The sequence below is a fragment of the Pterocles gutturalis genome, unplaced genomic scaffold, assembly GCF_000699245.1.
Source record: "Pterocles gutturalis isolate BGI_N339 unplaced genomic scaffold, ASM69924v1 scaffold22525, whole genome shotgun sequence".
Taxonomy (NCBI): domain Eukaryota; kingdom Metazoa; phylum Chordata; class Aves; order Pterocliformes; family Pteroclidae; genus Pterocles; species Pterocles gutturalis.
This window is the reverse complement of record NW_010141580.1, coordinates 1-53,623: the sequence shown is the minus strand read 5'-3', so window position 1 is coordinate 53,623 and position 53,623 is coordinate 1. Positions and strand designations below refer to the sequence as shown.

General features: G+C 35.9%; 1 protein-coding gene across 2 annotated transcripts; it reads right to left on the bottom strand.

The window, feature by feature from the left end:
• Positions 1-11,566: 11,566 nt before the first annotated feature.
• Positions 11,567-48,159, bottom strand: USP33 (ubiquitin specific peptidase 33). 2 transcript variants are annotated; one of them, XM_010084086.1, is made up of 23 exons: positions 48,067-48,159; positions 46,944-46,997; positions 44,785-44,847; positions 42,139-42,291; positions 39,784-39,883; positions 37,146-37,215; positions 35,736-35,849; positions 34,901-34,979; positions 32,329-32,749; positions 31,776-31,916; positions 28,961-29,073; positions 27,477-27,649; positions 27,271-27,365; positions 26,651-26,684; positions 25,821-25,866; positions 24,916-25,096; positions 23,530-23,656; positions 21,391-21,560; positions 20,106-20,187; positions 17,351-17,459; positions 15,838-15,940; positions 15,025-15,093; positions 11,567-12,660 (listed from the first exon to the last, which is right to left on the bottom strand). In XM_010084086.1, exons 1-23 carry the CDS (start codon positions 48,145-48,147, stop codon positions 12,503-12,505), a joined length of 2,736 nt encoding a protein of 911 aa, XP_010082388.1. In that variant the 5' UTR covers positions 48,148-48,159; the 3' UTR covers positions 11,567-12,502. The 2 variants fall into 2 exon arrangements, with proteins under 2 accessions (XP_010082388.1, XP_010082389.1); XM_010084087.1 differs by lacking the exons at positions 11,567-12,660; positions 15,025-15,093; positions 15,838-15,940 and having other exon boundaries at positions 17,339-17,459; positions 27,271-27,341; positions 48,067-48,147.
• Between the last annotated feature and the right edge of the window lie 5,464 nt (positions 48,160-53,623).

The following is a 53,623-nucleotide window of genomic DNA, read 5'->3' as shown; positions in this document are numbered from 1 at the left end:
CCGCGGCGGTGTTCTGCTGACTGGAAGCGCTGCTGCCCAGCTCGTCCGAGGCAGTTCTTGCCGCGCCTGCCTCCACGGCCGGTTCCGTGCCCCAAAAGCGGGGCTGTTGTGTTCGCGGCTCCTGACCGATTCCCAGCGCTCTCCCGACTTTCTCGCTTCAAGCAGAGCCTCAAGAACAGGCACCGCGGGGTACTCCAAACCTCAAGATTATGACTGAAAATTTACCAGTCGTGCTTTCAGTTCTCTTTATTTTTGGTAGCCGCCCGGTTCTCTGCTGACGTGTATGGGACCACCAGGAGATAGGATCTAATGCACGCAGTCTGGTCGAATTATTTATCTCTGTACTCCTACAGAGGGAGAGGAACAACCGTGTTTCTGTTACTGTCCTTGTAACCTCTCATTGTTCCTTCCTGCTAGAAGGCATTACAAGGCATCTAGAAGAGTTTTGTGTAGCCAACAAACACAAAAGACTCAAGTTTTCTGTTAAATGCTTATGAAATTCAAGAAGCTTTCCATTAAACACTAAATTTCCAAATTGTTAGAATATTCTAAGCTAAACTAGTTTAACAGAAAAGTACTACAGAATATTTTCAATTGCTTTCAGAAGTAGTTACTGACTGTATGGTAATTGAACTGATGGATACTTTTGTAAAGAAAGCAGATTTAATAAAATCCTAATTGCCCACATTGCAAGGCTAGTCATACAGACGCTCATTCTGCACTGCCAGAGTCTGCAGAAAAACCTCAGTAGCTTTTCCACTTTCCCAAGCAGTTCTCACTTTTCCTTCTGTCTTGCTGACTTGGAACTCTCTCCTGTGATCAGACTCAAAACAACTGAAATCCCACAAGCGAGGGAAGGAAATTTTTTTCTTGAATCTGTGCCATGGTTCTCATGCAGTCTTCTGTCTGCGTGCCCAAATCTGAAAGAGGAATGGGGCTTTTTGTGTTATTGCAGGAGCACCTGTAACCACTAACATGATGTGAATTGCAATCCATTTAGAAATATGTTCACTTGTCTGAACAGCTGCAGTGGCTGAAGGTTCTGCTGTATTTCAGACAAGTGTCAGTGCATTCATAGAGGAACTGAGGGCTCCTCTCAGCTGCTTCAGTGCAAAATCGATTTTTTTTTTTATTTTAAATTTTGGGGTGTTGTTTTTTGGAGGGTTTGTTTTGGGTTTTGATTATTTTTTGCCCATGGCTGTTTAAGGGTGCAGTTGAGCACCAGAGCTGACCTAATGTGATGCCTGCTGACACAGGAAGCAGCACTCCTTCCCCCATCTTCCCTACTGCTCACTCTGGTGCTCATCCACACACAGGGTAAACCAGTTGCGCTTCCTAACCCAACAAGAAACCGTTCCCGTTTCTGGTGTGTTAGTTTTCAGCTGGAAAATGAGCTGCACTGGCTCAGGAGGGAGACTTGATGAGAGCCAGCATGTGAGATGGGGGTATGAGTGTTGCCAGTAGAGGGGAGGAACAAGACAATCCTCTTTTGGCAGCAGTAGTTTTTGGCAAAGGGATTAAACCAGTCAAACTATATTGTTCTACACGAGGATTTGCCTTGAATTCACTGAGCAGTACTCAAATACTATGCTCTGCCATCTTGCCCAAGAAGCAATAATGCCTAGCATGGGATGATAACAAAGAGCAACTGTTGTTAATGGTCTGACGTCTCAGGTAATGGTTCCTGCTAATGAAAGGGATACTCTTGAGGCTCTTGCCCCACCTCTGCATGCCCCCTGCTTTTCCCTGGATCCAATCCAGCCATTGTGTATCTACAGGCTAGTTTGGCTCAGCTAACCTTCCAGAGGAGAATTAATAATATGCAAAAAAGAAAAAAAGCAGTCCATGTGTAGTGAGGACTGAGATCAAGCAAGTTTACTAAGACCTCCGCCCAAGAGAATTTACATTTAAACCTGGAGAAACCGGCTTCATTTGAAGCTGGCTGGGGCTCAACATGCCCTCTGTTGTCCTCCCAGTTCAAAATCTCTTTTTCATCCACCGTCCTATCCTTCAGCCCCTTCCCGACAGTATCCTATAGCAGCTTTTAAATAATTCCTAAGTATAAAGGAATATGCTCCTGCCTAGCAGCACCACACTGCTTTCTCCAGTACATTTCCACTTCCAGACAGTCTCCCTTGCTCCTCACATACCCTGCCCAAATTGTATCACATTCCTGAGTCTCGTGGCTGCAGTTTCCTCTGTGCTACAGCATCTGTATTGCACTAGTAACTGGCAGCTGCATTTATTATGGGCAGCCTTGATTATTACTCATTTACAGGGCAATAACAATTTCTCTGGTCTCATCAATGTTACTGGTAAAAAATAAAAAAAACCCCAAACAAAAAAAACCCCCCACAAACCTAAACCACCAAACAACCCACTGTTCTTATCAAAGGAAAATGCTGTTAATGACACCTTTTCAGCATGTTACAAAGGGAGAAGCTAAAAAAATACTAGATCAGCCCCCCTCCTCCAAGTACAATAAAATGAGGAGCCATGATGTTTTTTATTCCTCCACATCACTGAAACCTCAGCTCACATTTGTGCATAGAGAACTGCCCAAGACCACAAGGTCCAGCTTTGATGAAGCTGTTACACGGCTCACACTTTCAGTGACAGCATTGCTATTTCTACCTATCTCAATCCATGAAATAGCTTAATTGCTTCTCCTATTATTAGAGCAAATGAAATGTAATGTTTTCAGACAAAAGATTAACAAAGTTCACTCTTCACAATTCATCACAATTGAGAAGTTGATCCTAAGGACATCCAGGTTAGTTCTGCGACAGCTACTCTGGTATCTTCGCACCATGCCCCAAGAGCAGCGTTAGCAAGCTATTACAGCTTCCTCCCCAGCACTGCAGTTCGAACAGGGCTTGTTCTTGGCTACAGCTCTAGCTCTGCACTGGCTCTTAAAAAGGGCATGCCGGACTAGGAAGATTATAGCTGAATTCATCTCCAGAGTTCAGCTCAGGCTTATTTGTTCTGCCTCAAGGGCAGCTGTGCTGGACGGGCTGGCTGTGTGGAATTACTCGAGTGGCTGCAGAGTAAGCCCTGGACAAGGGCAGAGAGACTTTTCCTCAGACCAGCTTAGGTTCAGTAGGATCAGCTTCCACAGTACGGCCCAAACCTAATAAACCATCCTGGACTGACAATAGTCTCTGCACTAATTACTTTACCATCTCAATAATTTTGTTTGTAGGTACTTTAGAGGTGGCCTTTTGGATTTTGTATTTACATACTTCTCAAAGGAAAAAGCATTTGCATTCTTGAGAAGAAAATTCCAATAATAGACAATTACAGAAAATAAAGTTATAAAAGGGAAGTTTTTGTTGTGCTAAAAGAAAAAAAAATTTTTTTACAATGTTAAGATCATTTTCTGCTTAAATATGCATCCTGACACAGAATCACTTCATGTTTTCTTTGTTATAGGTCCTCTGTTTTGCTGCTCAGTTCTACCTGCTGGACAGCCCTAGATTTTTTTTTTTCCATTCATGCTACCATATGTAAAGAACAAAATATGAGAAAGGCTAGACTTATCTTAGTCTCATCATCAACAACAAAGCATTGTCAGTGGTTTTACCTGCAGCAAAATGCTTTAGATAAACAAAACTTGTTTGTGTCTAAACTTAAAAAAAATAAATTCTGCCTTAAGACATGCCCTACTGACTCATTTAGGTGTGGCTTCAGAAGTCAGTTTACATCAGACTGCACAGGCTTTTTGCCACAACTTTTATTAAAATTTACAATATTATCAATTCAGTAATGTAGTAACAACATATATGTTTTTTAATAATGTTTCCACTACTTCAAATACTACTCGGACAAAGACTTCACAGTAGTTACAGAAGTCAGCCTGTAAAAAATAATAATTAAAATTCACTAAAATAATAATTGGAAAAAAAAGCAATCGTGGTAAATTGCACAGAATTATATGTGATCATCTGGTCTAACATCTACTCAAAATAAATCCACTCCAGCCATAAGTCTAGAATGTCTGTTTTTATGACACTTGGGAACAAGGCCAGAGGAAATTAAAGTCTTAGTTCTTTATTAAACAGAATAATCTCCAGTCATTGATAAAGGATATGTACATTAGACAATTTAAGAGTCTTACAACCTGCACAGACAAGTGCAGAATTGACTTTGGTTACAAGAAGTTGTCGTATTCCATGTTGAAAAAGCAAGTTGCCAATTACAAAAGTTAAATGCATTTAGGAAGTTATTAGTTTATTTCCATTTTATGTCCATGTATTTAAAGTAGGGGCAATCTAATCCAAATTGGTCTGAAGAGTTACAGTTAAGCAGACATTATACTTATTTTTAATAATTAAATTCACTAGGCTATATTCAGTACAGCCACTCCTCGCTCGTGAGGTATTCCCATTTCAATGGCTTTTTCTAAGTTCAGTAGAGGTTTCAAAGTAGGTAGATATGACAGCTACACTGTAGTGCATTATTTAAATAAGAAATCCAGATTGGAATGAAACATAACCGTAGTACACCAAGAAGGAAGCTCCTTGTTTTTCAGAATGTATTCTACTTCTTAGTTTTCAATGCTGAAGACTGAGGTTTTATAGTTCAAAACTGAAATATTGGTGTCTAACATATTTCAAGCGACCTTGTTTTTTGGGTGGTCTCCCCCCCCCCCCCCCCTTCATTTCAGTTACTTTGAGAATGTTATTATTCTGGTGTATAAAGTTCAACTCAGGCTTCAAGGAAACAACATTCCAAAGATTCACAGGTTCTGGAAGATTTCACGTATGCGAGATGGAAGTTTTGACTAAACAGGATTAGAATGGGAGCTGGACCTATATGGACACTTTTTTTTTTCCTAAGGCTACTGAAAAAAGTCCATATTAATAGTTACTTTACTGGAATGTTCACATCAGCACTGACTTTAAGAGTTAGCTTTCTCTAGGAGTTTTACCCCTTACAGATGTTATGAACTCCTATCCAAACAATCACTTTTATCTTTCCCCTCTTGTCTAGGAACCTCCCTTTGTTACATATATGGAGCACTCTCAGGTATTAGTGGTTCTGCATTAATACTTTGAATTATGTACAATGTACATAAAGATCTGTCGGGTCATGGACTAGCCCTGTTACTGTTTTTGGCCACGTTGCATATTCCTTCAGGTCCTAGACCACTGTAAAGGGTTCAACATTGTTACTCAAACTGAGCAGCATGTAGTGTGTTCAATGTAAACCAGAAAAACACAGATTAGAAATTTTCAAGTAAGATGTAGTAAAATTAAAAAAAAAAAAAAAAGAGCTGGCACATTTCTGCCTAGCCTTTCAGCACATTTATTTTCCAAAAAAAAAGTTTTTTAAAGACAAGCCTAGCCTGTGATTAGGGCCCTCTCACACAGGATATGAAAAACTGATTTTTTTATTTAAACCTAATTGCCAACACACAGGGGTGGACACCAGCACCACTGACCGTTTAAAAAAAGAGAGATCCCTGTTCAGGGCTCAAATCCGGAGTGGAGGGTAGGCACTCTTCAGATTTAGCATAACAGTGCAATCAAAAAGCTTATCTTCTGGAGGAGGCTTGCAGAGTAGAAGCCCAGACAGTTCCTCCACTACCTGTATCTCTTCCAATATCTACAGAAAATGCCCAGGAAGACTAGCCTCCGCACTTGAGTGTGCAAAGTCAAGGTCACCCATGAAGTTCACACTGTTATTGATGTAGTTTAAGAGACAAATTACCTCCACCACCTTGCTTGGTTGGAAAGCAAATTACTTATACTACAAACAAACAAACAAGGTAAGAAGTACATTTCCCTTACTACAAATTACAGAAGATGGGACACCAAAGAAGAGTTGATAGCTAAATCAAGTCTTATTTCTTGCTTCTAAAGTTAAATTGTAAAGCCAGGCTAGATATAAAAACCTCAGTACTAGACTAGACATTTAATGGAAAATATTGTCTAACTGAATTAGTAGCTGCCAATCAATTACCATTTGGGCATGCATGAGTGCATTTCTTTTCTTACAGCTGAAAATCTCTCATCCTCTGGTCCTAAAGAGAAGGTGTGCATAGCGGTGCAAACAAAACTTGGATTCACAGCATGCGCAAGTCCTGCATCTCTGTTCATCTGGGTTTGGCATTTTAACCAACACCCTGGGGTATGGGGAGCAATGTATCACAATGGTAACCAGGACATCTTGTTTTAACATGTGCATTAAAAAACACAAAGGACAGAACAAAATTAGTCACCTAGAAAACATTTTATGGATGATGACTGCCTTATTTTTGCACCTCCCATGCTGCTAAAGAAATTACTAGTTTAAAAAAAAAAAAAAAGTGATTTGAGATTCTCTAGTGTTGCATAAAGGCATATCAAAACTGCATCAATAACCAATGTATTCCTATTACTACAACTTTACTTCTTTACTGACAGTTAATTTCATAATGGTATATAATCAGTTAAGTCAAGTATCAACTGTATTTTCTCATGTCCACTCATTTCAACAACCAAAACTTGTATTTTACCCTTTTAGCTAATCAACTCAATCTTGAACATGTCAGAAAATGAAATTGGTTTATTCATCTTATAAGCATCCTATATGAGTGAACAAGTTCCTCTTCCATTTTCGTAGGTCCACACATATACGCACCTAGTACCTCTATAAGGAAACTTGTCATCAAGTGACTTGGCATGTAGTATCACTAACAATCCATAAAACCTGTCAGACACATCAGTAACAGTGGTAGGTTGAAGCAATTCTTAATTTAAGACAAGTCACGTGTTTTAAACAGCTATATATATTATAGAATATATTCAAGAAAACAAGTTACACTTTTCAGTGTTAGTAAGAATAGACCTTTTAAATTTTTTTACTGAACAGGCTATTTTCTAATCTGTTAAGATTTTGAAGGCTAATATAAACCAAGTTTGTTTGCAACCAGATAATTTATGTGAAATAACGGCAAAAGTGATTTGTCTGTCTTTGTGACACTTTAGAAATCTAGAACTCTTATTTTGCTTCCTGCTACTAATTGTCAACTCTGGATGGCTTAAGTATAGAGGGAAGCCAGAAAAGCCATCTGTTTGGAAGAATGAAAAAGCCTAGTTGTTTTACTCATTTCCTGGGCAAAACGAAGAGCTGAAAGGTTTTCAGTGAGAAAGCTGCTTAGACTGCACTAAGCCAGATGTATGTAGAGAATTCAAAAGGAATAAATGGAACAGAATTTTCTTAGTTCAGTATAAAACAGTTGTATGTCAAATATGAAGAAACCATTTGCCCCTTTAAGCAGATAATCTGTAAATTTTCTTGTAAATTTTACAAATCTCTGGTTTGCTTTTCCAAATGAACTTTTATGATAATAGGATAATCTACCAATCAAAAAAAGATAAAAATCAAATATTAGCAGTATCATTATAAATAAATGCCTATAATACTAACTTGAAAGAAACTTCTTGGCTTTTAGTCCTTTTAAGAAAACCTAGGGTATCTTGTGTTAGAAAAAGCCCATCACTCTATGAGTTTTGAATCTGAAAAGCAGGATTCTTACATAATCTGTTAGCATTGGACATCAAATTACACCAGATTCCATTAAAAAATTCATGCCTAGATGGGCATATTTAACTTTTGCTCCACAAATGAAAACTGCTTCATCCATATAATATATTTTACAGATGAACATATTTCTAACACTTTATGATGATATCCCCCTGTCAGTGGGACACACTGCTAACTCAGGAGATACTTAAATGAAATTACCCTGCTCTGGGGCTCTCTTTATCAAAATACAGGACTATAAGAATTTATAAAAGGTACTAAATTCTTTCAGGTGTCACTGAGTGTTGCAGTCTGCTGGAAAGCCAGATTTCTAAGAGTACATCATCATCTAGCTTCCAGAGTAGGGACTAATGCACTACTACTTGCTGACTCCAATCGTCCGGCATTGCTACTTGGACAGCTTAGTCAGAAGTCGATTCCTATCAGCAAAGCTCTGTCAACAGAACGGTAAGTGTTCCTATGTGACTATGTGACTCCCAGGCAAGGCTAAACAGACTAGAACTTCCACATCAAATATGATATCGTCAGGGAGAAGAAATTGCTTAATTAATAAAAACCCCTAAATAAATCAGCTTCTATTGATCCAGCTGCATATAGTAGTTTGGTATCTAGACAGAGCAGTAAAATTCAAATACAAGATGTCTTTACCACTGTCAGGGACATGTGGCAACAATGGGTGTGGCTCTTCTCCCTTGAATTCAGATTTGGCAGTTTTGTGGTGTCTCAGCACAGAGAGCTTACCCTACAGCAGTTTTTGTCAAATAGAGGATACCGTAAAACATGATTTTGCTGCATTCAGGCAGCTCAACAGCTGACAGTGACAACAATACTCAAATAAAATATTCAGAGTTTTCAAAACAGTTCTAAGTTTGTCTAATATGAATTAATAAAAATAGCTTTTGCCCTTTTTCATCTTATCTTGATACAGCTTTTGAACAGTGTACGAAGTCTCTAACTTACTAGCACACTTTCAGGCCATTACTGATGGGAAGGCTGACACCCATTACGGCAGTCAATTGAGTGTTATTTAAATATCTGAAAACAAAAACCAACCTTTACCGGATGTATCTACTCAAGATCACTATTCCAACATAGAACCAAAAATAATTACTGTAGTGCCTCCAGCCACAGTTCAATTAAGACAACTGGAGAAACAGATTATGTGCATTTATACATATCTCTCTCTCTCTCTATCCCTAGACACAGGAGTAATTTAGATTATACTTGCAGAAACAACTTTTTAGAATACCCAAGCTAAACAATGAATTTGCATCACAGAATTGTCTTCAGAACTTCCTTCATTTCCTAATGTTCCAGTCACAGGAAGGGAAGAGACTGGCCTTTAAGTCAGTAAAAGTATAACATGGGATAATTTTACAGCTAACAAGCAGGTCATTTTTATTTGCTGTATTAAGCAGATAGGTTACTTAGCTCTTGCCTCTGAAGTGCAATATTAAAGTTCCTTATTTTACTACTAAGTAATTCAATAGCTCTCCCACTAATCTTTTTCCCTCCAATTATACCGTTCAGCTACATCACACAGTATCTGAAGCACTCTCCTCAATGTTGGGCGTTCAGATGAACAATTAGCTATACTACTTCCAAAAAAACTTCAAAAAATTTACAGAAATCAAGCTCTAAGATGGTAAGTCACTCACACCCCCCACGCAGTTTTCTCTAGAAGACAGCATGAAAGTTGCCACACTGAACAGCAGGCTTTTAACAGCTCAAATCGAGATTCCCAGACCTAAAACAAGAACTCCACTGGATTTTTCCCTTCTTGAAATGACAGCTTCCCTGGCACCCAAACACATTGCTGTGTTTCCTCAACTGGAAACAAATGAACAAAGACTCCAAATAGTCTGGTGAAAGGCTTATGGAAAAAAATAATTTCCACAGCCCCTTCCTGAGATACATTCTTTCTTTGTTGTGAATCAGACAGCTCTTCACAGTAAAGGTTTCTCCTTTTTACCTCTTCTCTGATTTGTTGCCTTCCCTCCAGCATACACAAGCCATCCATCTGGCGTTTTCACACACTGTCTTACTTTAAAAGGCTACTTCCATTTCTGTGGCATAAAATTCCTCGTAGAGCTCTCAAAAAGCTAAAAGCAAGACAGTCGTCCCTTTGGAACTGTCTGTCTTAAACACACCTATTTCATCTCTGCAAACTCAGGATTTTTTTTTTTTTTTTTAAAGATGACAAACAATTGTAGTGTGAAGGTGCCTTTTACCACAGTGACACAGACATTTCACAAACTCTGCTAGCTTAAAGTGTTTCGTCATTGATCTATGTGCACCCCAGTTTGTGTTTGACTATGGATTCCCAGACACGCAGTGGGAAAGACTGACAAAAGCGCTAGAAGATTTCTAATAGGCTACTGAAACCCAGCACAAGTCACCACTGCTGAAGCAAATACTCACTCATCAAGGAAAGATTGTTCACTATTATCCAGCAATTATTTCCACATTGGAAGTCTTGCACCTTCAGCATACTTTCAAGTGAGACAACAACTCCGTTTTCAACACTGAATCTTGTTCTTCTCTGAAATAACCTCTCCTCAATATGTATTTATCATCATATAGCGTCCAAAATTGGGAACAGTACAGATGAGATCTCACAACAAGCACAGCACCAAGTAGAGCAGAATAATTACCTCCTGTGCCTCACATCTGATGCTTTTGTTGCTATTACCCTGAGCAGGTTTTGTTTTGGTATCACTGGATTTTAACTCTTAGTCTGATCTGTTGTAATACCCAGAACACTTAGCGCAGAACTGCTCCATTCCCCCAACAAGCTCATGTCCCTAACACTCAATCCATTCTTCTCTTGTAAGTTTTACAGAGGCAGTCTGTTCCATCACACAGATTGTTAATGAAAACATGGAATAAATTGGTAAACCCGATCACTGTACAGTGCTTTAACCGAGAAAATATTTCCAAGTTTACAATTAGGAACATCATGTAGCAAATATTATTCCTAAAGTATGTATACCTATTCATTGTTATTTAGCTTTAGTATGTTAGAGAACCTTAAAAATAGCTTAAATGAGATAAAACCTTAGCAAAAAAAAAAAATTAAAGATAGTATAAATCCAGTTTCAGTGTAGTCACCCTCATATGAAAAAGGACAAAAAAAAAAAAAAAAAAAAAAAAGGAGGAAGTTAAAACAGCCTTCCAGAGGCCAAGGTCAGCAAGTTACTATTGACTGTTCACAAGCAAGTTAACTTCACCTTTATCAGTAAAACAAGTCTACACTAGTAACTGCTGTGTTTACCTTGTACATAAAGGGGTAACTTGATATCAACTTGAAGTTTCCTCATCTGCTAATATAAAATTGTCCAATCCATCGTCAGATATCAAAAGTCTCTGCTCAGTGTTTCTTTACATTTACACCTATGTACCTGGAAGGTTTCTGAGCTGCCAATGTCCCAAGACCTCCTCTGGAATTTAAAGAACAGTTACATACAAGAAACTTAACAGGCTGGCCAAGAGTTACCTGCGATACCATTTAAAATTGAAAAATGTTTTCCTTATGTACCAGCCATATAATAATTGGCTTTATACTGCTATTTACCCCCTCCTATTTGCACTCCTGTATTTTTAGCTCTCCTTCTTCCCCGGTAGGCTGAGGAAAATACTGGGATTTACATTCAGACAGAACTGACTCCTCCTACGCAGCACATTACCGAGTATTTAAGGTTAGAAAACACTTTTCTCTAGGACTCTCATAGGTGGCTTTTTAACCAGAATGGCTTTAAGTGCTTTACAAAGTCTGCTTTCAAAATGAGTTTGCTTTTATACTAGATATAAAATTATCCAGAAGAATGTCATGTCAGCATTTTATTACTTTGGAGCTGGAACTGTCAACATCATTGCCAAAACATAAAGTGGTCAAGAAATACAGTTATATGGGTGTAAAAGCAGTACCACAGCATTACTTCAAAAGTTCCTGTACTGATGTAATAAATGAAAAGTGTTTAAGAAAGCTCCCCCCACCCCCACAGTTTAATTTTTTTTTCAATTGATCCAGCCTTGACAGGCAGAAATAAAAGCAAGTGCCATTCTGCATTCCAGTATGAATCATTCAGTAAAGTTTTGCAATATATACATTTTATCCAGCTTCTGACATTATAGGTCATCATGCCAATGAAATTTTTTAACAATACAATAAAAGTCCTTCAAATGGAACTGTTTATGAATGTAATTCAAGAGACCAGACAATTTCATTTCTGAAATTTATATCAGTCATGTCCATAATCATTTTACATTTCACACTTCATGCCCTCAAATGTTACCTTAGAGAAGACTAAATCTTTTTGTCACATATACTATTAAAGACACTAGACAGGTTTATAGAGTTACAGAAGACTATAATAAGATGTAAAATTTAGTAGGTAATAAGTTATGACATTTGCTTACACTAATGTTTGATCCATTCAAATACACTAAGTATTTGGATGTTATATACTACCCATTTCATATCCTTACAGTGCAAAATAAGTGAGAATTTTTTCCTGAGCATTTAGGAAATTAAAATCCTTTATCATTGATTGCAATCCACTTAAAATATACTCCACATATACCTAGGCTTATCAAGACAGGCAAAAGTTTGTAGAGACCAGAAGCCCAATCAGGAATCAGAAGGGTTATTTGAACATCTGTACAATTTGTCCCCATTTTTCAAGTCTAAGGATATAACAGGATTTTGACTTATACCGAAAAGTTCAGAAATTACATTTTTTTCCATTGACTAAACACTCCAAAATGTACAAACCACATGCCTTCCAAAACAGAGAAACAGCATCTATTTAAACAAATTGTAATACATATTGCAACTTACTATTCTGTAGTTAATGCAATGCCCAATGAGCTGTGCCTCCAACAAACGTAAGAGAACAGAACATTTAGGAATGTATTTTGGGCATTTTGTAAGGAAGCTGGACTCCTTACAAGTTCATCTTTTTCTCAATAGCTACAGACCATGAGTTTCTAATTCAATCTTCTCTTCTGTTTGCAAGGTATCAGGTTCTACTGGAGGAACAGGTGGTCTGAGTATAATCTCTGGACCTCCACCATAGATTGACTGAAGAAAATTCCATGTTTCTTCAGATATTTGTCCAGAATCTGCACCTGAAAACATTTTTTAGATTTTAATTACTATTTAGAATTATTTCATTATTTCTTTGACATCCATAACAGATACAAAAAGAAAAAACATAGATTCAGATTTAAAATCCTAAACTGAATTTTTAATTTATCTTGCACCAACTGCCAAATCCAATGACATTTTGTGTTAATTTTATACTTCTTGATTCTTACAACTACCTGCTCTAAATTATCCAGTACTTAACATAACTCAAGCACAAAACACTTGAAAGTTCTACAATAAACATCTGATACTTATCAATCAAGCTGACAACTGGTAGCTCTTGGTACACAGGAAACTATGATTCATATTCATATAAGGACACGCAGTCCCATCAATTACATAGTGAAGTTCAAGCACTCAAGATTCTTGTTTCATCAAAGAAATTAATATTGATAGTAAAGAATAAAAGTGTGAGAACCACACTGAAATTCTCAGAACCCCAGAAAGAAACCACTGTTAGGACATTAACAGCCCCACTAATGCTCCTTGTACACAGCACTGATGGGTTAGCCTGATTTCTTGTCATTCACTGATTAAAGTCTTCGCTTATGATTCCATAAGAGGTCCCTCTCCTGTCTCAAGTCAGCATCCAACAATCATTTCTGATTTTCTGTAACCTTTTATAGCGGCAAAGGCACATCAGCCCTCTAGGTTTTAACAGAAGGATACTGTCTGATACAGTTAAGTGATTTCTTCACATTAACCTAAGCAGAGAGGACAAATTTCTATTCTAAAAGAATAAACCCCCTCTTCTTTAAGCAACTCATTAAAAACATGCCCTGCTGCAAGTTTCTCCCAATATCCTTATTAGATACTATTAATCTGTTTTGTTAAGCCTAATTTCAGCACCCTCCTACTACCAAAAAAAAAAAAAAAAAAAAAAAAAAAAAAAAGGCAGCAGTGCCATAACAAGGGGACTTCTCCCCCTACCTCCTACAGTTTCCTGTCCTCAACACCTCCTCCAGTGGGCCTATTACTGTACTTTAGGTATAAAAAGTTTCCAAAGAGGAAGGGTACAAAGAACTGCACATTTGTTTCTCACGCTAACTAAACCATGCAAAGCTTCATCTGGAAGTCTTGATGCAGATCCTATGCCAGCACTAATGACGTTAGGCCTCAGTTTTACTCATCCAGGTTCAGATTCTCAAAAAACAACTCCACCTCTGCAGGGAAAGGCGTAGATCTTCAGTCCCTTATCCAGATTCCGGCTCTTGTAACAGTCAGGTTTAACTGAACAGGCAAAGTGAACTAATGCACTGGGATCAGGACCACTGGATCACAGAAATATATAATACTGAACACTATTTAGTGGCGCTTCCACCTCTTCTCTCATGACTTAAGAGACAAATTTTCCACAGCCCTTTAGTCTTCATTTCTACCCAAGTTCTAATTTGAATCAATGTAGCCAAAGGTAAGTCAGCAACTGGCTAATTTGCTATCAATTACTGATTCTAAAATGATTTTTTTTTTTGCTACATGTCAGTCAGATGCTTTATACCTTGTACTTGAATTCTACATTAGTGCTTAAATCATTAAAATGTACTGCAAAACTCGTGAGTGCAAGAACTCATTCTTTTTTTAAATACGCTCTTGACATTTTACAATTGGTGAGGTTTATGCAGGGCCTAGTGGCCTCCAGTGAACTGCCATTACTAGGTCCACTGTATGCTGAAGCATTAAGTTAAGTTGGGAAAAAAATTCCATTAAACAAATGTTAATCTTAATGTTGCAAATTTTTTTAAGCTAAGCTACAATGAATTTAAATATTCATAGGCAGTCTAAAGTCTTCATAAAGCAGGCCATATTGAAATTCATAGGTACAGAGAAAAAATTCTAAATGGTATTAAGCATCTAACTGTGAAGAATAACAATCTGCATCTTTGCATGCTAGAGAAGTTTTTGCAATATAGGGGCAAATAACTTGAAGAAAAAAGAGCAACAGCATTTATTTACTGTGGTTTATTTCCGTCAGAAGTAACTTTCAATTCAAATTAAGTTTCAAGATTCAAATAACTACATACAGATATATGACACAGCCTAAGAGCCAATTTACTTTTAAGAAAACCCAAATCAAACCAAGTGATAGAAAGCCAAAGCACACTTTCACCATTTTGAAGTTACTCTGCACCTCCTTCTACCCTCTCATCTGCACTTGGATTAGTCCATTATAGATACTAATTCTTTACTTTAAGAATAGCCTTGTCCCTCCAAAATGGGCACAACACAGTTTCACTAGGAACTACCATTTTACAATAACACTTAAAAAAGAATTAATAATAAATTATCCAAACTTCAGCAAATACATTATAAGGAGCCCAAAGCTGCAACAATACTGAACACCTTACCTTGCTTTAGCACAGCATTTCCACATTTTGTTACTGCAATCTTAGCGTTATCAATAGGACCGGGAGGATCTAGTGTGACAGAAAGGTGATAAAAATTGGGAGAGCTGAAAATAAACAGCAGGTTGGAGGTTCTATTTTCAAATGGAAGGAGAAATAGCTCGTTTGTTTACTGCACGTTTTTGTACTGCCTAACAGTATGTTCTAAGTTGTTTAAAAGCTAATCAGAATTTCAATTAAGAGCAAGTTTTTCAAAGCATTCATGATTACACTAAGTCTTCAAGTAACGTAAAACACAATCCTAATTCTCACCCCTAGCAAAGTTGTCCTAGAGAAGATCCAAACAAGATTGTAAAACATTATATCCGTGTTTCCATTTCAAAACTTTAGAGGCAGCTAGAGTAGGCTAAAGTGATATTAGTAAAGTTGTCACTCAGTTATGGATGAGTTTAGGTTGTGACAGTGAGGTCACCTTTCCTCCAGAAGCTGCAGCATTATCTATCAGTTTGCAAAGCAAAATCCATCTCTCCTTGTACTTAGATCCAATTTTCCTGCTTCTGCTAACAGCAAACAAGCAACATTCATTCCACAACTATCCCATTAGCCATTCTTGTGAATTATTTGACTATATTCTGTAATTTGGTTCCTGGGTATATTTGTAACCCATGAAACTTGTGTCTTAGATGTTTGTTTTAAGAGCTTTTGTTGCCTTCCCTTATCTGTTCTTCCTACAGCCTTCTACCAAAGCAGAAACAACCACTACGTGACAAGAAAAAAGAGAAGATCACCCGTATTTTGAAATGGAGCACAACTTACCACTGTCTTTACCCTTTACAAATCCTTCCCATTCTCTGAACCACTGCATACTGATGCAGTAAAACGTTGATGGAGATTCTTCTTCTTGGAATGCTCTATTAAGCTGAAAGGAAAAAGAATTCATGTTTTTCTGCTTTTTTTTTTCTTCAAACTACTGAATTCTTTTAGTCACTGTAATTATTAGCAGCATAATATTACACTGCTACATTTTAAAGAACTACTGACCATCAGAACAGTAAAATTCCCAGGGTGAGATTTTGATGTAGTGGTAGCCTTTATATTAAAAGATGACTTAGTCTTCACTTAAGAATTTATTTTTTCCTGAAAACAGCAACAAGATCTTCTTAAGCATAAGTGCTTACTCATTAAAGACTACTGGATAATTACTGGGAAGGCTGAACTTTTAAGTAACAAAAGAAGACAGAAAACTTATTTTTGTAAAATAAAGCAGTGTTTTGAAAGATTTGCTCCGTAATTTCATGGAAGGTTCTTTGTGTGATGAGTTGTATTTTCATCTATGTTTTTCCCCTAATACTTTGAACAGATGCCAGTACAATCTAAGCAAGGCATGGTGAACTAATGCACTGGGACTTTTCATGACATTGCTTCAATCTAAAAAACACAAAATATTTTTTGTTCCTACTATTTTTTTTTTTTTAAAAATCACATACTGGTTTTCTGAGTTTCTGTTGCAAGGCAATGCAAATGACCGTATGAATTAAAAAAAAAAAAAAAAAACAGCTAAGTGAAGAGTCTCACTTGCATTTGACTAAATTTGTTTCTATCATTGTAAAAAAAAATTTTATAATTAGGATTTTAGGAAGTCTAACATTTTCTTCTTTTTCAGAGACTACAGATTTTTCACAGTGTTATTAAGAAACATGTAAAAAGTCACTTGAAACCTTCAAAACCATTATCTTTTAGCTTTGTAGTAATATAGCTATAGTTCCCCCTTGAAGCCATAAACTTTAAGCATCAACACAGCTTCTTAAGTTTTCAGATAGTTAAGTTTTGCAATCATTCTCGAAAGCAATCTTTACAGAGGATATCAGCATTTTCTGTCTGCTAACCAGTAACAATACTTGCACAACAGTGGGCATATAATTGTTTATACTTGAAGAATACTGGTTGCTAAAGCAAATGAGGTTGACTCAATGTCGTTAATAATTACTATCCAGTGGTAAGCCAGACTAAAGAAAAAATTACTAAGAAGTTCAAATAGCACCCAGAACATGGAAAAGCTGATGCAATCTCTTCCATACTATAAAAAAGCAGTTCAAGAAACACATTCAATATTTTCTCTAAGGACATTTCCATATAAACAGTTAACTGGGATATCACAAGAACATTACTGTTCCCAACAGGAAAGAAGGGATTCTATATAGGCATGCAGATATTTTGTAGAGTCCATTTGTTACAGGAATGACCTATACGCTTCTGGTAACCCCTTGGGTCAAGTCATGAAAATTAGGTGAAGTCAAAAAGCAGAATGAATAAGTGTTTACTTTTTTACCCGAATAAACATTTCCAGTTCATTTTTCCTTCTTTTTTCAATTCTTTCAGACTCTATTTGGCAGGTGTGACAAACATACAGATGGTTAACAGCTGGTCCTCCTCCATACCTGCAGTAAAAGTAAAAAACCATTAACCTTGTGGAAAATGCCATATAAAAAGATCATGCACCTGCACACATCACAAGTGCCAGCTTCTTATAATATGTAACAGAAGTCTGACACATGCCTGTCACCCTGATCCACAAATGCCATCATTTATTTTCCTATTAATATTTTGTACTCCATCCTAAAACATGACCATCTTCCAGGATCTGACTGCCTAAAGCCAGCACAAAACATCTCAAACTCTGCTGTATCACATACTTCAAAAGGTGTTACTGCAGGAAGAACATGGCAGTGAGCAAGCATTCTGTTATATATATACCATTTGTGATTGTATTAAAGGCCTCTAAGAAACAGCGTATGGAAATGTTCCAGCCAGTTCTATCTTAAACACATTCCTCCATTCCATTGCAGGCTCCGCATCAGTTTGCTACCTCCCTAACACCACTCTCTAAACTTGTTTATTGTTTTAAGTTATTCTCCGTGACCTTCCCCTGCATATTTTCCTTGTGTGAAACTACACGGAAGTCTTCAGTGGCATTGTTACTGAGAAGCACAGAAGTTACATATGTGCGTGTGTATATATATATATAAAACAAAATTTAAAAAGTGTGTATATATATATATAAATATATAACGTGTATATATATATATGTGTGTGTATATATATATAAAATTATGAACATGAGCAGCATTTGCTAGCCTGGAAACTACAAGCCTGATAAATAACATATTCTTTAATGACTAGTAGCCTTAAGAGATGCATTTACTCCAACAGAAAGTTCAGGTTAAAATACCCATTGAGATAAGATATTCCAGATTCTGCTTCCTAGTTGAATAATTATTTTTGTCAGAGCTTTGTTCTTTTCCAATTTTTTTTGCCTTCTAACACTTCAGAATTTATTCCAAAAAACTTACATTAAATGAGATAAAAGAGAGTGCTTTTACATACAGCAATGTGAATCAAGATCAAAATATGACATTTCTCACTCGTCCTTAAGAAATAACTATGTTTACTTAGTGAATACAATTAAACAAAAATCTGCCATGGAAGACATTGCTTTTTTTTTCCACTTCTAGACTTTTATGTTTCACACTCCATAAAAATAATTTGGGAAGCTATTTTTTTCCCTAAGTACAGAAGTGTTGTATTTTAACTGAATATTAAAGCACTATTTCAGTACAACAGCACTTGTACATACAAGTTTTTTGGTATCAACTCAATCATCCCAACTTAACAGAGACATTTGTTTCATTAAATGGTCATCTACCACTAAAACCGCACCTCTGAAGATGATACTTTGTCTTTATACTGCACTGATCAGTTCACAAATTTTTAACTAAAATATGGTCAAGCATGAACTACACCATATTATCTCAAAGCAACTCTGACCCCAAAGTATTTGGAACTGGAGTAGTGCCATGTGAGCAGCACAATAAAATGTGTTCGGGACATGGATTGGCAATCAGCATCCTAGGCAAGTATCTCCTTTTCTTTAATAAAAGTCAGCTTTCCTTTCCTCAGTAAAAGTCAGCTTCCACCATATTTGGCTTCCTCACCCTGAATTCTCACCCTCTACTGCCACACTACTCTTCTGTAGTTCCCAGATAAGAGCAAGACAAAAAGCAAAACATGGTTGCTTCTGAGCTACTCTGTATTGCATGTGCCAGTCAGGGAGTCAGAGAGAACGAAAAAATGTTTAGCAATAACAATTCATACCTCTTTTCTACCTAGTAGATTACTCTCAAAATCTGGAGGACCCTATCCTCTCTGGGACTTCTGCCTTTCTATCAAATGAGTGAAGTTTGACATCTCGTTAAAAAAGTTTATAGGGAAGAGAAATTAATCAGAAGTTTAAAAATTTTTCCTTCAGATTTAAAAAATATCTCTGCATACATAAAATGGATAATGCCTTTGTCGAAGAAAAGTTCAGTACATCTAAGAAAGTGGATGTAGTATTGTTTCTATTTTTCACTTGTGTCCATTGAAACTTTAAAAGAAAAAATCCCCAACCCTTTGCTATAGTGCTTAGGTGGCAGGAAATTTACAACTAATAATATTTAATGCAAGTGCACTACAGAGTTCTTAAGGTGATCAGCAAAGCTCTTCTGCAGCTTTTTGTTACTTTAAAAAGAGACACATCTTGTAAGAATCTCTCCTTTGTAAGCAAGCACTTAAACCTGACCTACATTAAAAAGTGTGGAGTAGTTATACTGAATGCTTTTATCTAAGCTATTTCAAAGCAGTACTGGCAGCTGAGGCTATGGATTCAAAACTAACATAAAAGAAAAGCTGTCTCCAGCCAACAAGGGAACAGGAAGCTGATACAGAGAGCTCTTTCAGAATACCTCTTGCAAAGCATACTCTTGCTGACCTACTTTGTGTCATTATGTACATACCATACATGTTTATTGGTTTAATACTCAAGTATTATCTCAGTAACACACCACTTTATGTAGGCTTTTAGCATTACTTTGCACAAGCAAATTATATAAATCGTCCATTTGCATTCTCTTCACTTAATGTTTGTGTCTAGAGGTTTGTTTTTTTTTTTCTGAGCCACTAATTCTAAAGTCTGATGTTGCTGCTTGGCAGATAGTTGCTCTCAAACCCTATAACTGGATTTTTTCCAGTTACAGTACAAAACTTACCTGCTATACAGATTGTCCCATATATTTTGAGGTAGCATTACAACCAGGTCCTCTATGAAGTTAGCTTTGTGTGGAGGAACACCTGCAGAAGCAACAAAAAGAGACTTGTGGATTTTATTGGTGGGGGGAAGGAGACTATGTTAGAGCATAATCTATTATTGTATTTAAAGAGACCACTATAACTTTAGTCTTTTATGAGGCTGAAAAGGTTATAAAAAGCAGAAGCAAACTACATGAAAGAATAAAATTAAAGGGCTATAGTCCTGTTTGGATACTGATTCCAAAATGATTCTTAAGGTATACAATTAAAATGTTAAAGAGTGATTAAATATTTTGTTCATGCATGTAAACACATTAGCAAACTGTCTATTCAAAATTCACTTATTTGCTGTAGCCTTTCAAACAACAAGAATGCTTGAAAGTAGAGAAGTTTTCCGGTAAGCAGCAGTGTGCTATGGAGGAATTTGTTTGAATAGGGAAAATCTAGTAGTTTGGCACTTGTACAACAAGAGTCATCTGCTGTAACCCTGCAAAAGGAAAGCCACAGCCACAAGGGCTCACACACACTGCAAGTTGCTACAGGGGCACAATATCCTATGTTAAAAGTTCATTTCAGCAACAGGGGCAGCACCTCTAACTGCTAATCTAATACAGATGTATTTTTTATTAGAAAATATGTATAAGAACATTAGAGTAATGACTTCTTGGCATGTTAGCACTCAAATATGGGTATTTCCCCAACTACGTTTTGCTTAATGTAATTCTCTCATTTTTATTAACATTTAACACAAAGTAAAATTCTTATGTTCCTATACAAAATGTATAGAATTACTACTCTATTTTCACACTACTGTGCAGTAGATACTCTGCATCAGACCAATTTCTTGTTCTGCAGCTTTCAAACCTTCTTGTTGCTTCTAGCAAATAGCTGAGAAAAATATTTAGATTGCAGACCCAAGTAGTAAGGACAATGATAAAGTGACAGGATTTTTTTAATGGGAATAGACATGCTTAGGAAGCAAGCAGATAAGCCAAACTGTTTCTCTATAAGAATCAAATTGCAGAGAAAAGAAAAAAAAAGAGAACTTCACACAGTATAATTTCCAACTAGTCAGCGACTAAAATGAGACAATTTATTTAGAAGTTTTAGTTGTAATTTAGCAAAGTTACAGACGTTATAATATGAACTTACTATATTCAAATTCCTTTAATTAAAACAAGTGTACATACCTGTATAGCTACAAGTCAACAGACAAATTATTTTAAAATTACTTTACAGTCTCACCTCCATGCATACAGAGAAAGTCATTATTTGAAATTGGTCCTGGCTCTGCAAAAGTCTTGAATTTATTTAACCACTGTCTGGAAACATAGAACTGCAGCAGACTTGGTTCCATCATATTCAGTAGGCCTGATATCCTCCGCCTCTCTCTCTGCGCTTCTTCACTGCTCTTTCTATTACCAAAATAGAAATCATTAAACAAATATATATCCCTGTGTACAGTGCAGATAATTTACTTTGTGAAAAGAAAACTGTACTTTCAAGTAAATTACCTGGGCCATCTCTACACTTCAAAGTTCTGTTAGCACAAAGGAGCTGACTTAGCATGTGAAAAACCTTACACCTTTTATGCACAGCCAGAGCCACCATCTAAATGTGTGTCAGTAACCTGGACTGTGACATTACAGAACCATGTGTCACAAAAGTCAGTGTAGTTAGTACAGAGCAGGAAGGGCAGCAAGGGCTACTTGCTCTCTTAAAGGTATGCCTGTCCTTAGTTCTGACAAGCTATGGCATGGGTGCTACTTCGCTTACAAAAAACCTTTGCTTGCTTAGTTCAGCCACTCAAAGAGCTCTGACAATTACCGTTCAACCTACCAGCCTAAGAAAGCAAATAGCTGGACAGCAGCAGAGACAGCAGATTATACTGCAGAGGTGATTACTACCACAGGAGAAGGAGATAAGGCTCTGCTTATCTGCCCATTTCCTCTGTGCATCTTTGAGCTAAAGCTTGGCAAGCTGTACTCCTTGGGCAGGTGCTCCTTACCTTCAGAAGTAAGGTTGAACAGTAAAGTTGATCAGATAATCCCCCTACTTTTCTCACCGAGGCTGTTGCTGCTGTTCAAGTGGCAGTACCTCTGCTCTCCCATTTTTAGACTGAATTGAATCTCTATTCTCCAAAAGCAGGTTTGAACCATTCATTCCATCCTCCAAAACCCTGAGCTGAAACTTCACTCAGCATCACACAAAAGCTGGGCCACCTCAGTTAATTTACAGAGTCAACGTTGACCCAAAAACTGATAGAAAAGCTTCAGGTAGACCGAATGGCTATAGCAACAAGGCTATTTATAGTATAGCAAAACAAGATTTAAAGAGTAGAAAAAAAATAAATGCTATGAACCCAACTAAAATACACTACCATTTAAATTCAGATCAAAATTATTTAACAAAAACCTTAGAAGTATGAAAATGAAATTCAAGTAGGTAAATTCACTTTCCAGCTGTAATTTAAAATTGCATATTTGTCTCCACTAAGCTTTCTAAAATGCACTGAAAGAACATCTATTTTGTGCGTGTAGCAGTGTTTTGTGGGTGTATTCTTCTTTAAAACCAAGTCTTATGAATGCTCTTCTTTTATTATTTAATATGTTTGCCACAATCAGTTACAGTGTTGTCTCTCAGCAACACAGAATGCGGCTTCCCCATTCCTTTTAAAAGACCTACTGAGTCAAACTCACAGGCTTAGCTCAGACAGTGGCAGGTACAAGTGCTCCTAATAAAAGTTAAAACATTCTCAGAACACATCTCATTTCTTGCGCAACTCTGACACAATCTATTTCATGGCCAATTTTTAGTGGAGATCTGATTTTAGTACCAGAAATTTAGAGTTTGAAAATTAAGTTGCTTTTATTATTTCAAGTACAAAAATTCCTTAGACTGAAGATGATAATACCATGACTTCTCACCTTTCATTTCAACTTTCAGGAAAAGACCAGCCTATAAATTCCCTGAAATTAAATTACAACACAGTAAAACTTGTGTTGTTCCACATCCCATCTCTCCACAATTCCCATTAGAGCTCCAACAGTTGGAGTCTTTGTGCAAAATTCCTTTTCTCTGAGAACAAGGTAACTGGTGGCCCATTCTAACAGTTGCTTAAAGTTATCTTTCTAGTCATCTTTCCATACTTTATTTTTGCAGATTTAATTTTCATTTTAAGTTCTATACGTGTTTTAGCAGTAACAGAGCAAGTGTTAAGGACAACTGAAGCATTAAGTGTCTCTCCAGCATAGGCTTTTCTGGTTGGTCAAATTCTTCCATTATAATTCCTGCAGGGCAGCTAACTTCTGAAACTTCTAACTGCTGTAAAATTTATTTACATACCTGCCTAATATGAGTATGATCATACTTTTAATTTCTTACCTGTAGAAGAGAACATAGGCTTCTGCATTTTGCACTGTAGATTCTGAAACTTCTGTGACACTCTGGTCATCAAATTCGTACCACAAATTATTTAAATTGTTCCGACAATAAGCTATATAATGTCCACCTAGAGTGTCAGATGTAAGAGTTACTAAAAAGTGTCCAGAGCTGCCCATTTTACTATGCAATACATGAAACAGAAGTCCAAAAAAAGCAAGTTCTAAATAGGAGAAACATTAAATCATTAGCACACAGGACCTGGATATTAACTTCTCTCAAACTCAGGATCAGCTTTTTTTTTTTTTTTTTTTCTTCTGAATTTCTATCAGCTAGTGGAAAGTTCGACACTGCTTTCAGCATATTCTTGAACTATCAAACAGCTTGTTGTCTGATGTACTCCTGAACTATGATACACAAATCAGACTATCTGAACAATTTACCCTAATCAGTTTCTGCAATGAACTCTTTTCAAATCTTTGTATGCTTTATAACAGAAATTAGCATGGATGTGTAACAGCTACATGGTATCAAGACTTTACTTAACCGTGTTTTGAAGACTATTTATAATCTATTTTAAATTATTACTATTTTTAATACCTATTCAACTGTCAATAATTACAGAATCAAGTCTCTACTAAACTGTTTACAAGCAGCATCATTCAGCATGCACTAAATGGAAGATGAAAAAGCATCCAGAAAAAATGAAAGCAACTTCATCTAAACAATGTATACCTCAAGGCTGGGGAGAAAGAGGGGGTGGGTAACTTCTGTAAAAAATCTGTGAAGTTTCTGGCTCTGAACTTTTCTTTCTCTTATTTTACAAATCTCATAAATACTGAAAGCACTTGGGCAACAACAAGCTTGACATATTAATAAGACATTTATTCAGCTACTTATCACTGTCCATAAATAGCAGTTTTGGAGTTAATAGGCAACTATCATCCAGGAGAACGTATTTTTAAAAAATTACTGGCATCTTTGCGGTGCTTTGTGAACTCCTTCCAAAAAAGTAAGGCATACAAAGCATCAAAACTCTAGACAAACAGCTATGTAGAACAGCCAGTCAGCTGGTCATCTGCTGGCATGTAACATTTATACTGTTCACTTTCAACAGTGCATGTAGTTTTTTTTTCCTTAATAATCCAGGATCTGTTAACTTTTTTCCACCTACAATTTTATTTAGGTATGCCACACAATTTCAAAAATGTGTCAACTCTTTAAGAGCAAGCCATCGTATGGTTCAAGGTAAAAATCACAGCATTTATGTTTCACATTATAATTACCAATGCTCATCTATTTACCCTTCAGTATATGGCTATCATCCTTAAACAGAAGTGCTGATGTGAATATCATCTGAAAAGACAAAACAATCAAGTTCATACTCACTGCTGGCAGTTCCATGATGGCAGATGACAGATAGGAGATCATAAGTCACTATTTGAGCTGGACTGTCCTTTGCAAGGAAGGGCTGAAGATCAAGGCCTTCCAAGGGAAAGGACACATGGGTCCCAATTTTTGTGGAAAACATAAGTTCATGTCTAAATCTTTTCAGATGAATGCACAATATCTGTAAGAAGGATCAACAGATTCACTCAAGAACTGTATATGCTACTATTTGATATTTAATAACTACAGGTGTGCATGCCAGCTTTTCCTTTTATCAACCCAAAAGGATCACTTTTCTCTATGGCCTGACACAACTATCACAAGCTCTGTGTTCCACATATATATTTTTTTTTTAATCAATTGTGGCTCAAGGAGTTAGAAATGAATTTATAATTACTGAAGATTTATCTTACTGACAGTATAAAGAAAAAGTCCTGACACTAATGCAGCAATGAACAACATACCTTTTCTCTTCCCCCATGCACCTATTGCACAATCTTGTCACAAGAGACATTGTCTTCCTGCTTATTGCAGCCATCAACTCATGTTTTGAAGTGTAAGATTGGATTAATTTTAAAATGTAAAGTTACAAGCATTACTTACAGAAAATATTTCCAGTCTGGCTGTGGTATTTAATTCTATGATCTACAGTATACATAAGTTCTGCAGGCTGACAGCAACAACACTGAAAAACTCCATTCTTCTAATTTGACTTTTCATGTACAAGGTTCAGTTTTTTACAGGGTGAATCAAACGTTGCTTACATTCTTAAAACAAATACCAATATGAAGATACGCTTTCATCATATAATGTTATAAACACAGTTTACTCCATGCAACTCATTAGTCTTACCACATTCCTAATCATGCAGAAAAAGTGCTTTAAAGTGCATGTAGTAACAGTACCTCAGGAAATTTTTGCACTTTGCAGAATTTCACTCCATTTCTTAACCTAAGCAAAGGAAAAAAAAACAAACTGATACTTAGTTCTGAAAACGTTTTATTTTCTTGTGCTAGATCAGCAAAAGTTTAAGCTGAACATTACATGAGTAAACCCAAAATATTTCTGGAATGTAGACTAGACACGGAGTAGCCAAAATGATACAAACAATGATGCTTCAGAAGAAAAGACAATCTGTACTGCTAAAAAATTCAAAGCAGCAAGTACAGATAATTAAGTTCCACCTAGCTAACAGTTTATCTTAGCATAAAGGAAAGAACTTCAAAAAGAAACCACTTAAGTTGGCTTATTTAAGAAATTACTTGCAGCCAATCACCAGCTATACAGCAAGGAATAACACTCCTTTTCAATAAAGGGCTTCAAGCAGTCTTCAAACCACTTCTGCTTCTTGGTTCTTTTGTATTTCAAGACATTTTATATTTATTTATTTTTAACACACTGAAGTGACCTACTGCATATCAATGAAAAGCTGCCAGTAATACAGAGGGCTAAAAGCTTTTATCAACCAAAAACAATTTAGGAAGGTCTAAAATCGTAAGGAACATAAAAAGGAATTAAGCACATTTGGTATGCAATACAGTCTGGTGAGTCAGTGGTTCCTGACTCGTGCACCTTTGCAATACTAGACCTTCTGACAGCCAGAACACAAGGTAGTATCAAAAGATTAGTAGTACTGTGACATATCCAACAAAAATAAATGCCTCGTGACTAACAGAAGCATTAAAGCACTCAAATTAAGACAAGTTGAAACAAACCAAGGTAAAAGCCAGCTTACTTTTTGCATCTTCCACAGCTGTACATGTTATCACCTGCAAATATCAGTGAGAAGAAAAACAGCCATTATTGCCTAAATCCAAATAGTTATCATTCAAGAGCACACATCTGATATATAAAATTTTCAAGGCAACTTATCTTCAGGTTGAATTCAATATTTAACAGTTGTAAGACTGTTGACATAGCAACTAAGTAGAAAGGTTCTCAGGTTTTATGCTTTCAACTATGAAGCAGTACAGCATGATCTGAAGAGACTATGCTGTATAATTTAAAAGGGAAATAATTTTTTAAGTTCACATTAAGGTTATGAGAATGAGAATTAATATAGTAGTTTTTGAAATTTTTATGAACCTTCAGTTGATACCATTTAATTAAACCAAATTCAGATTTACTTGACATTCCTAAAGCAGCTTTCATGGACATTTCTTGCCTCAAAAATTCAGTTGAGCAAGAAGCTTACCTTTTTGAAATGAATGATCCCATAAGAGCAAGGAATGGCTGTATTACAGTCTAATAGGTGGCCTTTGCTTAATTGCATAAGGCTAAGAAGATATTAATCATCTTATTGTGATAGGAGGAAAAAAACCCAGAAGAAACATGTTCACGTAATTAACCTCTTACCCTTGAGCTCATCTCTGGCGAAAAAGGCAGCAAGACAATCTTGTAAGGTTACAACTGGACCCCAAAACCAGCTAGGAACACATGAGACAACAAACCTGAAACATCATTGACAGAAAAGAAAGAAAACCAACAAATGTTCTGCCAGAAGAGCAGAAACTGGAATTTCAAAATAGATAAATAAATAAAACAAGGTAAATATTGTTTACCTTTTGAAATATTCCATAAAAAAAGCTATCCACCCCTGGGGGGCATACGCTTCTCCACATGACCCTGCCTTGACTAGAGATGTCTGGTGACTTGCAGAATGGAGTTTAGCAAGATCTTCCTTACCTGGAATAGGCAAGGACAGATCCTGAAAGGTCTCCAGGGTTACAGACAGCTAAAGAAGAAAACAAATGAAACAAAATAGAGTCAAGCTTTAAGAGAAACATCAATTAAACTGAATTCTGTAAAGTTCACCAGTAACTACCAAGTCACTCTATAGTTGAAAATTCCACTAGGTAGCAAATTAATTGTAAGTAAGATAAAGAAAAAAAATAATATTTTAGAGTGAATCTGCACATTGGTATCACTGAAACTTTTTTGTTTTAAGTCATTCATAATTATTTGTCATCCTACTAGTCATACAAAGCATCATGATTTTTGCCTCAGGCTTCTGTTATACAAGCTAGTTTCAGAAAGCTTCAGCCCATTGTTTTGACAGTCTTTTACTTTGACATTATCTTAACCTGATGTAACTGGATCTGCTGCAAAAGAGACTAAGCTGTGGATTTTCTTTCTCCCATGCTTGACTTAGTGATCACATAGCCACAGAGTAAACATCAAGCAAACTTTAAAAATTCTTATTTGTTCTTTGAACTTGCTCACCAGATTACCCTGAGGTCTCAGTATTCTTGTGTCTAAAGCAAGGGAAGCAGTTAAGGACATGCAACTGTCTCAGGGTTAGGTTTAAACTTTATGTTGACAAACTTGTCCCCAATGCAAAGATTTAGATATCCAATATTTGATACTACTGCTTTGAAACTAAAGTGGTCCAACAGACATGCTTAGATAATTGACTTTTTATATGATCACACATGCTGTTCTAAGTAATTCTATGGGCAAGTAGTACCGGGAAAATCAACTGTTCCTATATTGCACCACATCTTGCAGTAGAGGAGAACTTCAGAAAGCAGTTAATAATTCATATAACCTGTAAAAGGAAGTGTCTTTACCTGGATTTTTTGAAAGACATAAATTTTCTTAGCTTCAATCTACGTGCTAAGACTGTTATAGCAGTATGATTGGACTGCCATCTTTCACTTTTTTTTGTAATATTATGTACCTGAGAACTTGTGACAGTAGCAGGTATGCATCAGGATATTCAGAACATTACTAGAAACTAATCATACCTACATGAAGTTGAAGAGCAAGCCTCTCTCTCCATCCTTGCTGTAAACCAATTCTCAAAATGTTATTTTTCAGCTCTGAGTAAATACCCAGCTCAGCGACAGCAAGCTAGTCTAAACACAAAGTCCTTGGTAATAGCTGTTATTACTATTTGAGTTAATAATTGTGCAACAACCTAACCTTCTGAGGAAATCTCCCACAAAATAATAAAGTTGCTAGAGAATGACTGTATTCATAAAACCATAAGTATTTGCATTGGGGGAAAAAACATTAAAAGCTAGAACTTCCCCTCCTTACTCACCCGATCACAAGTCAAGCACTGTACTGAGCTTATTATAGTCCCATCAAATATATCAGAGATAACACTCCTGTACTTCTTGCACTTCTTCCTTTTGGGTGATGACACAGTTGAAACTATAAAATGACAAAAATAAAATGCTGAAAGTAAATCAAGATAGAGTGGATTCAGATTTCCTTCAACTGTGCATAATATAATTAGAGATCACACCAGAAAATTTTGCCTCTTTTTAAGTAAAATTCAAACTGCCAGTCTTTAATTTTACAGCCTACTGCTACAAGATTCATCTTGGCAGGAGTCCCCCAAGGTATAAAAAGGCACATTCTATCTTGACATTTAATTTGATCACATCTTTCAAGGAAGTTTTAACCATGTTGGGCTGAAGAGCTCATACACAAACTTACTGTATCACAACACTCATGACAGTGGGTTGAAGCAGACTAAATTTACTACTAGAGACCAGCCTAACAGCAGCTTATTAAAAAAGAAAAAAAAAGTAAAACTCCAAGCCAACAACATGTGCTCCCCATCCAAATCCACTATTAATTAGATAAACACACCAGGACAGTCTCTTGGGCTCTACAGATGACTGGAATGGTAGGCTAAAATCAAGACCACAAAACCTCTTCTGGAGTCAGTACGATACCTAAGAGATGACTCAAAAGTCTTGTAGGAGACAAAGGCAAACTCTGTCAAAATGCTGAAAGCCAGTAACAATATAGGCAGTGAAACATGGAAATAATTACAGTGAAAAGGAAACTGAATTACTCCAATAAATCTTTCACATAGAACACAACACCCCAAGGCTCCTTTGTACATAAAGAGTTTGCCCATAAGCAAGTACTCTTATCTTTTTACTGTCCAGTGGTATTATATATTGTTTCCATATTAACCTATACCTAGAAAGATGTCTAAAATAATAGAAAAGTCTGAATTCAAAAGTATCTCCAGCAGAAAGAAGAGCCGTTAGAAGTAATTTGAAAACTCCTCTTTTCCACAATACATCAGATATATTTTATTTATTTATGGACACAAACTGCCTCATAGAGCCTTTTACCCAGAATTCTCTAAGGTTCCTTTCAATCACTTATTTTCCCACTAAACTGCTTTAAGATCACTCTAAAGTCTTCATGTATCAGTGATGCAGAGGATGTGATGTATTTATCCACACTGACAAACAGCACGAAGAAATGGAAGACACTGACAAGCAGAGGCATCTTAGAATTGTGGCACCCAGCAGACACGATGTGCTTTCAGCAAGGGGGAAATGGAAGAGAAGGGAATAGGTGTGTTGTAACTAGGTATTAGGCCCCAGACACAAGTCCTAGCACACTAGGAATTTCCCTGAGCATTATGGGTAATTAAAAAAAAACAACAACTGAAAAAAAAATCCAACAAACACCTCGTGAGCTTGCAAGCGGCTGCCACACTACTCCCCTAGTCAGTTCTACTGCATACCTGTCTGTTCCTTTGATACTCAATAAAGGTGACCAAGAGTTAAATTATTAGGAAGTGACAAAAATCAGTAGCCTAGATTGGCAGAGATCTTTGGACACCATCTGCTACAGTCTCTGTTCAAAGCATCTCTAGTTAAACTTTGGAATATCCATCTCCAAGAACCTTAGGGTACCTCTGGGCTCCCACTTCTGTTCCAGTATTCAACCACTCAATGGAAAGATTTTTTTCCTTCTATCTAAGATAAATTTTCCTATCTGCAACTTGCTTCCATTTCTATTTGCTGCATGGCTTGAAGAACAGCCTGGCTCTGCCTTCTCTATAACCACCCATAACGCTGATGACAGCGACAGTTCCCCTTTAGCCTTTCCTTCTCCAGGCCGAACAAACCCAGCTCTCTCAGCCTCTCCTTGTACATGACAGGCTCCAGCCACCTAGTACCTCTTCTGATAGACAAACTGACGTGAGTCTAAAATCTTCCTGTAATGGTGAAGCCAAAACTGGAGACAGTAGTACAGGTGCAGTGTCAAAACTGCTGAACAAATGAACCAAGGAGGTCAACAACTTAAGTCCATAAATCACTGTCATTGAACATCAGTGCTGAAGCATCAAAAGGATAACATGAACATTTTCAGAACTTATCTTGAAAGAGGGTCACAATACTAAAGCTGTGGAGTTTTTTGTTTTGGTTTGGTTTAATACTAGCCTTAAAAGCATGTTCCAAAAGACAAGCTTTTATTAAAATAGTCTACTGCTAGACGAGTAATGGCAAGGAAACAAAATATATTGCTCTTTGTGTTCTAAAGCTGTATTGTCTTGTATCTAAAGGCAATAAAAAACTAAACATTCTGGATGCTGATAAACACATCATACTGTGCCAAAAGAAATTGTCTATACTGCAAAGACAGTAACAACCAGAAAGCATTTACAAGTCTACCTACAGTTCAGGTACACGTGGCTCCTTAAACCCCAATAAACTAAAATGTTGACTTATTGAACCTCTGCTGAAGAACCAATGTGCATGTTCTCTGAAAAGCATTACCCTTCTGTGGGTACTAACTTCACACATTTTCCCTCTCTCCAAAGCAGTGTAATTGAGAATGTTGTCTAAAAATATTATTCCATCCTCACAAAGCATAGGCAAATACTATTCATGCTTCAAAAGAATCAGAACTTTACAGAAGTAAAGTGAGTCTTATTGTATGTCCAGCTTATATAATGCTCCCTCTCCCCACTGGGAATAGGGGATGAAAAAAAACCCTAAGAACAACACTGCATTGATGTAAGACAGAAGAAACAACAACAAGAAAACTGTAATACAGAGCAATTCAGTACCAGGAGGGAGAAATTAAAGGGCCTGTACCTTTTTTGTGGACTGCTGCCAGTGAAGAGCAGGATGAGAATGACTTTGGAGGACTGTTTGATAAGCGTGTGTTCATGCCTTCATTTGACAATGGGGTTTGGGCTGCAGATATGTCATTCATGTGGACATCACTGATGTACTCTGCAATTCATATCTGCATTTTTTAATAAATTCTACCAAAAAAACATACTGCAGAATGAACAGACACAATAGTTATGTAATTTATTTAACTGCATTGTCAGGTCATTGGACATTTAGGAATGAAGCACAAATTCAATTCACATGAAGTCAAGAAGAAAACAAAAACACCCCATTATTCTGGGTTATCTGAAACCTTACCCAGAACAAACCTTTAGCTTTTCAAGGGAATTAAAACTGAATTCAGAACACCTAAACTGAAAAAAATAAATTAAGAAAGTGCACTGTTTACAAGGAAATCCACATACCCTACATGACCTATACCTCTCTACTGTATTCTATAACTCATTTCCACTCACACAGATATCGTAGCTAAGAACTTGACTATTTTAATTGCATATTAGTAATGCATTACCTGAGAACCTGCTGTGTATCTGTACTTTGACAGTTCCTTGATTATTTAAAAATTCAGTGGCCTCTGAAGCAGTGTTTGTGTCTTTTTCCAAGTCTTCCATAGAATTTGCTCGTTTAAGCTTGTTGCTGGATATTTTTTCTTTCTGCCAGTCTTTGGATGTGATTGAGTTGTTATCATCATCCTGAATTAACATGGTTGTCTCTGCAGGATCCTCTAAGATAGGTTTGAAAATAGCATCATTTTCTGTTTTATCACAGGCACCACAGGATTCACAGGGCTGAAAGCCTACATCTGTCTGGCTCTTGTCTTCTTCCATACTCTCTTCAATACTGATAGGCTGGGCATCTTCCAGTTCTACAACTGGTTCTTTAAGTTCTTCATGAAGCAAATCCATTAGACAACGCAAAAATTCTTGTGCATCCTAGGATTTTAAACAAGTTTTATAATACTATTGCATTTTATTTGGAAGATAATAAAGTCATATCAGGAAAAGATATAGATGACTAAAAAGAAAGCTACAGCTGGCTGTTAAAGAAGAATAAGGTAAATTTCTCTGTCCTAGGTCTAATTTTCAAAAGATATTTCATTTCCAGACCACATATTTCTTTCCTGCATCCATTTCTTGCATGTCACAAGCTATCTTATCATACAAGTTTCCTCCAAACCACTTCAGTTCCCAAAAAGCTTTTTTTCAACAACTTCAACAAAAATACTGCCAGAGCTTACACAAATGGTAAACGTAACTCAAGCAACTACCAGCAGTGTGGCCAGACTCCAGCTTTGCTGGTAATGGAACATTTTAGGGACAGTTTTTTAAAACCTTATGCAGCATCTTCAGCAAAACAATCAGAGCCTGACTTTCATTGGGCATGGAAGAACTTTATTTAAAAGTATTATGATGTACTTAGCCTGCCTTCCCAATGGCATCATATGGTCAACAAGATCTTAATTCTTTTACTCAAGCCTGGACAAGATTCCTCAACTATCAGTGTTCCCACAAAGAGCTCTCAAGTATTACTACAAGTCTAATCCGTGTTCGGAAATATTTTAAAAGCCACCAAATTTCAACAATCCACGCAGGAGCTTGGTTCCTGGCAATAGAGAATATCTAATAAAGCAAGTATGGGAGAAAACACTAGCCCCTTCTTGTCAACTACTACTGCTTCTATTTTCCTTTTTGTATTTTAGTTGTTCACAATAACAACTTTTGCTGCTCAACATTCCCATCCATCATAGCAATTACTTATTAAACTCACAACTGCTGACTAGAAAACATTCCTTTTTCTTAAAAATTACAACTATCAGATTTGAATTTGGGGTTTGGGTAATGAAAAAAATCTAATATGGCTATTTGCTGGTAATCCTTTTACAAAACAAAAAAAAAAAGAAGACTCAAACCCTGAGACACAGATTAACTGATAAAACGTTCTCCATTGAGCAAAATAATTCATTTTTCTCCCTGAATATTGGACATGGTTGCCCAATTGGCTGCCCAACTTTCGAGGATGGTCAAAAGGACAGTGTTGCTCACGAAAGACCTGCTTTGTTTTAATTGTTGCCACGAAACCCACTAACCTTACAAGTGAAGTGTGATTCAGGCAGAACCTAAAAAGGTTCTCATTAAGTGCTGCTCTGCATGGAAAAAGATATTCTCATCGGCGGTCAAAGCTGTGAGAATCAAGTTTCCATACCGTTTCCTTTTGGTTACCAAGATTGATTTTCTGCTTTTCCAGAAATTCATGTGGCTCTTAAGAAATTCATGAGTAAATTAAAAAACACTGAGATTACTATTTAAACATTTACTTTACAGCTACATGCAGCATTTGAACATGAAAATGTGTTCTAATCCTCCTCTCCAGAAATATGAAACGTGCTAACTGAAACAGCAAAATTCCTTTCAACAATGGCAGATTCCTGGAAGGTATTAGAAAACTTTTCTAATTAGAGGCTTTATGTTTTTCCTGTAGCCCAAATGTATTAATAAAGTACTGCAAACTGTATGAATGCAGCAAGATGCTGTATGAAGGATCAACTACAGAATGCCTTTACTATGTAATAATTCATGCTTCTTTAACAAGTTACCAACTTACAGTTCCACAATACTGCTTACGAAACACATAGCAGTCATTTTTTTCAGAAATACTAAGTGAAAATTGGATACTGTGTATTTAATTGTTTTAAAAACATAGCTGGGAGATAAATATTAAAAAAACCTGTTATATTGTTTTTTATTGCTGAACACCTGGGTTTTTTTCTGTGAGTGCTCAAATACTGGCAGCATTATTTCACACAGAGGAAAAGTTTTATATACATATTATTTTAATTTTCCTGAAAAAAGGGAACAGGAGTTATTCTCAGAACTTGAAGGTCTTTCAAGAATTTCATATAAATAAACATAAAATGTGACTTAACCATTGATGGTTTGGTTCCAGATGATCTACATTTGAAGTATATAAGCTAAAGTTTATGGTGCATTTGCTTTGAAGAAATATAAGAAGCATGGTATCTTAAGCATCAAATTTAAAGAGAACTTCTAGGCTTAGGCAGATTTAAAGACATCAGAAAGTTTTACCTGTTGAGAGTAGCCTCGAAACGTTGGATTAACAGTTTTAATTCCTTGAAATAAACCAGTAGGAACAACAGAACCAGGCCTAAAGAGAAAAAAAAGTTTCAAATATATAAATACACATTAAAAAGCAAGCATTTGAGTAGAATTTTCTGTCTTTACTGGGATGATAATTTTACCTGCAACAGAACTATAACATGTCTAACACCAATAATATTAATCTTAACCAAACATAATATTAACATTGAATAAATAACAATACTTTTTTTTTTTAATCTGTCATCCAACAGAAATAGAGGTTGTCTCAGGACTTTTACTCCACATTTCTTGTCAGAGAACAAAAATTTGATGACAAATCAGACATACTCTTGGCACTATGCACAATTACCGTTTCTTTACCTTTGTACTTATAGTTTGAAATACTTTCTTAGAGATAACAGAAATTCCACATAAGGAAATAAGAGAAATAGATAAAACACTGATACAGAATGAAGGACACAGAGAGGATAAAGTAGTTAAATATTTTACATGTATTTCTGTCAGATATAAACTTATTTTTAAAAGATTAATGCTACTTTATATAGTGTTTATCATCTGTTTCTTATCAAATCTTCCTTACTACAATTTACATAAATTATTTCTCCTATCCTTGGTAGATATGGAAAAGAACAGGTTATAAGGAGTGTTTAAACCCTGTAAGTTAGTCTTTCCTTCCTTAATTTATAAAAGTAATTCTGTGACACACACAAAATAAAAAAATAGAAACTTAGGACAGATTAATGCATCGTTCATGACTCCGGAGTTTATTTATAATAATTTCATCACCAAAATGATGCAATACCTGCTTTTGTGCCAGAGTTCCGTCATCAGTTTGAGGTAACTTTTGCAAATTGCCGGTTTCTTATCTGTTCGGGCTAAGCCTCCACAGTCAAGAAAAAAGTGCGTCAAAGGTGGGCTGTTTAAAAAAAAAAAAAAAAAAAAGTATTTTTTCAGGTTGTTAAAATACAAAAAGAAATGCATACTTCATACAAGATTATTAAAGAAGAGTAATATTGTTATATAATTAAACAACTCCATTTCCTACATCCTTAAATGCTGTAACCAAACATTTCCTAGTAGGACAACTTCAGCAGTACAGCAACACTGCTCCTCAGATGTGTTCTGACATTTGTTAAACCACCAGAATGGGATTCAAATTCAAGGCAATTCTTAATAGCCATCATAGAAGTACACAAGTACCCCTACAGCAACAACCACCTGAGAGCTAGTCCATGAATAGCATCTTAAATCTTATTTTCTCTGGAATACAATAGTGCCACATGATGTTTGTAGGTAAAAAATTTATACTTAAAGGACTATTTATCTCTTTACTTCATGCAGTGTTGCCAGCTCACCTAGTCTCTCACTTCTCTCTAACCCTGCGTTTGAAGTCACAATCCCTCATACAGATTGGACCTATTTTTATCCAAGAAACCAACATCCCGGCACACTTGAAAAATTTGGCACTTCTCAACAGAATAATTTCTTCATTATTAGATGCCTTGTCCATGTCTTTACCTTTTAGAGAGATTTGCCTCAGTTTTCCCCTCCCTCAACAAAGGATCTCAGCAAGGTCTACTTAGCCTTGTATCCTGTCTTGGATTTCAGCCAAAAGCAGAGGCATACAGTAAGCACATATGACACATGCTCAGGTACTGCCGCTGCCTAATCATTCTGAGTGCAAGAAACTTCAGAGTTGGATTGTGTTTTTAGCTCTTCAGCTTTTGTAGATTTCTCCTTTGTGAACTTGTCTGGTATCCCCATGGGAGGACAAGATTTTGTATTCTAGCCATTCCTAGGATGATTTAGCACAGAATGTCCCAGATGCGTTGTTTCTAAGGACTCTTTTTTTATAAATTAAGGTTTATTCTAATGCATTTGCTTTGATTTCTTCTGTAGAAGAAAAAAAAAAAACAACCCTCAAATTTAATAGCTTTTGTAATATTTTCTTCTAATTTCTAGAACTGCATGCATTTTTATTTAGGACAGTGAGGAATTAGAATGCAACAGGGAAGAAGGTGAGTAGCCCATACACCACAGTACTTTTTTTTTTTCCTATCAGTGACACAATTGGTTGTAGCACATAAGACTGAGATTTAACAAATATACATCTTCTTCCATAGTAGTGCATCCCTTCAAAATCCTTAAGTCCACCTTGAGAAAATACATTTATAAGCAAATATAAAATTACATTTACAACCATTTTCCTTACCAGTTGGAAAGAGCTTGTAAAGCTGCATTCATGTAACAAGTGTTTCCAATATTTTTTAATCCCGTTAGACCTGAAAAACAGATGAATATTGAGCAAGTCTGTTAATCCAATACAAGCATTATTAAAGAAAATACTTCATAGAAAATATGTACCAATTAAAATACTCATGTAACACTTTTGATGCCAATTATAATGCAGAGTTCTAACTAAAAGAAACATAGGACTCCTAAAGGAATGCTAATCTAACTGGAAGTAATTAAGTGTTTTGATTTTGGCTGATTAAAACACTTCAGACAAGTAGACTGTATTCCTTCTTACTAACTTTTCATGTTTTACAACAGCTGCAGATTGTAATTTAAAATATGTTTATCAATATTTCAGTTTTACTTGAACTTAATGGGTTACCTGTTCAGTTAAATTGTTACTATGCTGCGTTCATAACTGTTAATCTATCGCCAAAAGATTCTCAAGGAAGATTTCACTCGTCTCAAGTTCACGCTAGTAGCCAGACTACACCAAACATTCAAAACCTACCCAACATGCATTTATCCCAGAATCAGAATTACAATTACCGCGACTTTATCTATGCCAATTGTATAGCCTTATTTTTATATACAGACCGCTCAGTTTGGACTTTCCCACAGAAATTATTTTCAAGCCCAGATTGTGTACTTTCTTTACTGATATCCACGTATAGTTTTTCCACGCACATAAAAGTTACAATTAACATATATTCTTTCAGTAAGTACAGAGTCATGAAAAATGTTCTCTAAATATTTGAGGAGAGGCTATTTAAACAAATTATAATTATCATGCGATCTCAATTTTAAAAAAATTAAGCAGAAACACTTATTATTCATAACTACTAAAGTGTTAAATTAATGAAGTAATTAATTTCAAAATAAGATTGTTTTTTGTGTGAGAAAACAGGAACATTTATAATGGGAAAAAAAGAAATCAATAAGACTGGAAAACTTAAAATGTTCCGCAAGCAACACAGTTGGATCTATACAATCCTTGAAGTACAGGAACTACCTCGATCATTTTAGTCTGTGTTAGAAAAAATAAAACTTACAAAGAAAATCCTTTTACATCTAAAAAACAGTTTGGTTACTTCAGTTGAATTTTTAATGCACAGAACTTCCTTTTGAAGTTTTAAAAGGTTCTTCTATCTGTCTGAAGGGAAATATAGTCCTGCTTCCCACGTCTGAACCTGCATTTGCCCTTCCAATTTCTGCCACAAAAAGGACAGTCATTTTTACTGAAATTGGAAAATTAGAACAGCCATAGGATTTTTTAATCTTTTAAGTTATTTTATTTTTTTTAACAGCAGGAGATATATCAGGAAGATACTCTCACTGCACTTTGCCAGCCTGCAGTGTTGCAAGTAAAGTTTTTGAATAGACCTCTTTTCTTGCAAAGATATAGTCTAATGTTTGCTTCATCAAAAGCATTTCAAACACAATTTTAAGAACAAATTTAAAAATTGAAGTGTCTCCCTTTAAGTTTTCCCTAAACCTGAAGACATTTTTTCCTTCAAATCTGAGAAATGTATTAACCTCTGTTAATGAATATTCCCAGGAACTTTAATGCCATTCTACTTGCATATTACTTCTATACAGGTTACATTACCAAAAATGTTAATAGGACAAGAAGGTACATAAATGCACACATTGGTAGGAGAAACTAACTGGAAATAAAACACATGGTTTAATGATTTAAGGGCAGATGGCAAATTAGTAGGGTGGTGACATATCTAGAAAGACTGTGCCAGACAACAGAAGGAGCAAAGTAGGTTTTTTTGGCCAAAGCCAGCAGACTTGGGAGAGGGAAAGCTGGTAGTAGATGAGTACAGGAGAAATGAAATCCGTAAATTAGAATAACTCTTTTTTCATCACTGACGGAAAACAAACTGCTTTGACATATGCATGATTGGCATCTCAAAAACAATAGCTTAACAATCTGCTGATCAGATTTTTCTGACAAAATGGCAGTTAGAAATATTTTCTTTACTAACAAATACACACATCCTTTTTAAAATTATCAGTACCAATTTGAGACTTGCAAGGAAATTATTATTATGTTCTCTTATGAAATGAGAAATTAAGGCTTCACTGTTTGGGATTCCATCCACTCTCATTTTCATCTTTACAAGAGTTTAATATTAGGGTGGGGTAACCTTTTATACCAGAAAGTCTGGCAGTGCATGAAATCCATTACTGAAAAGGGGATAACAAAAAACCAAAAACACATATAGGGACACTGCAGGCTCAGAAAAGGGTTACCCAAAATGCAGGAAAGCATTCAAATCAGGAACCTTTTAGGACAGGAGAAAATATTAGAACAGATTTTCTAAAAAAAAATACTTTTACTGGAGCAGCTAGAACACCAGCTACACTAAACACTGCTCCAACATGCTTTCTTAGCTTTGTTGGTGGTTGCACTAGATTTACCACCACAACCTCTGCTCTGAAGGTAAGTAAATATTGCTGCCATAAAGGTGAAACTGAAAAACAAAAATCTTAGTTGTATGACAATAGGCAACAGTTCCAGTTAGAAGAGAGCTAGTACACAGCTGGTGAACAGACTTGGAGACATACACATGCGACAACAAAGCACTCAATTTTCCTTTTATTACCTCTAGTCTTCAACTCATCTTCTTCCACCTCTATATCTAAGTCATCAAATACAGCTGCTAGTGGAATCTTCAGTGTGGGATTACTAGGTATTTTAAAATCCTTATAAGGAGAAAAAGAGAAAAGTATATTTACTTTTATTTATCAAATTTCCTCTTAATTGAGCTTACATATAATTTCACCAACAAATCTAGGAATTGAAAATTATGTGAATGCATTTTGAAATCTCACTGCATATAAAGTGAGAATAATACTCTGATACAGTTTACTAAGAAAAATCCTACATTTTTGTTTTCAGATTAGCAGTGACAACATTGCATAATTTTATGACAAAAGCTGAAGAATCAAAACAAAGCAAGTTACAGCATTTCTTTCCCTTGGATAACAAACAGTAAGGCAGCACTGAAAAGCTAACACAGTAGTCATCACATAAAAGTTAGCGTATATGTTTTTGATGTGCCACCAGATGGCTCACTACATTTAACGAAGACAAATTAAGCTGTTGGAAACAAAACATAGAGTATTAGGCAGGTAGACATTTATTGCCTGACAAGTTCTTTTTGTGAGCATATAAATAAAAGTTCTAAATAAAATGTTTGACAGACTTTGTAAATGCTACTGATTTTTCTGTATATTATACAAATTACCTTGGAAGATTAAAACCATTTAAGTATAATAGAACAGAAGTTCAGAAGTCCAAACCCAGGTTTTTATCAAGTCACCAGAATTTCTGGACAACAGAAATTTTTTGAAGAAATATTTCAATGCTACTATTCCAATTGAGCTGCTAGCATTTTATGAGAAAATGATCACATTACATTTGTATTAAATACTAAACTTTGAAGTGAAAATATTAAAGGATATTTCCTCTCCACATACATTGAAAAACTGCCCATCTTTCTGTCCAACCTGTGCATAATGGTATTTCTTCTATAACTCTATGCCTCAAGCAAAACAATTTTAGAAATACTGTACTTGTACCTGTGTCAGTTTTAACTGAGTTACCTGTCATTTTTATATAAGTACATTAAATATGCAATAAATAACACCTTTTTTCAGATACATGCATTATGCCAATTATACTTAGGATATTCCAGCGTCACTTTCTCCAAGACAGCACTTAACTAGAAAAGGTATTATCAGAATGAACAGTACTGACGCCAGTGAAGACCACTGTCACCAGAAGATAACAACAAAGCAACCCTAAACAAACCCTGTCGAAACTGCAGAAGGACAAGACAAGCAAACAGCATGTTTCAAAATTCTCTGTATAACGTCTGCTGTGCTAATTTTTTTTTCTCTAATTAGTCTCCAATACTAGCTAATGCTTTATTCCTTATCTCACTCTTCAGCTACTTTGTTAATTGTTAATAAATGTGGAGTTAGGAAAAGCTAAGCACTTTATTATAAAGTCTTGCCTTTGATACCATAATCATATAAAACACTCCAATCTTAAGCTTGTGCTTTACTCAACTAATATCAAGATACTGGCCATATTTTTATCCTTAGCATACTTACACTCCTTGGCTATCATAACTACCACAGAGCACTACTAACATTCTCCCAATTTCTAGTTTGACACATATTTTTTCCACATGAATCTAACACAATATATTTGTCATTCTACAAAAAAATTACACATATATATAGAATATACACATTACTACTGCCTTCTTAGTCAATTCTTAAGTAGTAGTTAAATTAACTATTCAGTGTATGCCACTCCACGGGAAAAATTTTCCCACACATATACATACTCAAAAATCAAAAGCTTTCCAGTCATTTATCAAAACTGAAAACTAGACATGTTTAAACCTCTGAAACTAAGTTACAGGAATCCCTTTAAGTGTCTTTTTACTAGCTGAATGAGGTTAACAATTAGCATATATTTTTCTAAAGTACTGTGCTTGTATTAATTAATTTGTATCTCAGGGAAGTATCCATAAACACATACTAAGGCATTCTGCTGCTCCCTGTAAGTTTGCCAGCTATTACTCTAATGAGCTTTGGAAATAACATTTTCAAGAGCTGACAGAATGGGGAAGCACAGGTGAACTATTCCCATCTTGTAAAATTAAATTTAACGCTGTGCTTTCTCTGTACCTTACAGTTTATTGTAGATTACAAACAATTAAGACAATAAGATGAAAAAAGCATTCTTAGGAAGTATACAGTACACAGAGACAGAACACAGAAGCTGGGCATGGCGTTTTAAAAGAAATTTTGTAAAAATAGAGAGCAATTAACAGAAAGTTCAGCCACAAGAAAGGAGGAAAAGTCAGTCTCTCACTTGACAGAAGACACAATGTTTACTGCAAAGCTACAGCTGCCTTTATTTCATGGGGTTAAAAAAATACCTGCACGCTATTTTCTTGCGCTTGGTGAGACAGTCTTGCATTTGGTAGTGGAGAGTGAGATCCTAATTTTCTATCCAGGAATACTTCCTTACTACAGGCGTAACACCAAACACGGAGTGTAGTAAGGTTGACAGTTAGACAGTGTTTTGTCTCCTAAAACAGAACAAAAAAGAAAACTGTGATTCGGAAATTTGGAATAATTAAATACTGCTATATGCAAACTAGAACAGAATTACTAAAATTCTAGATCTTTCAACAATTAAACAAATATGTTAGAGTATTAAAAAATAGCAATTCAGTTACTGAAATTTTAGCACAAACTATCCAATGCTCATTTTTAGTACAAGTCATTCAAATTAGCAACAAGGTACAATCAGAATCTAAGCCACTGTCATATCTGACATGCCTCTGCGTAATTACAAAAGTAAGAAGAAAGCCTGTTGTCAGAAGTGTTACAATTCACAACAAACCAGTTTTCCAGGAATGTCTGCTATTGGTCATGACGACAGCTGCCTCCTCTGCAGTAAGGGCAGTGTTTATTTCTACAGGTTTGCTGTAGGAAATTCAAGCTATTTAACCATCAATCAGAAGATTAAGATAAGATTTTTAGTTCAGTTACAGTAAGAGGTGCTCATATCAAAACAAACATTCTAGACTCAATTAGTTCTCTTGTTGACAGCTTCATACTCTGAAGCAATACAAAAACTTGACAGATGAAGAATAATTTTACTGTTGTAATCTTCATCTTCCTTTTTTTAACCTCTTTGCTTGCCGTAAGATTGTGTACACAGTTGCTATCATCCTCCAAGTATTTCCACCAATCCTTCCTATATTTCTTCCTTATATGTTGGCACCAGCCAGGTTTATAGACAATGAGGGATTTCCTAGAAATTGTGAAAATTCTATAACTCCTGTAGGATGCTCAAGTTCCTCCTTCCCTGATGTAATAAAGCCTTGTACAAGAACAATAGTTTTAATATAAAATGGGGCCTACAATTTCATTAGGCAGCCCTCCCTCTACTAAAAAACATCAGAAACATCAGATTACATAAATACCTCATAATTTTAATCATGAGAATATGCTTGATTCTGCAGATTGAGCTACATAAATAATTACAAGTCTCCAGAGCAATAGCTTATTAATTTTCTGGAAGTGGACACAATGAACATGATCATTTGCAGTATATGGAGCCTTGCTGGTGGAAACTGGAGTGCAGAAATAAACTCATCCATGTCAACCTTTTTTTCTCTCTTTTTAGAGAGTTTATTGAGATTTTTATGAAAAAAAAAAAATATCCAGAAGAGGGCTTACTATCCAGAAGTTAAAATTAAGGAACAAGAAAAGATGCCACTGACAGCAAGCAAACTATTCATTGGCTTTCTCTTACCTGGCAAGTACATAACATTGCTAAACCAGCGTGTAAATCAGGAATAAACTACCATAGAAAGCCAAGAGATATGGAAGTGTGGGCAAGAAATTCAGGGACCATCTGTTCCCCAATTGCACTACAAGCAGACCATTTACAGATCTATTGTAAAGGCTTTAGAACCGTGACTCAGCTTAAAAGAGCAGGCAAAAAAGTGTTTATATATAGATATATATCAATGTGCTATTGACTTGCATAAATATTCACTCCTCTCAAGGCCCTGCTTCAAAAAAAATCAGGAGTGGTGATTAAATGCAGTCATAAAGCATACTTCTTGTAAAACCTCATATATACCATTTGTTAATTTTCATATTCATGGAGGGTGTAGCATTTAAGGACCAAAAATTCCTCAGTGTGGAACCTTAGATATATTCTCTGACAGACAAACTGTAAATTGGTGGCAAGAATTTCATTTAATCGCAAAGACAGCAATTCTGAAATGACATGTTAATAAACCTGCCATCCCTCTGTCCCCTGTATATTCACTAAAAGAGAATGATTTATCTCCTTTGCTTCATTTTTGGCAAGCGTGCACAGAACAGACAGTGAGTTTAAGACCCAAACAGATGCACTGAGTCTGTCCAACCTTGCCAGAACTTGACATGCTGGGGAACATAAGTGCACACACTTCACTGCTCCTACCAAGCTGGATCCAAAATCAGAACAGAGCAGGAAAGGATATACTCAGCTCAGCCTACAGGTTCTTCAGCTGCAGCCACTGGAACAGGGAGCATAATGCAGAAACAAAAGCACATGTTTCTGGTAATTTACACTTCCTATCTTACACCTGTTCAGCTCTCATCTTCATTAAACCAGCTTCCCCCCCCTTATCCATCAGGCAGCCACAATCCTAAAAAGTTAGATTAAAGTAGTGAAGTATTACATATAAGCCAAACTACTGAAGAATTATTTTGTCCACACATCTTGAAAATCATTAGTAACTGTTGTTCTTTTTTAAATTATCACTATGTTCTTTTAAGGAGCACAATAATGTTGGAATTACATAAGTAACTATGCAGCTGCACAAAGACTGTAAACTCACGTACTCCTAAATTACTAAGACCTGCTTCTATAGATTAAAAAAAAAAAAAAACCACTAATCAAACTTCCAAACAGTTATGCTAACACGGGTTATTGACTTCACTAAAATAAGTAAAAAAATGTTCTCTAAATCTACTTCACTGCTTCAAGTAACTGTATTACTAGCACATACACATACCTGGGAATGGGTGGTACTGTGATCAACATGGGATTCACCACAGCCAACATAAGTACATCTGTTCTGTTGAGCAAGATACGAAGAAGTATAGAATTAAAAAGTGGTGTCAAACAAGTTTACACTTGTTTGTAATGTGTATTACATGTACTGCCAGTCCCTTTAAAATTCACTCAAATTTCAAAGTTGCAGAGTCCTACACAAACCAAGAGGCATGCACAATAAGCGTTAAAATAAATATAACCTAAAGCAATAAGAATGCTGCAAGATTTAACTCAACTCCTCTCTGTGGTGGGAGGTGTTAGATATTTAATGCATTTGGAATATAATTTTTTGGTCATTTTGACCTATTTATTCAGATTAAGGTCAACATGTATTTTTTTACAATTCATGATTTGGTAGAAATTGTTACAGAAAATATGAATTTAGCCCAGAGTCTAAAATACAGAACTGCAACAGCCTCGGAGCATGACACATTTATACAAAAATGCCAGTACCCCATATCTGCAGTGCCTATTTATCAGAGTATTACTTCACAATTAATTAGTTTTTTCACCTTTAAACAAGAGTTGCCTGTACTATACGGTGATGTACTTCATTCCAGTTATAGCATGCAAAATAATTGTTTATTTTAATTATGCTAATTGCAAAACATTTGGCTGAGTTGAGTGTGGAATCTTCCAGCTGTCAATCTTCAAGCAATTTTCATTAATTCCTCATTTGCATGAGTCAGGACAATCACATAAGAGGGTACAGCATGTTATCTGTATAACTCTAAGCACGTTAATTTATACAATCAAATAGCAGCTGAACACGGTCAATTTTCTATATTAAATAATCATAGATATTGGTTAAGTCACAGATAGTTAACATGCTGAGATCTCACCATGTTTTTCTACTGAAAAAGGTGAAGGCAAGATGCCAATTCATCCAAGAGGAGATATATCACAGCATGACACCAAGTGTCCTACTGCAATTAAAAAAGTCTCCTATGGAAATGTTGGTATGAAATTAACTTTTTCAGTAACAGTTTAAGAGCTCTAAGAAAGAAATAAAAAACATGTTTTAAGCTTCATCGTGTTTCCCCACCTGCCAGGCTGATGCATCCCTGAACACCTCTTCCTGCTCCCAAGAGGGTTTTTATACATAATTCAACTTCAAGCCATCTAACAATGAGCCATTAAACAATTTTTCTTTCCTCCTTCATTTCAATCTCTTATTGATAGAAGGAGCAAAATAATCTGATGTTCTTAACTGTTACCATAGTTCACATAAAAGGAAACGAATGAAGCAGATTTTTTAAAAATACTCATACATACACCTAAAGGTTGGCATCAGCCTAGATATCTTCCTGACAGGCCTTAGACAAGTGTTGCCAAGAAATTAAGTCAAGCCTATAGATCAAAATTTCAGTCTTTGGAAACAACTGTATGTCTGAAGAACTCACAAGACATTTTAAAAACTAAATTAGCTACATACTTTACCATTGGTATCATAGATCAATCAGAACCAACATTTTCAGAGCTTATTGTTTTAAATACACTGAAAATTACGTTTTTCGTAGACAGCAAGAAGAGTAAGGCAAAAGCATATTTAAGAAAGAACTATATAGACAGGAAAGACTGCACAAAATTCACACAAAGTTTGAAGAATGTTTATATGTACTTCTGCAAGTTTCAAAATTAGTTTTTTCTTTGTTTTACATAAAAATAAAAAAGTCAGAGTACATATTTTCGTGCTGTAAAAAGCCACCATTTACTGCTGTATGTTATTACTACAAATGTTAAGAGAGGCTTATTAAAAGTAACTTAATGAATTCAGGAATAATATATTATTTTTCAGAACTACAAACCTAGGGAAAAGATAAAAAAAACTCCAAATCTTAAGAGGTTAAAAAATATAATAACTAAAAAAGAAACCTTAATGTGCTACTTTCTTATAAAAAATAAATTTTTCACACAGTATTCTTAAATTACAAGAAATATGTGCCTGATAAAAAGTAACTAATTTTAAAAATAGAAAACTGCACAAGAGCTTTTGCTTTAAAATAATAACTTAACGAAACTAATTTAAAGAACTTCATTAATGTTGTTTTTTCAAAAAAATACTACCAACTTTACCTACACGTTACTGGAAAAGGACCCTTCTATGGAACAACTTACCTCTAAGCACGCCCAAAGGTTGGGTCCTCTGACTTTACAGTCCTGACAGGTGCCCTATTAAGGTTAAACACACAGGCAAAGTATTATTTCATTTACTTCCACCAGTAAACCACAACTTTGAGACAAAATTAGAAAAAAATACTGTAAAGCTCAGTATCAACTGAATACTTTTAAGACAGAAAAAAGGATGTGTTGATATCCAACTCAATTTTTGTTTTGTTTCACATAAACTTAAGATCAGCATATTTTTCTAGGAAAACCTTGGATCTCTGAGTTTTCATCTTAAACAAAAAATCAATTTCCTAAATGAAGCATAAACATACACCACATTATTATAAAAAGACTCAAAATTGGTCTTTCTTGCCTATCAACGTCACTTAAAAAGAAATTAAAGTGATAGAACTTGTAATAACTGCATATTCCTGTCTGCAGACAGTCAACACTACCTGAAAAGGTTTACAAAAACAGATGCAACACTAGAGAAATGCTACACCCCTCAGCAGCAAATTAACCTCTGCACTCTTCAGATAAAGAAATTGAGCACCATGAACAGAAAAGGTTTAGCTGGGAGGTGATGAAAAGCCACTATAATGGGTTACAAGATCTTTCTTAGTTCCATTTATTAATACTAGCTGAAAACCAGTAGTTCAGGTAGGGGTAATCTCTCAAACTGTGGCTCCTCCATCAAAAAGTGAACTGTTATCCAAGAAAAACTTAACCTCAATTATTTGTTACAGTTTCTACTTGACATCAAATCAGTTATACTATATTGCATTAACACTCTAAGTAACGTAATTGCTACAATGGCAGCATCTGAAAATAAAGTTCAGCTTAGTGTTACACTAACTCTTTAACCAGTATTTCCATTAAAACATCACTTGCTTTGGAAAACACTGCTGGGAAACGTACTCCTTAAGTGTTAAGTAGTAAAAAAATAGTTTTCCAGTTTTATCAAGTTGATAATTCTTACCATACTTCCTTTAAACCTTCCTATTCCAGTACAGAAGATTCTACCCATGCTTAACACACTTAAATGCATTGTGTAGCTAACAATAAGATATATAGCTAAAATAAGTGACTACAGTTAACTGTGACAGGAAGAAAGTAAGCTGCTGCAACTCACATGAGATTTCTGTATCAGTTCCTCTTTTGTTATCTCACCAACTGATTCCAAGTGTGGGCAATTGCTGCCAGGCGATGACATTTCGGAAGCTATGTTTTCCAAGATCAGCTGGGACTTTCAAGACCAAGGAATCACTTGTCAACAGAAGAAACAATGAGTAAAACCTAATTCCTTACAGCAGGCAGCAATATTAGATATCTAGTACGCAACATATACACAACTGTTAAAAGAATGTGCATTTTTAAATTAAGTTAGTATAAAGAACTTTATTAAGAGTAAAATAATCCAACAGTCCAAATTGAACACAGCTGACTTCCAAAACAAAATCCTCTGACCTTTAAAGCATAAACTAACAGAATCCTGAGTGGACCAGAGCTGGTTTGGGTTAATTATTTAACTTCCTGGCCCCTACCATGGCACCATAAAAAATTAGTTTTTAAGCCTACCCAGAAGCAGGGGTGGCTTTGACTGCATATTCTGGAAAGGGATCTTACGTAACACTCATGAAGTGTGCTGAAGCTGTGAAGGTTAAAATGCAGGAGTGCATGACTTGCTTGTCAAAGGAGAAGGAAACATTATCTTGGTTTTATTTATTTACGAAGACACACTCAAGATTCAGGCCTATTATATATCAAAAGCAAACTGAAACTTGTAACTCACATGTAGCACCGAACACTCAGCAAGCTCTTCTCTTAGTTTGAGTTCTCTGTGTCCATCCAAGGTCTCTGACAAAGACACAGAAACTTATCAGAAATAAAGAAGGATAAATACTATTGCTTAGTCATTATTTTGATGGTTACACTGAAAGCTATGTTGTTTTACAGAAGGAAAATTTAAAAATAAACTCAATGTTCTTTTTATATAAATACTCCAATTGACTCATGCAGATAACAAACGTCCAGGAACTTTGTTCCAGTTTTGTCACTTAAACAATTACTATTGATGCCTCAATCTCTCTAAAGCCCAAGAAATCTTAAGCTTTCTTTGTCCAATTACTATCTGTCCAATCTAGCATACCCTTGTCAAGACTTGCAAGTAGACTTCCACTCTAACTCAGTGATGCACACTCCTTGATCTGTTTTCAGCCTTTAGCACTGTTATCAACATCTCTTTCCACTTTGCCTTTTTGTTTTGGCAGCTTTAGGTCTGTTCCTTCCAATTACACAACCAATCACTCTGAGTATTAAGTAACCTAGAGCTTTGACCGGGGAAAAACAAATCTTGCCTAGCAGGCATCTCCGACACACCTCCTAGCGAACTTTCAGTTTGTTAGCTTTGACTTGGTCTTTACTTCCATTGCCTTGCAAGAAGGTCCCTTTGTATCAAGAGTCATTTCAGTTCCCTTTGATTATCAAAGTGGTTTTTTGTTTGTGTACATGTATAAAGAGTCTATATTATTCCTACAAACATTCCTACACAAATAATATACTTTATATAATTATATACATGCATGTATATGCCTGAATATATATGCATAAATATATATATATAAACATTTATGTATAAATAATACACAAGATACTTATTATATATATAACATATATATATACTTGAGTGTGTGCGTATCTTTCAGTCTTTTTGAATGTCATGTTAACAGCTGTTCAACAAAGCATTTCAGAACTTGTCTCACAACACTGGTAACACTACAGTAAATTAATAATTCAGGATTTTTTTCAGCGTGAGGTCCAAATTCTCTTCCTGGACCAACGGCATGACATTTAAAAAGCGTTACTCCCAAATATAAGCTGCAGCTGGAGAAGTATTTCCTCAGAGCAGTGTCTGTTTGTAATCTATGTGCAATATTGCTCAAAGACACTTTCAAATATGAATACTACACTTTTTCAGGCCCAGCCTCCTCAACTTCAGTCATATTAGCAATTCTGCTTTGAACTGTAAAATTCCTTTTCAGAACAGAAACGGAAACATGAATGTTTCATCTTGCACATTTTGCAAGGTCTGTTAAAATGTTAAAAATGAACAAGTGAGTTTCAAATAAAGCCTCGAGAAGCTCAAAACATTCAGTGTAAATTAATAGTGATTTAACGCAAATGCTTTAAAAAAACTGGTGTAATGGATTAGTAAAGCTTTACGCTTAATTTTTTTTTTTATGGAAGAAGCTTTCTGAAGGCATTATTCCAAGTAATACAAAGCAATGAATGAAATGGAGACTTCACCTCATGCTGACAAATTTGTATTTAATAGCAGATCCAAACCTGCAGTCCCAAACAAACCCAAACCCAGGAGCTCTGCTCAGACCAGAGGCTGTTTCTTGGTTCAGTCTCCTCATAATAATCATCAGAAAGCACATTGAAGTTCATGTCCCTATGGATGTGCCCCCTATTCCTGTCCATATGGAGAGTATCCCTTGGAGAAGCTCAGGTAATGTTATAGCTTCTTTACATGTTATTATGTGGGCAGAGGTAAATGGCCTTTCTTTCACCTCTTGTTAACAAAATTCTTAAACACCTCCTTCCATCCTGTAGCAACTGTGAATAACTCACTACTGCCATAACCTTGGTAGCTTAATATACCTAGCTGCAGTAACACATTTTGTAAAATTTTATGTTAAAGTCTAAAACTGTAAAATTAATTTCAAAACCATGATTCATCCTTCATCTAAGTCCTAGCAAGCCCAGGGTAGCCCCTCCCTTGCTCCCTGCCCTTCCTCCATTTCACCACTCCCTACTCTATCTGAAAAGATTGCTTATCTTCCTCTGCTGACATATCTCACTATCACATCTGCATTTTCACAGGCTGCTGCATTGTGTTCATTGTGTTGACCTCATCCAAAAGTTGCTTCTTTACATTTTCAGTAATTAAAAAAAAAAAAAAAAAAAGAAAGCTACTTTTGTACTTTCTCTTACATTCCATTTTATACTCCTGAAGCTGGAGCTTATCTCCACTTCATGTCCCCACTGATACGTGATAAATTTGTAGTGGGAAAGTACCTAGATATCTTATATGAACAGCTCTACCGGGTCAGATGAAAGGTCTGTTTAGCCTAGCATCCTGTTTCTACCCCTGACCAAAAGAAGACATCCACAGAAGAAAAATTTTACAAGAATATATAGCTTCCCTGAATCCTTTCCAGCTCTAGGGCTTCCTGAACCAAAAGTTTACATATTAGGAAGACAGAGAAAGGCTCTGGAAAGGATCTATATTGGTAATTTCACCCTTCCTCACTTTACAAAACTCTAGGAAACTATTATCAAGACAGGAATTCTTAGATAGCAATCACGTGTCCAGTGGTAACAAGACCATTTCCGTCACCTCTCATGGACCGTTCAGAAGCAATCCATGGTCTCACAGGAACCTTACTGAAAACCATGGACCTACATATATGGGACATAAGAAGCATCTTTTTTTAACTATGAGGTTAAGAATGAAATAAAACTTAACTGGGAATAGAACACAAGTTTTCACAACAGCTGTTCATGATCATATTCATGCAACAAGCTTCTCATCAAATGTTTCCCAGATATTTGGGACAGAACTTTGCAGTCTCTTGCTAGCTCTCTCTGTTGTTTCCACTAAAAGGTTTGTTTCAACCCACCTATCTCAATGCATTATACTACATCATTCAACTGCGTGAACCATTTAATGTTCAAAAGAAGGACTTAACACATTTTTGCTTAGTGCATGCATCATCACACTCCAAAGAAAAAATAAGAAGCCTGTAACACTGAACTCTGGTCTTTTTGTTTGCTTGTTTCTGTTTATTCTTTGCATTCCCTAAGAAAAAAAAAATAAATTGCTCATGTGAGCCATCAGAGAAATGTGAACCATAACTTAAAGCATCATGACAAGCAACCTGTTTATTATCCAGCAAAATTCCACAGCATCACAGACTTGTGTGGTGCCTACCATGGAAAACCTATCACACACACAGAAAAATCCCATCAAACACTACAATAATTCAATTGATCTTGAAAATGATCTTAGGCTTATGCAGGGAGCCCAATATTTCCTAAAGAAATGTAACAGATTTTAAATTATCTCAAAATCTTTTTGAATTAATGTTTTCATCTGCCTCATTATAGTAACTAACACTTCAACAGATGTTGAAATAAACAACATCTTTATAATCACATCCCTAAACATGGAGCCATTTTATCAGATCATTTTACAGGGTTCAGTTAGGGAATGCTGGTAGAAGATTATAAGAATAGAAGGATTATTCTGAAGACAGCAATAACCTGAAGCAGTAATTGTACCTTCATTACAGGCTTTTATTATTTTGCCTGTACAGCTCTGAACAACAGCATATCAAACCAGTAAGCACTAAGTTCAAGCCTCTTATTTGCACTCACAGTTATTTTACTAGTGATACACTGGAACAATTGCGTTTAACATTTATTTTCATTTTATGGCAACAGAGTGACACAGGGGTGCATTTCTGTAGCTGAACATTTAATTACTTAGAATACTAAAGAGATCTGAACCTTCAGTAATTACTTGTCATTTAGATAGTCTTCACACTACAGAAAAAAAAAACCACCAGCATTCACTCCAAACTATACATGCCCATTGAAGCTACAGCTGAAGGTACAGCTGTAGACGTATGTATTCAGACTTTTAAGACATATATTTTTCTATCAGTTTTCTAAAGAACTGTGTTACTTTTTAAAAGCTTTACTGGATTCTTTGACAATTTATTACAGAAATTACTTCCGCACAACAACGTACGTGAATAATATTGTTACCAAACTTAAGAATAGTCTTCCTGGGTCAAGAAATAGGGAAGATTAACCTTAATTTCATACACTAAGTTCTTTTATATTCTGTTAATCAGTAAGCGGTTTTCATTTTCATCTCCCATCCCTCCTTATTTCTATCTTTTTTAATCTATTAACTCTAAACAAGAGTGTCCTGTTCTCTTGAAAAAAATAACAACACCAGTCCTAACTCTGGAATAAAATCTACTTTATCTATTTAGAATAAAAGCTAGTATTTTCCCCAGTAATTAACAAAAGCACGCTCAGTGAGCTGATGAAAGATACCTGGTCCCTCCCTTCAGACACCAAGAGCTATCCACCCAAGTAAGAAACAATTTTTTTAAGTCACTTTCATAAGACTTTGTTTTCTGTCATGAAGTAGTTTCCAAACAGAAAGGGCATTAAAAAAATGCTTGACCTGAAGGTACACCCTCTTATGGGGTTAGACATTTTTCATTTTATATTACCCTTTAGGGTATAGAGACCATCCATTCATTTCTCTCTTCCACCACTTTAAATCCTAACTCTGAAACCCATTAGCTGACCTTTATGTTCCTAAGAGGATTTCCCTAACTCAGGCTTTCCCTTCACCCAGAAGCCTGCAGTGATTTTCCACTAGCTGCTACACCGGGTTTTTTTCTCCAGTCGATTTCACCCCTCGTACCCAGGGATCTAAGCGCGCGGATACTTCAAGGAACGAACAGCGGAATTTATACGGAAATTACTGCTTTTAGGAAGCGCATCGGATCTCCCCATACCGTCACCGCACGGCTTCGGCTCCAGCACGTATTTGCGGCGGTGGATGCAGCGCTCTCCGGCCGCTCCCGGCAGCCAGGCCGGCA

Coding starts and splice junctions, on each gene's coding strand:
- USP33 (XM_010084086.1), bottom strand. CDS start 48,147: ATGTCATCGCCTGGCAGCAATTGCCCACACTTGGAATCAGTTGGTGAG. Junction 46,998..48,066: donor AACTGATACAGAAATCTCAT/GTGAGTTGCAGC, acceptor TAACCTTAATAG/GGCACCTGTCAGGACTGTAA. Junction 31,917..32,328: donor GATACACAGCAGGTTCTCAG/GTAATGCATTAC, acceptor TATGAATTGCAG/AGTACATCAGTGATGTCCAC.